Source organism: Natator depressus, chromosome 2 (assembly GCF_965152275.1).
Source record: "Natator depressus isolate rNatDep1 chromosome 2, rNatDep2.hap1, whole genome shotgun sequence".
Taxonomy (NCBI): Eukaryota; Metazoa; Chordata; order Testudines; family Cheloniidae; genus Natator; species Natator depressus.
In genome coordinates, this window is record NC_134235.1 from 28,085,046 (window position 1) to 28,157,134 (window position 72,089).

The following is a 72,089-nucleotide window of genomic DNA, read 5'->3' on the forward strand; positions in this document are numbered from 1 at the left end:
TACTTCCCTGTAAGCCAACCACCCTCCCCCCTTCAATCACCACTTGCAAAGACAATAAAGTCATTGTTGTTTCAAATTCATGCATTCTTTATTAATTCATCACACAAGTGGGGTGATAACTGCCAACGTAGCCCGGGGAGAGGAGGGAAGCACCAGGTGGAGTGTGGGAAGATGGGAGGAGGGAAGGACAAGGCCACACTGCACTTCAAAACTTATTGAATGCCAGCCTTCTGTTGCTTGGGGAGTCCTCTGGGGTGGAGTGGTTGGGTGCCTGGAGGGCCCCCCCCACATTCTTGGGTGTCTCGGTGAAGAGATTTCAGAGTAGCAGCTGTGTTAGTCTGTATCTGCAAAAAGAAAAGGAGTACTTGTGGCACCTTGATAGTTTCTAAGGTGCCACAAGTACTCCTTTTTTCTTTTGGGGTGAAGAGGCTATGGAACTTGGGGAGGAGGGCAGGCAGTTACACAACAGCTGCAGTGGTGGTCTGTGCTCATGCTGCCTTTCCTGCAGCTCAACCATACACTGGAGCATATCAGTTTGATCCTCCAGTAGCCTCAGCATTGCCTCCTGCCTCCTCTCATCACGCTGCCGCCACCTATCATCTTGCTCCCGCCACCTCTCCTCCCATTCATTTTCTGCTTTCCTGGACTCTGCAATTGTCTGCCTCCATGCATTCTGCTGAACTCTTTCAGTGCGGGAGCACTGCATGAGCTCTGAGAACATTTCATCACAAGTGCATTTTTTTTCTTCTTCTTATCTGCGCTGGTCTCTGGGACAGAGATGATGGGGGAGTGTTGAAACATTTGCAGCTGCAGGAGGAAAAAAAGGGAGAGTAGTATTTAAAAAGACACATTTTAGAGAACAATGGGTAAACTCTTTCATAGTGAATGGTTTCAAACAGCAGCGCCCTCCTTTCCCATACCAAGCACCTGTTGGGTTAGCCATTTAAAAGGAGGGGCTGCAGTTTTCAGGTTAAGTGCAGCACAAACCCAACTAATTTCCCCCCACCCCTATTCTCTGGGGTGATCGCTTCACCCCTCCTCCCACCGTGTGAGTACTATCAGGAAAGATCCCTGCCAGCCAAATGTGAACAGCTCAGCGTGAACTCCCCCCCCCCCCCCCCCGGCGTTGCTAAAAGCGGGGATTTCTTTTTAGCCACAGGCAAAGAGCCCAGCAGGAACAGCCACCTCTGAATGTCCCCTTAATAAAATTCCCCTATTTCAACTAGGTGACCATGAATATCATCACTCTCCTGAGGATAACACCAAGAGATAAAGAACGGATGTTGCTTGAATGTCAGCAAACACCGGGACCATACGCTGCCATGCTTTGTTATGCAATGATTCCAGACTACATGCTACTGGCCTGGCATGGTAAAGTGTCCTACCATGGAGGACAGAATAAGGCTGCCCTCTCCAGAAACCTTTTGCAAAGGCTTTGGGAGTACATCCAGGAGAGCTTCATTGAGATATCCCTGGAGGATTTCTGTTCCATCCCCATACACGTTAACAGACTTTTCCAGTAGCTGTACTGGCCACGAATGCATCCCAAATCTTCAGGGAAAATTAATCATTAAATGTATTTTATAATAGTTAAGTTAGGAACCACATTTCTCTAGGAAAAAATGACAGTTTGAGTTATTAGGCAATTTATGTTTTATTACTAAACATACAATGATGCACGGTTTATGTTAGTTTTCCTACTTTGCTATTCTTTTAAATTTATCAAGACAGAATCAGTTTTACATATTAGATTTTGAAGAGCTGTTCAACTTAAATCACTTGCTGTAACTAAATAACTGGGATAATAATTCTTTAAAAGTTTTCTCCTTTTGCTGCCACATAGCTTTGAACTAGCAATGATGCCACTGAAAATGGCTATAGTCATAAACACCCTGAAAGAGATTTCACAGTTATAGCATGGTGTGATGGGGCATACCAGGCCTTTTGAGACCCCTCCTCCTCCCCCCCACTCCAGGAGGCCTCATGGTCCTGCCACCCCACACCCCCAGGGAAGTGGCCAATCAGGGTGAAGCAGGCTCAGATAAAAGGCTCTTAAGAGGCTGAGCAGGTCTGTTCCTGGCAGGGACTTAGAGGAGAAAGGAAGGTGCTCCTTGGTGGAGCTCAAGGGAGAACCAGAAGATGGGTTCTGGTGACATTGGCATTCTGTGAGGAAGAACTTCAGCCCTGAAGTGAGGGTGAAGATGCAGGGGCTATGTGGTAAGTGGCCCAGGGAATAGTAGCAGCAACTATTGCAGGCAGCAGCATGTGGCTGCTATTTATAGGGTCTCTGGGTCGGGACCCAGAGTACTGGGTGGGTCCGGGTCCCACCACTGGGGAAGTAGCCTAAGCCCCAAGAAGGGGATAAGACTTGTTTAGAGGCCCAAGTGATGGGCAAGACTTAGAGTCTTCAGGGAAAAAGCCCTGGGCGCACTGCTTATACCAGGGCAGACATGGACTTAAAGCTAGCCCAAAAGGGACTGAGAACTGAGCCTAGAGACAGCGCTGCAGACACCAAGAAGGGCACAGGAACTGACCTGTTGGACCTTTTACCCCAGAAGGGATTTCTTCGTTCATGAGTTAGACTAAGCGTGACTTAGTTTGTGGGCTGAACCACTGAAGACCCGCCTGATGAGGCTAACCGTTTACAGGGGGTGCTGGGAGCAGAGAGAGAAAGTGCAAGTTCACACCCTGACAGGAGTTGCTCATGAGAGTTGAGCGGGCACCGTCACAACAGGCCACTGAATGTCACACAAATAAGCAGCTTTCTTTGTGAGTAATAGCTCAGTTGCTTCACAGGCTGCAATTTTCACATATCCAGGGTCCTATTGGTAACTTAGCTCCCTCCATCCCCCAGTCTCCTCCACATGGTTTGGCTGCAGGCTCCCTTGTGCCATACTTCAACCACTGAGTGGTGTTGCCTCACTGTCATGCTCACCATTCATCCTGTTGTCATGAAAGCTTATTATGGGGACACCAAAGGGGCAAGGTCCATGGCTGGGAGTGTGAGAAGGGTGCATGAGACCAGCCAAGCACTTTTGGTTGTAATTACACTACATATGTAGAGAAGGACTCAACATGAATTAGTGCATTAACTCATGCTGCTTCATGTGTCATAAATATAAAGGGAAGGCTAACCACCTTTAAATCCCTCCTGGCCAGAGGAAAAACCCTTTCACCTGTAAAGGGTTAAGAAGCTAAGATAACCTCGCTGGCACCTGACCAAAATGACCAATGAGGAGACAATATACTTTCAAAGCTGGGGGAGGGGGGACAAAGGGTCCGCTCTGTCTGTGTGATGCTTTTGCCGGGACCAGAGCAGGAATGCAGGTCAGAACTCCTGTAAAGAGTTAGTAAGCAATCTAGTTAGATATGCGTTAGATTCTGTTTTGTTTAAATGGCTGATAAAATAAGTTGTGCTGAATGAAATGTATATTCCTGTTTTTGTGTCTTTTTGTAACTTAAGGTTTTGCCTCGAGGGATTCTCTATGTTTTGAATCTGATTACCCTGTAAGGTATTTACCATCCTGATTTTACAGAGGTGATTCTTTTACTTCTTCTTTAATTAAAATTCTCTTTTAAGAACCTGATTGCTTTTTTCATTGTTCTTAAGATCCAAGGGTTTGGGTCTGTGGTCACCTATGCAAGTTGGTGAGGATTTTTATCAAGCCTTCCCCAGGAAAGGGGGTGTAGTGCTCAGGGGGGATATTTTGGGGGGAGACGTTACCAACTGGGCACTTCCCCTGTTCTTTGTGCACCACTTCGGTGGAGGCAGTGTTTAACCTAAGCTGGTAAGAATAAGCTTAGGGGGTCTTTCATGCAGGTCCCCACATCTGTACCCTAGAGTTCAGAGTGGGGAAGACATATGTAGAGAAGGACTAAACATGAATTGCTGCATTAACTCATGCTGCTTCATGCTCTTGGTTTTGTAACACCATCATGACTGGGGACAGATCCCATGAGCAGCTGTGGCCATGCAAATCTCTGTAGGAGCTGTGCTGCCCACAGCTGAATAGGAGCTGCTGGGAGTGAGACCAGGTGGTAATGAGGACACAAGGGACCTTGACACAGAAGCTTTTTGTCTCTGGTGGATCCACCTCAATCCACAGGAAAGAGTGAAATCTGCAGCTTCTTTTGGAAGAGGAGGAGAAAGCACTTAAGCTAATTCTCCCATCTCAGGAAGCTGAACCTCCTTTGCTTGTCATTAGTCCCTTGTAGGGGAGAATGGGCTCTTGCTTTGTTTGCTACCAAGGATTCAATAGATATATTTTGACTGCAATAGGACCCTCAGTATGCTAAGTGCTTTCCAAACACAGAGAAAGACTGAAGAATGTACAGTCTAAAAGAAAAAGATGAATGGTGGGGGAAAGGGATACAACATACAAAGAAAGGGATAAGTGTAATGACAGGCACACAGCTTATTGAGGTTACCTGTTGGTTTGCTGTTTTAAGTATTTTTATAATTAATGTAATTCAGCACACTGAATTCCTCTCCCCTCAGTAGTCCTCAGAGAAAACTTTGGAGATGGATTGTCCCACTCTGTTTTTTGTAGACAAGGAACTTTTGGATCTGGATAAGGGAAGAGCCACCTCTCATTCTAACCTTACCCCAGAAAAGTTCTTCCATGGGGAATTAGCTCTGCATGGGAGGCAGGCTAAAGTGGGCAATGGGGTCAGTGAGAAAGGGAGTCAACTGGTCTCAACATTATAGTTCACTCAGCAACCTAGTGACAACCTGCTGAGTATATTAATCATGACTCTATACAGATCTTGAGAGGACACTATCATTTGGTCTAAATCCCCTACCTGGTCCACAGGGACAGTAGGATGAGCCCTGCACTCCCACCCCTCATGGAACAATGAGGAAGAATTGTGCAAGTAAATTTGTGGAGTTTCCTGCCCCAACGTGAGAATAGGCTACACTGGAGACAATTTGGCCCATAATATAAATACTTTTCACTAGTCTAATGAAGACAGAAATAGAAGAAAACATTCACTTAGCTAGTGTTCTGTTGATCAAAATCATAACTTTTTAAACAGTCCTGGAGAGGACAAGCAAACCACTTGAAATACTGAGCTCCAAATAACTTCTTTAAATCTCCTGACTGTTTTTTTCCTTATCTTTTATTTCCATCCAGTAGACAATGCGATGTTCCTGCTATGAGAGATGAGATAATACAGATGCAATATGTTGGCATGAGGAAGCCATTGGTATGTGACAGTGCTCCGGGGTATTCTCCCATGGAAAAAAACTTGAAAGAAAAAAATTACATAGTGAATATTGAAGCATCTCTAAAATAATGCATATTGGGGGGTTTGTTTGAATCTACTCTTTAATAACAAACGATCTCTAAGGTGCATTGCAACCTGGGAAGATAAAATCAGAAAATATGCATTCTGCTTAACCCTGTGTTTTTGTGAGATATAGTAAAACGGAGTCCCTGCCCTGTGACACTTATAATTCAATGTAAAGACAAAACACAAGAAGCTGTTTTAATGAGAACTGGTTGGGAATTTTCAAATGACTTTTTTTTTAAAAATGCAGATTTGTCTAACAAAGTGTTTTCAGGAAAGGATCAGTTTCAACAAATTTCTGGATTCTAACTTTTTTTTATTTTTTAAATTGTCAAAATTGAAACAAAAGAGGGAAAAGGGGGAAGGAGGATGAGGATACCAATAATGATATTATCCAGTAACAGAGGTTAGCTAGTGCGCAACCTAATGATGTCAATCCAATTACTAGTTGTTGTTGTTTTTTTTCCATAATCCTTAGCCTATTAAGTTATTTTGATTATTGTTTTTATAAAAACCTGTACCTATTTCCACTGTGGTGGTGTTTTTTATTTATTGTATTTTATAACTGAACTCTGACTTTGTATATTTCCTTAAACCTTTCCCAACTGTTGGGATGAATTTGTACTATATTATTGATGAGGAAATGAGGAACAGTGTATATTTAGTGATTTGCTCAGATCAAACATGGACTTTGTGGTAGATCTCCAGTCCAGCATTCTAGCCACTAAACCGTTGATCCTAACATAAATCAGGTGCTATGATCAAGTGAAATATGGGGCATAGATACCTTGAGACTCTTGGCTTAAGTTTCTGGCACTTTTCTTTGCAGAATATCTTCAGAAATGGAAGCCAACTCATGGAGAGGGGGTTCAGTTGGCAGTTTGGCAAATTGTTTTGCATTAACAATAAAAAAGGAAAAGGCCACAATTCTGAGTGCATGTTGTCTGATCACTCCCCTACAACACAGAGCTATGACTTAAAGGTACAGTCCAGTACTAAGTGTGATCATTTATTTATTTATTTATTCTGGAAATCAACGCATGATTGAAAGAGAAAAGAAAGAGCTGCAACACATATTCCTGGGGATGACTTCTAGTGCTGTGATAGTGTAATGAACTATATCCCCCCCCACACACACAGAGACATCAGATCAGCAGCAGTGATCAAATTTGAAACCTTTAACACCAGAGACACAGATCACAATCACATGAGCTAACGTAGGAGTTTATGCTGGTCAGCCACTAGAGGGTATCATGATCACATCCCCTAGGCTAGCAGATTACATACTCCTCCTCAGACAGGAGTTTGAGAACCACAGGAGCTGAAATCCCATCTGGGGTGCCATTCTGCAATTTGGCTGTATTCATATATGCATATCCTGGATGTCCACTCCCACTGGAGTTAACTCCCTTAGTTCTGAAAAAGCTGGAAGCTGTCACTGGTGCCAGCCACAACAAGCTGCCAGAATCACACTGTAGGCTAATGTACTGCAAGAACAGTCACCTTTAATGAACAAGGGGAAACCCTCATTTAGTTAAGGTATTCAAAACTGTAAGCCCATAAATACAAATGTGGATATGTTTTTTCAAGTGCTGGTTTCCCCAGTTCCCATTATAATTGATATGGATTTGGGAGCCTAATTTCAGGCACTCAATTGTGAAAGTTTTGGTCCTTTAGCTTTTGCTCCTTTGTGCGGACAGTCTGACACATGTACATATAAAAAGCCCCCAGTGTTAAACAATATGAATAAGTTGCACAGAGAGATCCCTCAAACCATCACAATTATAGATTTCTGTGCTGCACAATAATCTTCCTGAGACTTCATTATGTGTGATCTGCTATACATATTCAGCATTAACTTTAGTTGTATTCAGATACAGTTAGAACAAACAACACATTTTTTGTCAGGTTGGCTCACAAAAAAATATCAAAAACATCATTTGTCTCCCACATTGCAGCAAGTGCCCTAACTTCTGGGCCATACGGAAGGCTTGGATGGGGATTTCTCATTGTCTCCTGTGGAAGCTGTTCCACTTTATATTGATAATTAAATAGTCATTGAGACAATAAAAAGAGAGCACATAAGACAGACTGATTCTATAGCCTTTCATCAGGGTCCTGATGTAGGAGACCCAAGTGCATGTCCCTGCTCAAATAACTCTGTATAGACAGTAGAACAGCTTCAGCACAAGACAGATTGAGATATCCACTGGGATATGCTGCTGGAGAGCTATGGCATGCTCCAGCAGTGTCGAATACCCAAGTTCAAATCCCTGTTCCACCACAGGCAGAAAGGGAAAATTGAGCCTGGGTTTTCCACAGCCCCAGGGGAGTCCCATATCTACCAGGCTAAAGCTTGAGTAACACCTATCACTCTGGCTTTATGAATGGCACCCCAGAACCCTTTTTTAGCCAAACAAAACTATTCGGCAAATTTGTGTCAAATTTGCAGATAGTTTCTGTTTGCCCCCAAATGCATTTTTTTCACAAATTTTAATGTTCATTGAAAAAAACTGCCTAGCTCTAGGAGAGACGCCGACAGAATGGAGAGTGAGTCAGTCTGTAACATTCTGCACCAGAACTAGATCTGCCTAACTCCCAGGTTTAGCCAGAGGCACCAGCCTTCTGGCCCAGCCTGTGGGGCTGCCATGTGTCATGGATTTGTCATCCCTTTTGTGCATCTGACTGGTTTGCTGGAATGGGCTGCTATTGCTGCTGACAGACACCAGAGGCTACAGTATCACCTGTTCTACCAGTAGCCATACATGTGCTCTGTCTCCCCTCTCACTGCTCCCCTGCTGGATCACAGCACTGAAGGAGCAGCCAATAGGAGAAAGAACAGATTGCTGTGGGGGAGGTAGAGTCTGGAGGTCTGAATAGGTTTAAGAATCCCATACCTTCCCCAGACACCATTTTACCTTGCAGCCAGTCAGACCCCTCGCATAATGACAGGTTTCAGAGTAGCAGCCGTGTTAGTCTATATTTGCAAAAAGAAAAGGAGTACTTGTGGCACCTTAGAGACTAACCAATTTATCTGAGCATAAACTTTCATGAGCTACAGCTCACTTCATCGGATGCATTCAGTGGAAAATACAGTGAGGAGATTTATATACACACAGAACATGAAAAAATGGGTGTTATACACACTATAAGGAGAGTGATCACTTAAGATGAGCTATTACCAGCAGGAGAGCGGGGGGTGGGGTGGGGGGAGAAAACCTTTTGTAGTGATAATCAAGGTGGGCCATTGCCAGCAGTTAAAAAGAACGTGTGAGGAACAGTGGGGAGTGTGGGGGGGAAATAAACATGGGGAAATAGTTTTACTTTGTGTAATGACCCATCCACTCCATGTTTCTATTCAAGCCTAAGTTAATTGTATCCAGTTTGCAAATTAATTCCAATTCAACAGTCTGTCGTTGGAGTCTGTTTTTGACATTACAATCCATTACAATCTACAGACCATACAGACTATACTGACAGCTTGTGCCACACACTCTCAAAGAAACTGCGGAACCACCTGATCAACATCCTCTACAGCAAACAGGGAAAGATTAAGAATGAGCTCTCAAAACTGGATACTCTCATAAAAAAACAACCTTCCACACAAACTTCCTCTTGGCTGGACTTTACAGAAACTAGACAAGCCATTTACAACACACACTTTGCTTCTCTACAAAAGAAAAAGGACACTAAACTATCTAAACTACTACATGCCACAAGGGGCCACAACAGTGGTTCCCTTAACCCACCCAGCAATATTGTTAATCTATCCAACTATACTCTTAGCCCAGCAGAAGAATCTGTCCTATCTTGGGGCCTCTCCTTCTGGCCCTCCACCCCCACGAACATGATACAGTTCTGTGGTGACCTAGAATCCTATTTTCGACGTCTCCGACTCAAGGAATATTTCCAACACACCTCTGAACAATATGCTAATCCACAGAGACCTTCCTATCAACACTACAAAAAGAAGGATTCTAGGTGGACTCCCCCTGAAGGTCGAAACAACAGACTGGACTTCTACATAGAGTGCTTCCGCCGACGTGCACGGGCTGAAATTGTGGAAAAGCAGCATCACTTGCCTCATAACCTCAGTCGTGCAGAACACAATGCCATCCACAGCCTCAGAAACAACTTTGACATCATAATCAAAACGGCTGACAAAGGAGGTGCTGTCGTCATCATGAATAGGTCGGAATATGAACAAGAGGCTGCTCGGCAGCTTTCCGACACCACTTTCAACAAGCCATTACCCTCTGATCCCACAGAGGGTTACCAAAAGAAACTACAGCATTTGCTCAAGAAACTCCCTGAAAAAGCACAAGAACAAATCCGCACAGACACACCTCTGGAACCCCGACCTGGGGTATTCTATCTGCTACCCAAGATCCATAAACCTGGAAATCCTGGACACCCCATCATATCAGGCATTGGCACCCTGACAGCAGGATTGTCTGGCTATGTAGACTCCCTCCTCAGGCCCTACGCTACCAGCACTCCCAGCTATCTTTGAGACACCACTGACTTCCTGAGGAAACTACAATCCATCGGTGATCTTCCTGAAAACACCATCCTGGCCACTATGGATGTAGAAGTCCTCTACACCAACATTCCACACAAAGATGGACTACAAGCCATCAGGAACAGTATCCCCGATAATGTCACGGCAAACCTGGTGGCTGAACTTTGTGACTTTGTCCTCACCCATAACTATTTCGCATTTGGGGACAATGTATACCTTCAAATCGGCGGCACTGCTATGGGTACCCGCATGGCCCCACAGTATGCCAACATTTTTATGGCTGACTTAGAACAACGCTTCCTCAGCTCTCGTCCCCTAACGCCCCTACTCTCCTTGAGCTATATTGATGACATCTTCATCATCTGGACCCATGGAAAAGAAGCCCTTGAGGAATTCCACCATGATTTCAACAATTTCCATCCCACCATTAAACCTCAGCCTGGACCAGTCCACACAAGAGATCCACTTCCTGGACACTACGGTGCTAATAAGCGATGGTCACATAAACACCACCCTATACCGGAAACCTACTGACCGCTATTCCTACCTACATGCCTCCAGCTTTCACCCAGACCACACCACACGATCCATCATCTACAGCCAAGCTCTATGATACAACCGCATTTGCTCCAACCACTCAGACAGGGACAAACACCTACAAGATCTCTATCAAGCATTCCTACAACTACAATACCCACCTGCTGAAGTGAAGAAACAAATTGACAGAACCAGAAGAGTACCCAGAAGTCACCTAACCCAGGACAGGCCCAACAAAGAAAATAACAGAACGCCACTAGCCATCACCTTCAGCCCCCAACTAAAACCTCTCCAACGCATCATCAAGGATCTACCACCTATCCTGAAGGACGCCCCATCACTCTCACAAATCTTGGGAGACAGGCCAGTCCTTGCTTACAGACAGCCCCCCAACCTGAAGCAAATACTCACCAGCAGCCACACACCACACAACAGAACCACTAACCCAGGAACCTATCCTTGCAACAAAGCCCGTTGCCAACTGTGTCCACATATCTATTCAGGGGACACCATCATAGGGCCTAATCACATCAGCCACACTATCAGAGGCTCTTTCACCTGCACATCTACCAATGTGATATATGCCATCATGTGCCAGCAATGCCCCTCTGCCATGTACATTGGTCAAACTGGACAGTCTCTACGTAAAAGAATAAATGGACACAAATCAGATGTCAAGAATTATAACATTCATAAACCAGTCAGAGAACACTTCAATCTCTCTGGTCACTCGATAACAGACCTAAAAGTCGCAATATTACAACAAAAAGACTTCAAAAACAGACTCCATCGAGAGACTGCTGAATTGGAATTAATTTGCAAACTGGATACAATTAACTTAGGCTTGAATAGAGACTGGGAGTGCATGGGTCATTACACAAAGTAAAACTATTTCCCCATGTTTATTTCCCCCCCACCCCCCACTGTTCCTCACACATTCTTGTCAACTGCTGGAAATGGCCCACCTTGATTATCACTACAAAAGGTTTTCTCCCCCCACCCCACCCCCCGCTCTCCTGCTGGTAATAGCTCATCTTAAGTGATCACTCTCCTTATAGTGTGTATAACACCCATTTTTTCATGTTCTGTGTGTATATAAATCTCCTCACTGTATTTTCCACTGAATGCATCCGATGAAGTGAGCTATAGCTCACGAAAGCATTTATTATGCTCAAATAAATTGGTTAGTCTCTAAGATGCCACAAGTACTCTTTTTCCTTCAGACCCCTCAGCAACACTCCTAAGTTTACCCAGACAGCATGCCTTCAGTTTAGGTTAGCCAACCCTAGACACCTCAAAGAGATAGTCCAGAGGTGCCAACTTATCCGACAGACACCCATTCTCTTAAGAAAGTCCCATTTGAAACTCCTACATGCAGTCCTCAGTTTCCACCTGTACGTTTGCCACCCACTGAATTCAGCTTTCCAGACATCCTCCACCACCCACCTATTCACCTACCCTAGCAGCTCCACAGACCTGTTAGAGGTATTTCCTTTCACCCTCTCCCCTGGTTCTTGTCATGTAGACAGAAAGCAGAAGACCAGAAGTCTGAAGTGCAAAAAATGTGATGTTTATTGGGGATAGTTTCCAAGCAAGCATATTCCGAAGCCCTTCACACTAGTCGGGCTTATCTCTCTATGCCATTAGAGCCTGTTCCCCAGTGTTCTGTTCCCAGCTCCGATGCCGCAGAGCATTTACCCCATGTCCCCCTTCCCTGCTCTGACACCTCAGAGCCTTGCCTTTGTCCCTGTTCCCCATTCCCTATTCCTTGTTCCCATTCCCCTCCTCCCCTTAGCAAATTTGATTCCAATTTCCCTTCCCCCCACTTCCTGTTTGACCCCAGTTTATATAGTAATATTCTCAGCTATATCTTCACCAATCATTTTACTGAAATTTAACTAACCAATCCTAACATATTGTAACATAATTCTTTAACCAATTATATCCCACTACCCTAATTAACTTGCATCTAGCAAAATTAATTATACAGCAGATGGAAACAATTAGAGAACCAGACAAATTAGCAATAGAAAAGTGGGGGCCATAACGATAAAACAATACAGAAATGAGGGTGTCACAACCACAACCATGGATAAGTGATTTCTTGCCAGACAGGATGCTATCAAACTAAGTTTTCTTTAACCATCTTAAGATCGGTTTCTTTATCTGATGGTGATGGGCTCTATCAGGACAGGATTGTCTTCCTAACAGCCCAGTACCACCTTATTTCAATGTGACTGGTTTGGAATGTGAGGATGTGACCATACGCTTCCCAGCTTGTGGCTGCCCCTGCTGCTTAGCCAAAGGCCTTAGCCTAAGAACAAGGCCTCAGATTATCCTAGTGAGAGGAGGCCTATACACAGGGAGACTCTGATTTTGATTCTTTGTTTTTATACCCCTGTAACTAGCTAAGTGATAAAAATACACCTATGTTCTTAAAGTATAGGCCTTTACAGACAGGCCTGAATATCTATATTCTAACACTCCACCCCTTTCTTTTTCTTTTGGGATCCTCCTGCCCAGGTATCCCTGGAAAAGTATAGGACATATGGGAACACATTTCCTGATAGTGCCAGGCATCAAGGTGAAAGGTGTCGATGCTTCCTCTGTCCCACTGCCCCTTGTGTAGTACAATTCCCTGCATCTTCTCTCATACGGGCATACTACACCCATTCCAATTAGTGTTCCAGACTTCCCATTATAGTGGGCCCGAGAAGGTTGGGTATGGGTTGTCTAGTACACTAGAGTGGAGGGCCTATTACATTACTTATATGTTATAATTAGAGGCCGTTCTTTAGATAGTTGTGCCCCTCTTGACTGTTTCCATATACAGCATAACACAAGTATACTTAACAATACACCAGCCGCTATGATAATCCACAGCAACACCAAGAGTCCTGACCGCTGTAGTACAGTCCAACATCCTGGCCACCACCAAAAACACTGCTTCTCCTCCATTGACAAGGTTAAAACCCTTTTAATACCATCCTGAAGTGTATATTTTAAATGTGTCCAGTTGTTGGCAGTTGCAGTGAGCTGCCCCTGCAGGTTTCGCTTGCTTTTGTCCATAGTATGAGTCCACTGAATATTCACAGAAAAATGGGGTATTGTCCAAACCTGCTTGGCCACTTGGTATGGAATTGGGTAGTATGCACTGGTTTGATTGTGCACAGCAATGAGTTCCACGGATCCATTTGTGCACCATAGTCCCAATGGTAGCGTGTAGATGTGTGTAACTGTGCCAGATGCTGGTGCAATTGTGTCCCCAAGTCCCCACACAGGCCTGAATATCTATATTCTAACAACCCCTCTCTCACTTATCCCTGCAGCTCCACATCCTTCTCCCACCCCTGTTTGCGTTGTGGTTGGTTATGTTGACGATAAGTTTATGGTCATATGGAAATTACTGACAAATATTTACATATTTACGTAAGTATATTTACTCTAGCCTTATACTCTTTTCAGTATCTCTCTCAATTATCTCTATCAAACACACATGCATGTATGGAGCACTTGCAGAAGCAGACCCAGGAATCTACTCGGAATATAGTATTATTTTGATGCCTACTGGATCACAACCATGGTCCATTTAGTCCAGTAGCCTGTCACTAACAATGGCCATACCAGATCAATAGAAGAAGGTGTAGCTTCCCTACCACAAGTAGACAATTAGGGAGTACTTCCTAATCCCATTGAGATAGTGTTTGGTTTATGCCATGAAGCATGACACTTTGTAGTACATATATCATTTTATACTATCTAATTTAACTGCACGTGCTCTGTTTCATAAATAGCTATATCTTTCTACATTTTCCACACTCACTCCTCTTTTGTTATCCAGCAGAGCCTTAGCTAAAATCCTGGATTCACCATTTACTGCATTTCCACTGTTTTTTAATTTATTTTTATTTACAGTAAAATACATGTAAAAAAAAGAGCAAGGGGGGAATGTTAAGGATTGATTTAAACTGCCTTAATATTTCACATATAAATAATTGTAAACTAACCACAACTCCATTAGGAAGCCAATAATGGGCAATTATTTTAAATGGAAATGTTCCTACTACTTTACAACTTTGTCATGTGGTCTGGTCCAGGCAGCATGTTAAATCACCAAGTTATTCCAAAAAGCTATTTGAAATCTGTGGCAGTCTGATTTGATTGATGCAGTGTACCAGAGAGCATAAGTATAGCAGAAATGCTATTTCAAAGTTCAAAGCAGTGGAAAAATTGCTGTTTAATAATTCAGCAGTGAAATGAAAATAATGTAAAGAAGATTAGCCAGGCTCTTTTATTGGATGGTATTCATAGCAATGTTCTCATTTTCGGACCTGCTTTTTCAAGTGATATTTTTAATCAAATACTTTGAACGGAAGCTTTGTTCTTATTTTTGTGGAGAGAGAGAAAGGGAAAAGAAGGGGTACCTCTTCTGAAAAAGCAACCTATCTTTTATTTAACATTGTGGCAGAACTAAAAATTAATCTGGGCATCATTCTTCCCTTTTGTTTCTGTTACAATGACATGCAAACAGTTGGGCAGAAATCTGGATCTCTCTGAAAACTATTATGTCCATGGTAGAAAGTATTCATATATATTTGTAGGCTCTCCTCAGCTGCATTGCAGCTTCATTCAGAGCACTTGAGGAGCAGGATGTGGTGGGATGGGGACAAATATGGCTTTCATCCAGAGCTATGTTCCCCACTCTCCAGGGGTGCCAGAGGCCAGTTTAGCCCCTAGGGCATTATGCTGGCCAGGAATCACTAGAGTGCAATGTACTCCAGTTACACCCCTTTCTGATCCTGTCATACCTCCTATGATAGCAATCATGGAGGACCCATTTATTCCAGATCTATGTTAGCCATGGATTCCTCAATGCCTGGGGAGTCCTCAACTTACTGTTTAGCACACTGCCAGAACAGGGAAAAGGGGCCTGTTGTATTGAACTGAAGGGCCAGAAGAGTAAAAGGTCTTATGAACTCTGTCACAGAGACAGGACAGGAGTAGGGAATACAGGTTTTTTTAAAATTTATAATTTTTCATTTATTTTTCCAAATACACCAAAATACCAGATTGATCATAATACTCAAAGTAAATAAACAGGGTTAGGATAAAGGGAGATGAGGGGAAGTGACATTTCTATCTTCAGGGTCTACGTTAATCATAGACCTCTAAAAAGTCCACCCACATTGCTTTGAATTTTTCGGGCATTCCCTTTCTGCAGAATGTCATTCATTAGCTGTGAGGTCTGCCAAACCACTGAGCCAGGAATCAATATCTGGTGGGGAGTGACTTTTCCATTTTTGCAGGATGAATATTTTAGTGCCCACAGCTGCACGTTGGAACCATGTTCCTTATTATCAGGTAATCTCCAGGTATCACGAATATATCCAACAATGAAACTTAAGGAGAAGAGCTCCAACTTAGTATCCAATATCAAATTGGTCCTTTGACTTACTTCATACCAGAAATTCTTGATGCAGGGACACTCCCAAGCTAATGTAACATCAAAGGAGTTAAACTTTCAACAGTGGCCAGCACTTATGAGGCCCATTACTATTAGCCTACATGGGGATCAGTATATTTAAAAAAGTGTCTTCTGGTGAATAAGCCATAGTTTTAAGTCTGGGGGTGCTGCAGGTGCTTGGGGAGGAGGTGCTGGGGGTGCTTGTGGGGAGGGGTTGGCAGGGTTGGTGCAGGTTCCCTACCCGGCTCCTGGGAAGCAGCAACCCCAGCTCCTAGCTCCACGTGCTGCCTCTGCTCTGCCCCAAGCCCCATTTCTGCAGCTCCCGTTGGCTGGGAACCATGGCCAATGGGAGCTGTGGGGTGGGTGCCTGCAAGTGGAGGCAGCATGTGGAGCTAGGAGCTGAGGGAGGGGAGTTCCTGTCACCCTTCCAGGGACCCCTCCCAGGTAAGCACTGCCCTGCACCCCAAGCCCCAGCCCTGAGCCCCTCCACACCCAAATTCCTGTTGCTGTGGTGCGGGGAAGGGGCGGGGGGACGAGAGGGGGCAAGACTGCCCCAGCAGCAGCCAGTGCAACTGGCCCAGGGGCTCTCAGAGCAGTGCAGGTGACTCCCATGTCAGAATCCATGACTTCCGTGACCTCCATGACAAACACGGAGCCTTACCTATATCAATAGAGCCTTTATATATTAGTCTATCAGGAATGACCCTGTAATAAAACAATGATAAGATATATACACTGACCGATCCAACAACTTAGTTAGCAGTTCAGGGGCAAATTCAGAGGGTTTACCTTTCTCTACTTTCTCCGGGACACCTATAGTGCTGATATTACCATTGTCTTGAGTGGCTTTCTAGATCAATTAGCTTAGTCTTTATCGTCTTACAGGTTATGAAGAACTGTAATCATTGCAACTTTGTCTCTCTGAAATCATCTTCCCCTTCAGAAATTCTGTGTTCTGTTCCCCGCATTGGCCTGGATAGAGCTCGTAGTGCACTCAGAATCTCAGTCATGGGGGTCTGTAGGATGGAAATAGTTGATTTAATTTCAACAGTGTCTGCGGCAGCCTGTTGCATTACTGTGATCAGCTGCAGTCCATCAGGCTCAGGCAGCATTTTTTGGTAGCAGGGACGAGGAGGCAGATCTCCTCTGTTTTTTTGTTTTTTCAGATGGTGTTGGAGCGGCCAATGCAAAGCTAGTAGTCAGGTGCAATATTTCTTGGGGTTGGATGGTGTGGTTTAGATGTTGTGTGGAGACTCCCTGTGGGCTGCTTCTGAGCTCAAGCAACCTACATCCACTTCAGTCGCAGCACTCTCTGGTGTCAAAATATGGCTTTTGTTGATATCCTTGGAACTGTTGACTGCTGGTCAGTCATGAGTGGATGCTTTAGGTAAGCCATGGCACCTGCTGCTTGGACCCAGGATCATATTTCAGTCAGAGATATCTGGTTCGGTCTTTTATCCTTAAACCGGGCAGGGCTGAATGGGCCATTTCATCTCACTGTGGCAATGTGAGTAGTGGAGTTGATTTGGGGATCTTGTGAAAAAGGTGAGAGATAGGACAGGAGGGAAAAAATAGTGAATCAGAAACAACACAAAAAGGAAGGGAGACAGAACAGGATCTTACGTGCCTCTGCAATGCGGACAGTTTTCCCTCTGATGGCCTGAGGACTGGATATCATGATCATATGTTGACTTTCAGGTCTCACAGGTGAAAACAAAGTTCCTTAAACAAGAGCAAGCCCTGTTTGCCTTCCTCTTGGGAAGAAAATCATAGAATCCTTTGGTCTGGTCTGCGCCTTCTGTCTCAGGGTCAAAGAAGATGAGCTGGGATGAGATGAGAGGAGTTGAGCTACACTCCCACCCACTTAAGCCCCGCTCCTGTTCTCCGGGGGTTGTTAGGTCGCCTTCCCCCAGTCGCAACAACACGTCCACGTTGGCGTGCTCCTTACCTGCCTGATGTTGCACAGTGAAGGCGAATGGCTGTAAGGCAGATACCAGCGCATCAGTTGGGCATTCGTATTCTTCATTTGTTGGAGCCATCTGAGGGGTGTGTGGTCTGTTACCACCATAAAGAGGCCACCTAGATGGTAGTACCAAAGGGCTTCTATTACCTATTTAATGGCCAGTGCCTCTTTCTTGACCACCGAGTAGCAGACAGAACAAAGTGAATTACCAAGTAAAATAAAATACAACCCGCAAGTGTATGACTAATACAGTAAGAAAACTGAATACAGATAAAATCTTACCCTCAGAGAAGTTCCAGTAAGCTTCCTTTTACAGACTAGTCTCCTTGTAGTCTGGGTCTAGCAATCACCCACACCCCCTGTAGTTACTGTCCTTTGTTTCAGTTTCTTTCATTTATCCTTGGGGGTGGAGAGGCTCTCTCTTGAGTCAGCTGAAGACAAAATGGAGCGGTCTCCCAGGGGTTTAAATAAACTTTCTCTTGTGGGTGGATACCCCTCCCTCCCCCTGTGTAGAATTCCAGCTACAAGATGGAGTTTTGGAGTCACATGGGCAAGGCACATGTCCATGCATGACTCAGAACTTACAGGTAGCAGCCATGGTTCACATGCTACCTTGAACGTCCTCATGCAGACTTCTTATGTGAATTGAAGCCTTCCAAGATCCATTGTCCATTAAGTGCTTCTTGTTCGGGCACTTAATTTTCACATTCCTTTCTCAAGAAGCTGACCAAATGCTTTACTAAGGCTACTTAAAATTCAAGCAAGTACACAGCCAATATTCATAACTTCAAATACAAAAATGATACGTGCATACAAATAGGATGAATAGATTCAGTAGATCATAACCTTTACAGATATATGTTACATGGGGTATTTAGCATAAAAAATCCAGTTATGTCATATATGCATTCATAAGCATATCCCATAAAGCATTATGGGATGCAACGTCATACCCTCCTCCTGAACTTACTGCCAGAGACTTGGACACTGTTCATGGCAGAGGCTGTACATGTAAAATCCCTGTTTGTCTTTGGTCACACTACCTCTCAGTACCTTTAAACCATATGATGTCATTCATAAGTGTTCTAGCAAGTTTTGGGGTTCCTTGTCCCCGGGTGCCTGAAAACAGGTTGGGGTGTAGTATTGCTAACAGAATGCAGACAGCAATATCTGTTAAGGTGTAGGTGTCTTGGCTTTTAGCCACCAATGCCATAAGGTAGTGTGCCTCAGTTTCCCTTCTACACACCAGCATGGGCCTGTTATGCTTTTGCTGCTGTGCCAAGCTTCCAGCCTTTTTACAGGTATAAGCTGAAAAGTAACATGCTTGTGGGACTGTCTTGTCACCATCCCTAGCATGTACAACAATTTATTATACAAATCAGGTATGTGCCACATCTTTAAAGGGTTAACCACTAGTATTAACTCCTTTGTTTTAACCCATAAATGAATTAGCAAAAGACACAAGATTAACAGCAAATATATGGTGGACAGGCTTTGTTCACACAATTTAGCTTGTTTATCATCTACTGCATTTTCCCATTTCTTTCTGCTCCCTGGTAGGCACTCTGATGTAGATTCTTCTGCCTCTTTGGGAAAGGCTTTTCATTCAGGCCTGTGTTTGGGGCTTTGGCAAGGAAAAGGTGTACTGCACCCATGCCTGCCCAAGGCCCCTCCCTCTGGAATTTCTCTGGGCTGGACCCCACTCCCTGTGAAGCTTCAACCATGCAGAGATTTTCCCCCTCCTGCCTTGAAGAGGCAGTTTTATCTCTGACAAGCTTAGCAAGAACAACATCTTTCAGTGGGGTGCTTTGGATGGGTAAGATCCGCTTGGACACACCACTTTCTGTTCCCAAAAGGTTAGCGGGGAGGGAGGTGCTCCCCTCCAGGAGATCTGACCCCCAGCTTTCCCTTAAATCCTGATCCACAAGAGAGGGGTCTGGCATTTTAAATGCAGATTTTTCATCCTCCTCCTGGGAAAGATCCTCCCTACAAAAGGTGGGCAGACTCTCCGGCCCCCCCTCACCTTCCATCCGGGCTTCCCTCTCTGGGCTCCCCTCTGGGTCAGACACTCCTGTGTCCCCCAGAAAGAAAGGTGAGCCTGGTCCAGCTGTGGGCTTACAACTACCAGCTCTGACAGACCTTTCACTGTCCAGCAAAAATCGCCCCGCCCCCTCAGGTTGGGCTTGCTGCCTGCTACAGAGTCCTTGGGGTCTGTTCCCACTGCAGCAGTCACCAAGACCCCCAACGGACAGGTCCTGCCCCCTGCTGACCTGCAACTGCCTGGCAGTCAGCAGCTGGGGTGGCCCCCCTGCTACAAGGTGGAACATTCCCCTCCCCCGGGGAGATGATTATAGGATAGGAGCTGGCTTCGTCCTGCCCATCCCTCTGGGACTTGCCTGGAGAACCAGGGCTACAGGAACTGGTTACAACCCTCCCTGCCACCAAAGCTGCATTTTTCACTGCTTCCCCCCAGCAGTCCATGTGTCTTCACCCCCCCCCATCCCACCCTGGGGCTTTTAGCACAAGATTCCTTCTCACTGCTAACCAGCCCTGGGACAGATTCTGCCACACCAGAGAAATCATTCTCTAGTAGAAACGGTGCAAGATTGTGTGCCACTGTTGCAACAATCAGCTCAGCCTGCAAATGACCAGTTTCCATGTGTACCTTAGCTAAAGGTGCAAGGACTTTGTAACCTCCTACCAGTTATAATTCTGCCATTTTCCCTGGCAACAAATCCTTCTCCTCAATCAGGTACCTCCTGACCTGTGTCCCTCAATCCAAGAAGCACTTTACCATTGATTTTAACAGCATGCATATGCTTAGTGCTTGGTTGTATGGAAGCAACCTTTACAAATCCTTGCATAATGACAGGTTTTAGAGTAGCAGCCCTGTTAGTCTGTGTCTGCAAAAAGAAAAGGAGTACTTTTGGCACCTTAGAGACTAATAAATTTATTTGAGCAAAGCTTTCGTGAGCTACAGCAGAATGAATGCTCAGAGCTCCGGTACGAAACTGCAGAAAAACCTGAGTGTCTATGGATTAGGTTTAGAAGTGTGAGCAACAAGAGTGATGTAGTGGTGGGAGTCTGCTATAGAACACCGGACCCGGGGGATGAGGTGGATGAGGCTTTCTTCCAGCAACTCGCAGAAGCTACTAGATCGCACACCCTGGTTCTCATGGGTGACTTTAATTTTCCTGATATCTTCTGGGAGAGCAATACAGCGGTGCATAGACAATCCAGGAAGATTTTGGAAAGCGTAGGGGACAATTTCCTGGTGCAAGTGCTAGAGGAGCCAACTGGGGGGGGGGGGGAGCTTTTCTTGACCTGCTGCTCACAAACCGGGAAGAACTAGTGGGGGAAGCAAAAGTGGATGGGAATCTGGGGGGCAGTGACCATGAGTTGGTCGAGTTCAGGATCCTGACGCAGGGAAGAAAGGTTCGCACCAGGATACGGACCCTGGACTTCAGGAAAGCAGACTTCGACTCCCTCAGGGAACGGATGGGTAGGATCCCCTGGGGGACTAACATGAAGGGGAAAGGAGTCCAGGAGAGCTGGCTGTATTTCAAGGAATCCCTGTTGAGGTTACAAGGACAAACCATCCCGATGAGTCGAAAGAATAGTAAATATGGCAGGCGACCAGCTTGGCTTAACGGTGAAATCCTAGCGGATCTTAAACATAAAAAAGAAGCTTACAAGAAGTGGAAGGTTGGACATATGACCAGGGATGAGTATAAAAATATTGCTCGGGCATGTAGGAATGAAATCAGGAGGGCCAAATCGCACCTGGAGCTGCAGCTAGCAAGAGATGTCAAGAGTAACAAGAAGGGTTTCTTCAGGTATGTTGGCAACAAGAAGAAAGCCAAGGAAAGTATGGGCCCCTTACTGAATGAGGGAGGCAACCTAGTGACAGAGGATGTGGAAAAAGCTAATGTACTCAATGCTTTTTTTGCCTCTGTCTTCACGAACAAGGTCAGCTCCCAGACTGCTGCGCTGGGCATCACAACATAGGGAGTAGATGGCCAGCCCTCAGTGGAGAAAGAGGTGGTTAGGGACTATTTAGAAAAGCTGGACGTGCACAAGTCCATGGGGCCGGATGAGTTGCATCCGAGAGTGCTAAAGGAATTGGCGGATGTGATTGCAGAGCCATTGGCCATTATCTTTGAAAACTCGTGGCGAATGGGGGAAGTCCCAGATGACTGGAAAAAGGCTAATGTAGTGCCAATCTTTAAAAAAGGGAAGAAGGAGGATCCTGGGAACTACAGGCCAGTCAGCCTCACCTCAGTCCCTGGAAAAATCATGGAGCAGGTCCTCAAGGAATCAATCCTGAAGCACTTACACGAGAGGAAAGTGATCAGGAACAGTCAGCATGGATTCACCAAGGGAAGGTCATGCCTGACTAATCTAATCGCCTTCTATGATGAGATTACTGATTCTGTGGATGAAGGGAAAGCAGTGGATGTATTGTTTCTTGACTTTAGCAAAGCTTTTGACACGGTCTCCCACAGTATTCTTGTCAGCAAGTTAAAGAAGTATGGGCTGGATGAATGCACTATAAGGTGGGTAGAAAGTTGGCTAGATTGTCGGGCTCAACGGGTAGTGATCAATGGCTCCATGTCTAGTTGGCAGCCGGTGTCAAGTGGAGTGCCCCAGGGGTCGGTCCTGGGGCCGGTTTTGTTCAATATCTTCATAAATGATCTGGAGGATGGTGTGGATTGCACTCTCAGCAAATTTGCGGATGATACTAAACTGGGAGGAGTGGTAGATACGCTGGAGGGCAGGGATAGGATACAGAGGGACCTAGACAAATTGGAGGATTGGGCCAAAAGAAATCTGATGAGGTTCAATAAGGATAAGTGCAGGGTCCTGCACTTAGGACGGAAGAACCCAATGCTCCGCTATAGACTAGGGACCGAATGGCTAGGCAGCAGTTCTGCGGAAAAGGACCTAGGGGTGACAGTGGACGAGAAGCTGGATATGAGTCAGCAGTGTGCCCTTGTTGCCAAGAAGGCCAATGGCATTTTGGGATGTATAAGTAGGGGCATAGTGAGCAGATCGAGGGACGTGATCGTTCCCCTCTATTCGACATTGGTGAGGCCTCATCTGGAGTACTGTGTCCAGTTTCGGGCCCCACACTTCAAGAAGGATGTGGATAAATTGGAGAGAGTCCAGCGAAGGGCAACAAAAATGATTAGGGGTCTGGAACACATGACTTATGAGGAGAGGCTGAGGGAACTGGGAATGTTTAGTCTACGGAAGAGAAGAATGAGGGGGGATTTGATAGCTGCTTTCAACTACCTGAGAGGTGGTTCCAGAGAGGATGGGTCTAGACTATTCTCAGTGGTAGAAGAGGACAGGACAAGGAGTAATGATCTCAAGTTGCAGTGGGGGAGGTTTAGGTTGGATATTAGGAAAAACTTTTTCACTAGGAGGGTGGTGAAACACTGGAATGCGTTACCTAGGGAGGTGGTAGAATCTCCTTCCTTGGAAGTTTTTAAGGTCAGGCTTGACAAAGCCCTGGCTGGGATGATTTGATTGGGGATTGGTCCCGCTTTGAGCAGGGGGTTGGACTAGATGACCTCCTGAGGTCCCTTCCAACCCTGATATTCTATGATTCTATGATTCTATGATTCATCCGATGAAGTGAGCTGTAGCTCACGAAAGCTTATGCTCAAATAAATTTGTTAGTCTCTAAGGTGCCACAAGTACTCCTTTTCTTTTTACAAATCCTATGTGGAAAGGGGAAGCAGCCAGGCTCTGAGAAGCAGCAGCTTCATGTGTTACTTGCTGCCTGTTTCCACTCAGCAAGGGACAATTATTCCTCAGGTGCTGAGTGGCCTTACAGTGATAGCCCCTCTTGGGCTCCTCTGCATGTACAGGAGACTTGGGACGAGTAGCAGAGGAATGGGGAGGTGAACGCCCAACCTCCTTTTTCCCAGAGGTAAAACGGTGATTTTGCTTTCCCCCAACCCTGTCCCGCTCTGCCAGTGGTTTATGCTTAACTGCAGCTTGTGCTTGCTCATAAGAGTCTGCAAACCCAGCTAATTCACCCAGTGCATCCACCTTTTTGTCCCACAAATATTGTTTTACATCATCACTGCACATATTCAGGAATTGTTCCTGAGTAACCAAATCACAGATTTTTTCCAAGCTTGTAATGCTTTTCCCCTTCACCCTCTTATCTACCAAATCTCTCATGTCATTTACATAAACCACATTACTCAATCCAGATCCCCTCTTAAGACTCCTGAATTTAACCCTGTAGATTTCAGGTGTAACCTGAAACTGTTTCAAAACCAGCTTCTTAAATTTACCATAGTTTGAAGCATCATCAATAGGCATCTTATTGAATATGTCCAGAGCTCTACCAGTCAATTTTGCTATCAATGTGGTCATCTTTTGATCTTCAGGGATTGCATGGAGGGTGCACAGACTCTCAAAGGTGATGAAAAATTCAGCAATATCACTGGATTTATCATACTGTGGACATAGTCGCTCCCATTTGTGGATTTTTGGGGAAGTAGAGCCAGCAGATGGAGGGTTTTGTCTCTTCAACTCCATAACAGCCAGTTCATGCTTCTGGGCCTCCATCTGGGCCTGTATTTCTCTGTCTCTTAACTCCAGGGCTCTTTTATGGGCCTCCTCTCTGGCTGTTTCTGCATTAATTTCCATTTGTTTTAATTGCATCAGTCTTTTAGGTTCATTTTCTTTCTCAGCCATTTGCAACCTCTGCAGTTCTAGCTTTTTCTGAGCCTCACTCTCACTCATGTTAATGATTTCCCTTCCCCGAAATAAGCAAACAGAAAATAACAAACCAGTAACCATTTTGTCTGTTCTCCAGTCACCACACCCAAAACTCACTTAAAATCACTACCAGCATCACAAAGCAATCAGCTATGCACAGATCCTGCTCGACTACACCACTGTGACAGGTTGGATCATAGAAACCCCCTGGGGGGCTGCCAACTGATGTGCCAAGACTACTTCTGCCCCTGCTTTTCTTGCCCTGGCAGCTTGGGACTTCAGTGCCCTCCTGTTTTGAGCCAGACACTAAACTGGGAGGAGAGGTAGATACATTGGAGGGTAGGGATAGGACACAGAGGGACCTAGACAAATTGGAGGATTGGGCCAAAAGAAATCTGATGAGGTTCAACAAGGACAAGTGCAGAGTCCTGCACTTAGGACAGAAGAATCCCATACACCGCTACAGACTAGGGACCGAATGGCTCGGCAGCAGTTCTGCAGAAAAGGACCTAGGGGTGACAGTGGACGAGAAGCTGGATATGAGTCAACAGTGTGCCCTTGTTGCCAAGAGGGCCAATGGCATTTTGGGATGTATAAGTAGGGGCATTGCCAGCAGATCGAGGGACGTGATCGTTCCCCTCTATTCGACATTGGTGAGGCCTCATCTGGAGTACTGTGTCCAGTTTTGGGCTCCACATGACAAGAAGGATGTGGAAAAATTGGGAAGAGTCCAGCAGAGGGCAACAAAAATGATTAGGGGACTGGAACACATGAGTTATGAGGAGAGGCTGAGGGAACTGGGGATGTTTAGTCTACGGAAGAGAAGAATGAGGGGGGATTTGATAGCTGCTTTCAACTACCTGAAAGGGGGTTCCAAAGAGGATGGTTCTAGACTATTCTCAGTGGTAGAAGATGACAGGACAAGGAGTAATGGTCTCAAGTGGCAGTGGGGGAGGTTTAGGTTGGATATTAGGAAAAACTTTTTCACTAGGAGGGTGGTGAAACACTGGAATGCATTACCTAGGGAGGTGGTGGAATCTCCTTCCTTAGAAGTTTTTAAGGTCAGGCTTGACAAAGCCCTGGCTGGGATGATTTAATTGGGGATCGGTCCTGCTTTGAGCAGGGGGTTGGACTAGATGACCTCCTGAGGTCCCTTCCAACCCTGATATTCTATGATTCAATGATTCAGACCCGCTATCCTGCTGCAAACCCAGACCCAGGTCTGAACCACGTACCCTCACATCTGTAGGCTTAAACTGAAAGCAGCTTAAGAAGTGTTCCTGTCTTTAACACTCAGATGCCCAACTCCCAATGGGGTCAAAACCCCAAATAAATCCGTTTTACCCTGTATAAAGTTTGTCTAAAGTGCTTGGGAAACCTCAGCTCAGGTTACAAAGGCTGATGTATGCCCACTTTTCTGTGAAGATGTGGCAAACTAAGTAATGAATTTACCTTGGTCAGGTTTCTGACCAGTACAAGATGTTACAGTTCTGGGGTGAGGGGCTGGAGCTGAGGGGAATTGGCAGAGTCTCTCTGTTTTTGGTTCTTGAGTGGATAGGAGACCATTCATGTAATTCAGGTGGGTGTGTCTCTGCCTGTGGGTGGCTGTGTAAGTGCAGTACCTGCCAGAGGTTTGTAGCTTGACATCAGCGTCACAGAATGAGAGGCAGCCCAGGTTGGTGGGTTCGGAGGGCTCAAAGGTCCCACAGTCCAGGTTGCAACCCGGGGACCCTGTGCTAATAGGCTGAAGTAGAGAGTAGCAGCCATCAATATGATTTGTTGTGCTGATGAGGGAACATTATCTGTGCCTTTGATTGACCTAATTACAGAGAGCAAGGAAGAGATTCCATTGGAAAACATTGAGTTTGTGTGAGGTTTAACTCTGACCCCAAAGCAGGAGATGTTAGCTCTGTTAAAATACCACAGGCAAATATTCTCTGACCGGCCAAGTTTAACTAACAAGATTGTGCACTCCATTCAAACCACAGGGCCCTGCCCAGCACCTAGCAGAGCATATCAGGTCTAGGGGAAAATGCAAAAAGAGACCCTGGAGTAGATTGAGAGCATGTTGGAAAAGGGAATAATTACTAAATCAAACAGTCTCTGGGCTTCTCCAATTGTAATGGTGCCCAAGACAGATAAAACCATGAGGTTTTGTGTGGATTACAGGAAACTAAATGCAATCATACAGCCTGATCCACACCCCACAGCCTGAATAGAGAATTTCCCAATTGGTGGGTGTAGAATTCGTAAGCACACTGGATTTGACTAAAGGATACTGGAAGATTCCATTAGGTGCTGATGCCCTGGAAAAATCTGCTTTCATAGTGGATTTTGATCTGTATGAATTCAAGGTTCTCCTGTTTGGATTAAAGAATTCCGGCTCCATCTTTATGAGACTCATTAATGAGGTTTTCCATGGGTTACAGATCTTTGACAGAACCTATATAGATGACTTAGCTATTTTCAGCAGTTCCGGGAAAGAACATTTGTACCACATGGAAGTGGTGTTACACAGGCGAAAAGATACCAACCTCACTGTGCAAGGTCTCTGAGTGCATGTTAGGAGCTGCAGAGATATCATACCTGGGAGACAGGGTGTACAGTGGGCTGGTGCACCCTGATCCTTTGAAAGTAGAGGCCATAAAAGGCTGTCCTACCCCTAAAAGAAAGAAGCAGGTCCAATCCTTTATTGGGGCTGGCCAGTTATTACTGCAGATTTTTAAAGGGGTTTAGTGAAATTGTGGCCTCCATAACAGACCTTTACAAAGAAGGGGAAACAAGACAAAGTGAAGTGGACTGAAGCCTGTGAAGAAGGCTTCCAAAATATAAAAGAAGTATTATCTAAGCAGCCTGTATTAGTCAGCCCGGATTTTGAGAAAACATTCTTGCTATGCACGGACAATTCTAATATTGGGTTGGGAGTTATGTTGATGCAGGATGGAGAAGAGGGAAAAAGACACCCCACTGCATATTTAAGCAAAAAACTAACACAAACTGAACTACACTATTCTACTTTTGAGAAAGAATGCTATGCAATTGTCTGGGCTGTAAAGCAACTTAAACCCTATTTCTTTAACAAGAAGTTTACCATGTTCAGTGATCATGGTCCATTGGTATGGTTACACAATGCAAAGGGAACCAATGCTAGATTATGGTCCTACAGGAGGTGTACCCAGGAGGTGTATCCTTGAAGTATATACAAGAGCTCTGAAATACTCACTTCTACACCAATTTCATGTTGGAGGTGTGACACTGAGCCAGTGAGAGTTAAGCAACCAGCAGGCTAAGTGACCCAAATTAACCATTAAAAAAACATATATGAAAAGTATTGAAATGGTAATCAGGTCCATTCCTTGTAGATAGTTATCAAACCCATGTTAAATAGACGAGAGTTTGACATGGTTAGAGAATTAGAGGTAGATTCTAATTGTATGTGTCTGTGTTTGCCTATATCTGTTTAACAATGTGATCTGATTATCTTGTAGATGCTAAACTTCTGTTCCCGTCTATGATGTTTCATTACTATATTCTATTGATTTAGAGATCAAAAGGGGATATTAACATTTAGATAAAACTTGTGGTGTAATAATATCATTGTCGTTATTTCTCTTTGAAGTTTGTAGTAGCCTACCTACGAGCCATTTGAATGGCTAACTGCCTTATGCTAATCAATGTATGCCTAGGAAATAGAGATTTACGTCAAAGCAACCATGTATATTACCTATTCTTCCTCAGGAGGAGTTCCTGCTGTGACAAGAGGCTTCTCAGTCTGCTTGGGAACTATAAGAAAAGGTCTCGGGCCTGGTCCCTTTTTAACACAGATCTGCTTAACCTTTGACAGGGGAAGTTCAAGCCGCAAGACTGAGGTCTCCAGATATGTCCTGGGTTATCGTTGCTATTTCTCACTGAAGAATTAACTGTGCACATGGACTGCCTATTGGACAATAACCTATGGAACCAATTCTTGAAGGACTTTTATAAATCAGAAGCTCACCATCTGCTATGAAACTGACCCAAGAAATGTATTCATATCTGTATGTATAATGATATTTTAACCATAGTAACTGTTTCTTTCCTTTTAAAAATAAATCTTAGATTAGTTAATAAGAATTGGCTGTAGGCATGTATTTGGGTAAGATCTGAAATATTCATTGACCTGTTGGGTAATGTGTCTGATCTCTTGGGATTGATAGAACTTTATCTATAGTGAATAAGATTTTAAGTAATCCTCACTCTACAGACTTGGCTGTCTGGGTCAGAGCCAAAGGCTGGATTGCTTAAGGAGAACTGTATTTTAGCTTCTTGGTAACCAGTAAAGTATTACAGAAGCTGTTTTGTTACTGGCTTGGTGAATCAAAATACTAGAATAAACCACTAGTTTGGGGGATAATCTGCCCTATTCTTTGCAGTTTGCCCTTATTGAGCATTCTCAAAATAGCCCCTCCAGTGACCCTGGTCTCATTGGCTTAGTGACTGCTTTTGTTGCCTTGCAAACTCCTTGCTAGAATGTTTGACAGGTTGACTTCCAGACAACATATTGATGCAGAAGCAAAATTAAGAACACAACTTGGTTGGAAATGCTTGCATGCTAGATTGGGTGCCCTTAAAAAGTTTCCTAATAAGCTTGCCCATTAGGTAAAGTATGATCGGTACCAGCATTATTTTCCACTTTAAGTACAAGGCACCCAATGTACAATTCCCAGAAGTTCATAATACTAATTTAGCCCCAAATCCTGCAAATAGCAATGCATGAGGGTAAAGGTAACCACAGGCACAGATATCTGCAAATTTGGACTCGTAGAGTACACAATATTTTAATTTAACGTGGAAAGCACAGCAGATAAGCTTAGTGCAGTTCCCCTTTCTTATCACAGATACTGCACTCATTGTACAATTGTTAACAAACTGCTTACAAATCAGTCTATAACATTTATCCATGAAGTACAGATACTTCTTCTTTTCCAAATACAATAAATTCAGACTTCAATGGGCCTTCTCGCATATATCAAGTTAGCCATGTGCTTAACTGGCTGAGCTGGAACTGCACCAGACTCTCAGCAGCACCTTGCAGAATCAAGCCAATAATACATACAGCTTAGAACATAAGAACGGCCATACTGGGCCAGAGCAAAGGTCCATCTAGCCCAGTATCCTGTCTTCCAACAGTGGACAATGTCAGATGCCCCAGAGGGAAAGAACAGAACAGGTAATCACCAAGTGATCAGTCCCGTCACACATTCCCAGATTCTAGCAAACAGAGGCTAGGGACACCATCCCTGCCCATCCTTGCTAATAGCCATTGATGGACCTATCCTCCATGAACTTATCTAGTTCCTTTTTTTAACCCTGTTATAGTCTTGACCTTCACAACATTCTCTGGCAAAGTGTTCCACAGTTGACTGTGTGCTGTGTGCAGAAATACTTCCTTTTGTTTGTTTTAACCTGCTGCCTGTTAATTTCATTTGGTGACACCCAGTTCTTGTGTTATGAGGAGTAAATAACACTTCCTTATTTACTTTCTCCACACCAGTCATGAATGTATAGACCTCTATCATATCCCCCCTTAGCTGTCTCTTTTCCAAGCTGAAAAGTCCCTGTCTTATTAATCTCTCCTCATATGGAAGTTGTTCCATACCCCCTAATCATTTGTGTTGCCCTTTTCTGAACCTTTTCCAATTCCAGTATATCTATTTTGAGATGGGGCGACCAAAGTATTCAAAATGTGGGTATACCATGGATTTGTATAGAGTCAATATGATATTTTCTGCGTTATTATCTATCCCTTTCTTAATGATTCCCAACATTCTGTTTGCTTTTTTAAATGCCGCTGCACATTGAGTGGATGTTTTCAGAGAACTATCCACAATGACTCCAAGATCTGTTCCTTGAGTGGTAACAGCTAATTTAGGACCCACTAGTTTATATGTGTAGTTGGGATCATATTTTCCAATGTGCATTACTCTGCATTTATCAACACTGAATTTCATCTGCCATTTGTTGCCAAGTCACTCAGTTTTGTGAGATCCTTTTGTAGCTCTTTGCAGTCTGCTTGGTACTTAACTGTCTTGAGTAGTTTCGTATCATCTGCAAATTTTGCCACCTCAAATTTTGTCTGTGGGTCTGTAAAAGTCCAGTCTGTAAAAGAAGCTTATTGGAACATCTCTGAGGGTGAGATTTACCTGCATTTAGTTTCTTACTGTATTAGGCGTTGCCTTCCGTGTTTTATTTTATTTTGCTTGGTAATTCACTTTGTTCGGTCTGTTATTACTTGGAACCACTTAAATCCTACTTTTTATATTTAGTAAAATCACTTTTTACTTATTAATTAACCCAGAGCAAATATTAATTCCTGGGGGAGTAAACAGCTGTGCATATCTCTCTATCAGTGTTACAGAGGGCGGACAATTTATGAGTTTACCCTGTATAAACTTTATACAGAGTAAAACGGATTTATCTGGGGGTTTGATCCCATTGGTATCTGGGTGTTGGAGACAGGAGAACTTCTTAAGCTGTTTTCAGTTAAGCCTGCAGCTTTTGGGGGACATGGTTCAGACCTAGGTCTGTGTTTGTAGCAGGATAGCATGTCTTGCACAACCAGGCAGGGCACTGAAGTCCCAAGCTGTCAGGGACAACAGTCTCAGAGGTAGTCCCAGCACATCAGGTGGCAGTTCCTAAGGGGGTTTTGTGACCCAACCCATCACGGCCCCAGTGGCTGTTTAACAGACTTTCTGCTTCTGATGTACTTAAAAAAAAGTTGCTATTACTTTTTGAGTCTTTGGCTAATTATTGTTCACATTCTTTTCTGGCCTTCCTAATGATATATTTACACTTCATTTGCCTGAGTTTATGCTCCTTTCTATTTTCCTCACTGGGGTTTAACTTCCACTTTTTAAAGGATACCTTTTTGCCTCGCACTGCTTCTTTTACTTTGTTGTTTAGCCACAGTGGCACTTTTTTGGTTCTCTTGCTATGTTTTCTAATTTGGGGTTTGTGACGGAGTGTACCAACCTCACACTGGCCTGGCGGGGGCGGACCAATCATTGTGGGGCCAGGTGGCCATGCCCTCTTTCCCCGGCTGAGCATGCTTCAGGTGGAGAAGCCAGATAAAAGGAGGCAGTCAGGACGGGTGATGGAGAAGGAAGGACTTACACTGCCGGCTCCTGCAGAGGTGACTGTGACGCTCCTGGAGGTAGAGCCTGAAGGCCTGGACGATGCTCCAGGCAACTCACTGACTGTGGAGCCCGCTGGGGAAGCCAAGCTGCCACCCGCTGTGGAAGCTGCTGCCTGCTCTATGTCCTAGCCCAGAGGGAAGTAAGGCCTATAGACTGTTTGTTTGTTTTGCCCTGCCCAGGAGCTGCAGCCCACATGCTACTTTGCCCTGAGCAGCGGACTAATTCCCCAAGTGCCACTGCTGCCCCAGCCAGTGGGCTGCAGGGCTCTAGACTGTTTGCTTACCTTGCCCTGTCCAGGGGCTGCAGACTGCCTGCTACTTGCCCTGCCCAAGGGGCTAATTCTCCAAGTGCCACCGCTGCCCCAGCGAGGAGGCTGCAAGACTCTAAACTCTTGGCTTTTTTTTTTTGCCCCACCCAGGGGCTGCAGCCTGATTGCTGCTAAGTACTATTACTTGCCCCAGCCAGGAGGCTGCGGGCTCCAGATTGCTGCTTTGTTTTAAGTGACCCTGTCAGGGGGTTGGGACCCACCTGCCTGAAATCACCCGCTTAACGGGGAATCCCGATGACTGGGTGATGGCATGAACCAGCCGCACACTGGGCCAACAAGGGCAGCCCAGCTCAATATGCCAGCCCCTGTCACAGGGTATACATTTAAGCTGAGCCTCTATTATGGTGTCTTTAAATAGTTTCTATGCAGCTTGCAAGGATTTCACTTTTGGCACTGTATCTTTTAATTTCTGTTTAATTAACTTCCTCATTTTTATGTAGTCCCCCTTTCTGAAATTAAATGCTACAGTGTTGGACTTCTGTGGTGTTTTCCCCGCCACAAGGATGTTAAATTTAATTATATTATGGTCACTATTACCAAGCAGTCCAGCTATATTCACTTCTTGGACCAGATCCTTTGCTTCACTTAGGACTAAATCAAGAATTGCCTCCCCTCTTGTGGGTTCCAGGACTAGCTGCTCCAAGAAGCAGACATTTAAGGTGTCAAGACATTTAAGGTGTCTCTGCATCCCGTCCTTAATTGACATGTACCCAGTCAATATGGGGATAGTTAAAACCCCTCATTATTATTGAGTTTTCTATTTTTATAGCCTTTCTAATCTCCCTGAGTATTTCACAGTCATTATCCCTACTGCTATATTCTTATTATTATAGCATGGAATTACTATCCATAGAGATTCTGTGGTACAGTTTGGTTCATTTAAGATTTTTACTTCATTTGATTTTACACTTTCTTTCACTGAGTGTCACTCCGCCACCAGCACCACAGTGCGCCAACTTCCCCTCTGCCCTGTGGGTGCTCGATCCTCCCCTGCCTTCTCTCCACCCCCATTCCACCACTGCCCCAAAGTCCCTACCCCTGCCCTGCCTCTTCTGCGCCTCCTCCCCGCAGCATGCCGTGTCTCCGCTCTTCCTCCTCCTTCCCAGAGGCTGCCCTTTCCCAAAAGTTTCCCCAGTTTCTAATATATCTAAATCCCACCACCCTACACAATTGTCTCATCCACGCATTGAGACCCTGCAGTTCTGCCTGTCTAACTGGCCCTGCACTTAGAACTGGAAGCATTTTAGAGAATGCTACCATGGAGGTTCTGGACTTCAATCTCTTACTTAGAAGCCTAAATTTGGCCTCCAGGATCTCTCTCCTATCCTTCCCTATGTCATTGGTACCTACATGGACCACGACCACCATCTCCTCCCCAGCACTACACATAAGTCTATCTAGATGTTGAGAGATCCACAACCTTCACACCAGGCAAGCAAGTCACCATGCGGTTCTCCCAGTCATGACAAACCCAGCTCTCTATGTTTCTAATGATTGAATCCCCCATAACTATTACCTATCTCTTCCCAATAACTGGAGGTCCCTCCCCTGGAGAGGTAGCCTCAGTGCAAGAGGATATCACAACATCATCTGGAAGGAAGTTCCCAACAATCGGATCCTTTCCTTCTGCTCCAGTTTGATGTTCTCCTTCCCTGAGATGTTCATCCTCCTCAATAGCACAGAGGCTCTCAGACCTGGGGTGGGACCGTTCAACTGCGTCCTGGAAAGTCTCATCTATGTACCTCTCAGTCTCCCTTAGCTCCTCCAGTTCAGCCATTCTGGTCTCCAAAGCCTGTACACAGACTCTGAGAACCAGGAGCTCCTTGCACCAAATGCACACGTATGCCACCTGCCCATAGAGCATGCTATACATGCTGCATTGGGTGCAATAAACTGGATAGCTCCAACTTTGTTGATGGACTTCTGCCTGGATTCTCTTTTTACTCCTGCAGTCTAGCCTTTAAGAAGTTTTGTACTGAAATACAAATAATTGTACCATGCATGAAGTACTTTTAACAATTTACTTTTTCTTAAAGTGGTACACAAATAGGTAAAGAAACATTGCTTTCCTAACAAAGAAGTATTAAAGCCAAGGTTGGGTAGTCTCATGGTTAAAGCAAGAGACTGTGAATCAGGTAGTCTGGGTTTTATTCTCAGCTCTGATACAGACATCCTGCATAATCTTGGGCCAGTCATTTAAATATGCTGTGCCTCACTTCCCCCATGTGTACAATAGGGATAATAATAGTTCCCTCTTTTAGAGGGTGTCATGGGATGTATGTACCCCATGCTGGCCCAGCAACCAAAGGGTTAATATGAGCACTGCCCTCCACTGCAGACTGCCAGCCTCAGAGCAGCTGGGATGATAAAAGGACTCTGAAGCAGAGGGGTGGGGCAGCTACCAGAGGAGTTAGCAGGCCAGAGAAAGGATCTCCTCTCAGCAAACTGCTAAAGGACCACCCAGGCACAACATCCCGGGAAGGGATGAATGGACCAGCAGACTGACGAGCCTGCAGAGGTCTGGGGGTAGATAGGAAGGAGCTCAGGGCACTGTCAGAGTTGGCAAACCATGATTCTGCGTGTCTAGCTTGAGGGCCCTGATCTGGAATTCAATGGAGTGGGTGGGCCTGGATTCCCTTATCCATCCCTGATGGACCTGAGATCAGAGAGGGTACCAGGAATAGATTTATGGCCTGAGTGAGTTGGGCCACACCCTGTTTAGCCAGGAGGGGCACTGTTGCACTGACTCACAGAGGGGTTGTGATGTTAAATTAATTAATATTTGTAAAGTGCTTTGAGATCCTTGGACAGAAAGTGCTGTAGAGGGGCAAAATATTCTAGAAGTGTAAAAGTGACCTCACCTCTAAGACCTTTAGTGAGTATGATTATATTTGTTTATCATGTCTACTAACTCCCCCTCCCATTTGCCTTCTGGGGAAATCCATTGTCAATATTTAACAGTAATTTCTAGTCTGGGAAAAAAGAAGTCCATCAATATGTGCATTACAAAACAAGCACTACCATTTTACAAAGCAAACAAGAAACAGTTGGAATACGAAAGTGTCTAACACTTCATTTTCTGATCTGGCACACTGCAAAAACCCTTGCTTATTTCACAGGGTTTTATTGACCTCTCTCAAGACGATGCGATTTCATCCCTACCCTTCTTGTCACTAGAACTTGCAAACTGTCAAATTTTGATTCTCTCTTTTCCCTGGTGCTATTTTGTAAATTTTGCCACGAGGAGAAACTATATTTCACTAACAGAACTGGTTTGCCCTGAGAATAAATGAAAGCGTGCATCACAGCAGAGCAAGGAAGGAAAAAGAAAGTTCAAAAGGAAAATTCTATGAGCAGAGCCTTGCAGTAACATCTTTTGCTGTAACATATCACCTTATTCAGGGAACCTAAAAGATGTACAAGCTCTGGGAAACATGCATGCATCTTACAATGGGAACTGTTCCCATGTATCTAATAGCAGATTTTGGCCCAAGAGTAGCAAAGTTGATATGGGTCAGTGCTTGACTGCAAAACCTACAGTGGAATGTAGTTGGTGACCAAATAGTTCACACTGCTCTGAATCAGTACGGAACCAATGCTGGGTTGCTAGGTTGTGTAGCAGAATTGCTACAGATGTGACTAGAACCTGGTGAATATTACAAAACATTTTCAGGATATTGATTGGAACTTCAAAACAAATTCATCTCCGCTATTTCCCTGCATCTGTTATGTTTGCGTTTTGCTAATGTGTACTGAATGAGCTTACTGTGAGAAATGTTAATGGGAAGAGTTAATTTTAAGTTGACTTTGAGGAATATTCACAGATTGTGAATTTGGTATTTGTAAATATGAACATTTTGCACCAGAAACCTGATTGTAACACTTATGATTTTCCTTCATGTGTCGCTGCACTTTCTTTCATGCAGCCCCCAACACACAAAGTGCCCTTTCTGAACTAAGCTCCTAACTTCATACATACCCCAACATAGGTGCCTCCCTGCAGCTGACAGTTAGGATGTTAACTCCATGCGATGAGTGGCATATAGGACACACTCTTCTGGTTGGCGAGTTTCATTGGTTAGATTAGGTGGGGAGTCACCTAGCATGCTGGCTTTTGCGGATCACATTCTTAGGTGTGGACAAATTGGAGAAAGTCCAGAGGAGAGCAACAAAAATGATTAAAGGTTTAGAACACATGACCTATGAGGAAACATTGAAAAAAATGGGTTTGTTTGGTCTCAGAAAGAAGAGTGGGGGGGGGGGGGCAATAGGTTTTCAAGTACAGAAAAGGTTGTTACGAGGAGGAGGAAGAAAAACAGTTTTTCTTATCCTCTGAGGATAGGACAAGAAGCAGTGGGCTTAAATTGCAGAAAGAGAGGTTAGGTTGGACATTAGGAAAAAAAATTCCTAACTGTCAGAGTAGTTAAGCACTGGAATAAATTTCCTAGGGTTTGTCTTACTAAAGAAATCACCAGCAAGCAAAGATCAATCATGGCTAATTTTAGCCAAAAAGGATATTTCCCCCCCCTAAAATTATGATACAGGGTATTCTCATGGAAGCAGTTTTGCAACTTTCATGGTGTTATAGAATCTACTGCCAAGTGTTTCAAACAGTGCTGGGGATAATGATAGAACTAACTAACTAACAGTTGCAGCGAGTGGAAAGTGGTCCACATGACAAATGCCACAATTAGCATTTATTAGCTCCCTTGATGGCAATCTCAACAGAATGGGCCTGGCACCTGAACTGCCTTCTCATCATAGAGTTGGTCTCTACAGGTCAGGGCAGGAACACATGTGCATGTGTGGGAAGACTACCTGGATGCTGCTGCATTTTCCCCCCTTAACAATGGCTAGCCTCTGTCTGTTGAGTAACAAATGATATTGATCCTATTCAGCTGGATCCATATTAAAGACAGACTTTCACACAGGAGAAAACATTGTTTATTTCACAAACCTTACCATGGGCCTGTCACGTTCAGCATTCCTTGCACTGTGATTTCCAATCATTTTGCTTGAGTAAGAACTTTCCTGTCACATACTGTCTCTCCATTTTTGCTTATTTCTGCAATATAACCACAATCCAGTATTAGTAACATAGCAGATTATTGTCCTCTGTTTTCAGCTATTAAGAATCACATGGCATTTTTACAAGAGTAGAGGCTTTACTTCAGTCTTCCAGTGACAATATTCCATTCCCAACACAGTTACGATGCGCTTTTAGCTCTGTCATAGGCATTAAAGCAAGTGGGTCAGCTTCATAAAGAAAACAAGTGCTCCAGTTCACATTGGTCTTTCAAACCACCTTGGGGAAAGGGACCATAACATCTCCCACCCCGCAAAACAACAACAAAGATTACTATTATAAGTTATAGTATAATCAAGATAAATCTCCTAGGCTCAGATACTCAAAGGTATTTAGTCTACTAACTTTCATGGAAGTTAGGAACCTAAATGTCTTTGAGGATCTGGGCCTGAACTACACTCACATGAGGATTATTAGCCACCTGTGAAACAGAAAGACCCATTTGCCTGATGCTTCTGGTTTTTATGCTGACACACATGCCCTGGGTTTTCATTTGATAACCTGTTGCACTTGTGCCTGTAGCAGGGCTTGATTAATCTGGCTCTTACACTCACTAGTACTCTGACAACGCTCTAATTAGCTTTTTAATGAGGAGTAAGCTCTCTCTCTCTCTCTCTCTCTCTCTCTCTCTCTCTCTCTGTGGCCCGGTGACTATTCAAGTATTTTATACAAAGTGGAACAGCTTCAGCAGGAGTGATTGAAAAAGACCCACCCGAGAATATCCCATAGCCTGATGGACATTCACATGGAAAAAGAAAGACCAAAGTTCAAATTCCTACTCCAGATCAGGGATTTGAACCTGTGTCTCCCACCTCCACGTAGGAAAGCCATAGCCACTGGGCCAAAAGCTATAAAGTGGGCATTACTAGTGCTCTCTCCTCTTCTGGCCACTTTTTGAATCTAGTGCTTTTTGTTTTTTAAGACGGCCAAAACTCTTTGATTAATTCATTTCAAATTTGAGAATAGGGGTTGATTAAACTGCGTTTTTTGACAAATAAATTATTCATCCAAAAAAATCCACCCAGCACAAGAGTGTTTCACTTTCCTATCTTTGCCCTCCTCTGTATGACAGAATCGGAGTAAAATGTTTAATTGCAACCATGTGCCCTCCTAGTTCACTAGGGGGGGGAAAGCCCCACAAACCAAACAAACAAGATGCCCAGGAGAAAATAAATTGTTGTTAAGTATTTAAACTTTACAAGAGATGCTGATAAAATTGGATGATATTGAAGGCAAATGTGCAAAATAACAGTAAAATGGTGGTAAATTTACAAAACTGAGTTCACGTTCTTTTTTTCTCTGAGTCATCAGTGAAGGAAAGTCATATCTTTCATGCCACAGTCACGTATAACAAGCAAGCAGTTCTCTCTGGAATGACTCTAACACAAAGAAACCCTTGAGCTAGTGAGATTTGAAGGTATCAGCCAGCTCCGTGATACTGAGTTCCTATATAAAAAAATTGAAATATCACAGGGAGTCCTGCTGGAAACAGAATAAGTCTTAGGTCAGGAAGGGGGGTAATGTAAGAAAAAAATGAGGTAACAGAGAATGAGAATCATAAGTGTCATAACAAAAGGCTCAGCCAGACATCTCATTATATTCTGAGGAAAGGTGGATGAAATTGGCACACTGAAGTAATTGAGCAGTGATTTTTAATGTCCATGAAAGGTGGAAGACCAGGAAATTCCTCCCAGCTAAATTATCTGTTTCCAGGCCAGGCAATATCTTTTCTCTTCCGCTCTATATTTCTCAGTGATTTTCATTGTCGGTTGCTATATATCACAACATCCACTCTTCTGTGCAACTCTGAGACGTTTCAGTCTCTTATTTCTAGGAATTTCATAACTAAATCATTGACAAGAAGCAGGATCAGGGATCAGGATAGGTCATACAGTTAGCTAAAGAGAAAGATGTTATCATAGGAAACAAAGATCAGTCTGGGATGAATGGAGAGAGTAGGAAAGAAAACCGAAAATGTGGGTAGTAGGGAGGGAGAAGATCACAAAAGGTTCATGTAATCTTTGGATTAGCATTAAAAAAATCTATGGATAGGTTACTAAAATTTATCTGAACCAAACCAATGAACCTTCTGAGGGGTCACCTTATTGTGATTAAAATTAAAACAGTTAAGACTAAGATTTTCAAAAGGGACAATTTTTGAAAAAGACACTTTAATGGGATCTGATTTTCTGAGGTTGGTTGTAAAAAACTTGCTGAAAACCAGGCCCTTTTAAGGTGTCTCAGATTGCGCACTCAAAAGCTGAGGCACGCAAAATGACTAGTCATTTTTGAAAATCTTGGTCATAGTTTCCTTTTGGCTAAGCCTCCTAATTTGCTCTGAATTAAAAGCAAAACAGTGTTGAGTACCAATTGTTACTTTGGTTAATTTACAACAACCAAGACAGTCGCATACTTAGCCTAATGCTTATCGCAAAATTAGACAGCAAAGATTTTGGTGTAGATGTTAGGAGCTCAAATAATATTCCTATATAGCATTTTGGGACTAAATCCTGCCCTCCCATCTAAAGTTTCATGGGAGAGCTCAAGTTCAGAAGAAATTTCTGGGGATTCTAAGCCACATTGCTTTCACTGAATCTTCGATGCAGATAACAGTATACCTCTCCATTTAGTGAGCAGGGATATGGCCCTCCAATCCCACAGATTTTTTGAGTTTCACTGTAAATCTTCATAGTATTCCCCAAGCGTCCTTGCTGCTTTCTAAAACACTCACCTGTTATGCACCTTGTGCATTATAATATATGGGTTAATATTGTTTTACATGGTAAAATGTAGAGGGGATGATGTAGTGGAGCACTTTGTGAAGGGATAATTCTGCCCTGAGACATTCTGGGACCAGAGAGAGCAAATGAAATCCTGAAGAAGAAGCAGCCCATCAGTAGCAATTGTGTAGCTCCAAACTCTCCTCTCTGAGAGAAGTCTATGGATGAGGTCAGTGTATGGGATATTGAACCATTATTGAAGTGACTATAAGGAAAAAAATATTATGCTACATATAGATGGGGAAAGGACAACTGAACAGAATACTTACTAATTTGCAGGTTCAAGGTATGAAGCAGATCCTGTTTGTTAAGTGTCCTTAATGTTATTTGTAGGACAGGTCAAATTTTGCCATCTAATCTATTTTGGAGCGACAACTGGATTTTCAACTAAACAAAATGTTTTGTGAAAAGTGTTTGCTTTCTGCAGAAAATCTCAACTTCTTACTGAAAAAGAGAACATCCAAAAATGAAAAATTTCAGCCTCTAATTAAAAATATTCAATTGGAAAACATAGCTGCAGTACTTTATGGGAGTTGTAATTCATGTCTTATGCCCCATTTTTTTCTATGGGCCAGGTTCCCTAGCCAAATTACATCTGTCATGATGCACCACAGTGAGAGACTCCCATAGTGCACCACAGTGATTCAACATGAGTGGAGACTTTTGTACATCAAGGGAGATATTATCTGGTCAAGCCACCTAGTCCATAGAGGTTAAGCATGGGCATGAGGCACTTTAACTACACTTCTCATGAGGAACCGTGACAGCACTTCTGAATCAAAATTTTTGGGTTTCAGCTGAACGTTTTCAGACAAAAAAGTTTTGGTTTTCAATTTTTTGCCAAAAGTTTAAACTTTCCATGAAGTGGGTGGGGGGGAAAATCTAGTTATTTATATTCAAGTTTGTAAACAGGTTATTTTTATTTATTCTTCCTTGTAATGTGTGTCTTGTTACCCATCCAGTGCACTCACCATAATTTATAATGGACTTTAGATTGTGGATACTCTGCATAACTTCCACTAGCACTAGCTTTTCTTATCTTAGAAGATAGCAGGGTAGATGCTGCAGTGGAGAATGGAATTAGTAGCTAGAGCTATCTGGAGTAGAGCAAGAACTGTTTGGGATTTCCCAAAAAAGGCCTTAGAAATCTCACCAAAGCTTGAGTTTCAGCAGCTCTGCATTAGCATGTTATTGACTCAAGTAACAGCTACCACAGTGAGTGGTCTACTGTTTATATTTAAATTCTATTCCTACATTGGTTATTTTCCTTATAGAGTGATTATTGCCACTCTTAGAGTGAATTCAGGAATTCCTTCTGTATATAGGAAGGGCACTGGGGTAAAATCTCTCCTAATATCAAGCAGACTGTATTCATGATCAGGGCCTCCCAACTCCTACAGATGTGGGAGTTGAGATCCCGCTGTAGCTCATCTATATAGGAACTTTAAGGTGGTATATAGCCCGAAAAATGCTTATGGCCATCATCTGTGAGGGAGCTACTAGTTTTGACATATATGGATCCTGTTATTGGGAAGGTAGAATTTGAAGGATATATTTTACACACACTCTCCTGCTTTTTTTAAGAGTGGGGACATATTTGTGTTCCCATCACCTTCTCTTCCCTCCCCCATGTCTGTTTTACAGGGGAGAGCTGTTGTTCGAGAGTTGTATAAGTCTATTAGTGTCCTCTGTCGGATAACACAGGGACTTGTGCGGGTGGAAGGGAGCTCAGGAACATCTCTAGAACCCTGCAAATCCATGTATATCGGCAGACCATTTTTGCAGATTGTGGATTGGATACGGATACAAATTTTGTATCCACACAAGGCTCTAAACATCTCTACAAGTCCCGCTACAGAGGGGGTGAGTAGCCCCCTTGCAGGCTCACCTTATGTCCTCAGAATCGGAGTGGTGCAGAGCTGGCATATACAGGAGTATAAAGTCTTACTCATACTTAACTAAGTCTGGAATTTGGCTCCAAATTTGTACCTAGTTGGCATCTGTGACCATCATGATTTCCAACTTACTACATAGCAAACTGATCCCTACTATCTTTTGAATGATGAAATCTGTCTTTTTCTCTATGTAGCTTCCAGCCTTTCAGTAGGAAATTCTGAAGCCAGCTGTTCCTCTAATGTGGGAAGCATGCAATAAGCTACTGTTTGCAGTGCCCTTTCAAAATGACTTGGAGGGATTACTGGTCTCAAGTAAGGATTGTATTGATCAGGGTTGTGTAAAGCAAGATGCTCCTTGATTTCCATTTCAAGCCTTTGTGCAAGAGTTTCCTATATGCAGCGAGGCATTCAGCCATCTTCTTTTATCACACTTATCCATACATGGAGTGGCTAGGAATGGAAACTGAGTGGTGGGAATCAGAAGTAATTATCTGGAGAATAGCTCCCTTTCTGGCTAACGGTGATAAGGGGAGACATGACTGAAAGGACATCTAAGTCTATTTTAGTGTACAGACTAATATACAAACTAAAACAGGTCAAAAAGTTTCCAATGAAACATTTCTCTAGCAGAAAAGTCACACAGCTGAAATCAATATGGTCCATGGGAATATATCGATTTAGAAAAAAAATGCATTACAAAAATAGAAATGAAACATCTATATATAAGGCATTCCACCTTATTGGAATGGAAAATTTTGATTTTTCATTTTAAAATAACTTTTTGCTTTGACATTTATTTTTATATTATAGATAGATACAATTATGTAAATATAATAAAAATAAACAAGTTGAAATTAAAACAAAATATTTCAACAGAGCGAAAACAAAATTTCTTTAAAAGTTGTGTTTCACAGAAAATTTCAAAATTTGATATTTTTTTCTAATTCAGAACAAAAACAAATTTCAAAATCAAAGAATTTCCAATGAAATTGAAATTCCAGATTCTGACAAACTCTGAACCCTGGTATAAGTAGGACAGAATCTAGGCGAGCACATTCACCTAATGTTGTATATGCCACAGCAAAAGCAAACTTGAATTGCTAATTCATGCCAGACAGTTGATTTCTGACCAAAGATTTTCTTATGTCACTTTTATAGTATGTTATGCTGATACCACTATGTCTAGTGCATATTCAGTAGGGGTTTCTCCCCTCTTTTTTCTTTGTATTTCCTTAATCTACTAATGTTGAGGTGCCCTTCTTGTATATGTTAGTATGTTAATGATTTCAACTCATCATATACATCAGTTCATTGCCATGGCATTCTTGTGGTTGGATGTGCTTTATAAATCTTTCCAAAAGCTGGTGTTAGGTCATTTTACTGTGGTTGGCTGATGTTATTATGGACAAAATTCCCCCTTACACTCTACTTCCAGTTCCCCAAACTTAGGGGTTAACTAAGTTTATCTATGCCAAAGTTCATCTCCAGCCTCATGCTAACTGTTGAAACTGATATAAGCCTGTATGTTCCTTGCATTATTGCTGAATATAATAAAGGCAGAATAATAAAGGCAAGGCAGTGAATATAGTAAAGGCAAGCTAGCCCTATGGGCTACCTCCTTCACATACAATCCCAGCTACTGGATGGTAATACAATTTGCCAATGTATGCAACATGATATTACATTTAATAGTGGCTTCTCTTCTGGTTGCATCATATTTCAAATATTCTTATCCCAATTTAGCTGAGGGCTAGCTTTCTCAGCTTTATGTAGGATCTCAGAATGGCCCAGGGCCAAAGTGATGTAAAAAGAACAAAAGGCACAGAAGTATACTAAAAAATAACAAAGTAAAATAATGGTTACAGATAACTCAACCCATATTCAGATTTACTTCTTCCTCAAAGGGGAAGTATTCCCTTTAGTGGGCATCATGATAAAACCAGTAGCAGCAAATTCAGTATTACTACCACAGCCATTTGACCTTAGCTAATAAGCCTCATAAGCCTTCAATTCACAAGCTCCTGAAAAGGCTAAACATTTTTGAACTAGTGAATTCGAGCTCTAACAGCATAATGTCCTTGCAGGAACTGGGAAATGAAATGTGAATGCCTTCTCGTGAGTTATTACCAACTATTTTGGATATTCTCAAAGGGTAATAGAAATAAGAAAAATACACTTGCATGTTTTCCAAGATTCCAAGCTGGTGTTATTTACAAAATATGTATTACTCTTGTGGGGGTATTCTCAACTAAATTACGTCTCAAACATTGCAAACTACCTTGATCTGCCATACATGGGATTTAGAAAAGGAAGCACAAAGAAATGAAAATAGCTATTAACTTGAAATACCCCTTGTCCGTCTTAGGTTGGACTGCCAAAGAAAGGCATGAATAATTAGAGAACAGTTTTGAAAATGTAGATCCAAACATCTTCTCAAGTGTCAAATTGCATAGCTGTGTCCCATGCTGATTTGGAAATAAAGCTCAGCGTCCTTGACTCCAGTATCTCTTCTCTAACAGTTAAGATTTGTCTATGTGGTGCGTTAGTGTGTGCCAGCAGAAATGTAAATTTCAGTGCACACTAACATGTCATGCACTAATTGGATGTGTGGACCCTGCTGACAAGCATCAATCGTTCCCAATTCCCAGCAGAATCCACATGGCCATTTAGCGTATGACATGCTAGTATGCACTGGAACTTACACCCCAGCTGGTGTGTGCTAACACACCCTGTAGACAAACCCTTAGACCACACCGTCTCTCTTTTGACAAAGGGATTTTGTATGAGGGATATGCATTATTATTGTGATTTATTGATTTGTATTGGGGTAACACCTACAGGCCTTAGGACCCAGCTGTGTGAGGTGCTGTACAGAATAAAGATGAAGAGCTTGCAATCTAACCAGTCAAGACAAAGATGGGGGAGAAAAGGATACAGAATACAAGTGGCATACAGAATGATGGCTTGTAAGCATCATGCTTATCCTTTTACAAGTGCCACAATTTTTGGTTAGTTGATATTTTGTTGCATTTTTTTTAAAAATGGGGGGTTATTTGGTTAACTGTTTATATTAAATGGGGGAGGGTGAATGAGGGAAGGACCAAATCGGGTAAGGAGGAAGGAAATGATGGAGAAAAAAATGTGTGGAAGTTGAAGTGATAGTGAAGTGAAGAGTCTGTGGAGGAAGGAGCTGGAGTCAGCAGCCAATCAGCAGAGGAGAAAGAATATTCACCGCAAAATCCTTAGAAAGCAATCTGATGACATCATCTACAGGCACCAACTTTCCCTGCTCTGCCCCCAGCTCCGCTCCCACCTGACCCCTTCTCTCAAACCCCCACCCCGCTTCTTCCTACTCCCTATTCCGTCCCAGGCCCTGCCCCCACCCCACCCTTTCCCTCAAGCCCCACCCCTGCCCTGCCTCTTCCCTGCCTCTTCCTGCCGCCTCCTCTGAGTGTGCCCCATCTCTGATCCTCTCCCTCCCTCCCCCTCCCAACACCTCCTGCAAGCTGCAGAACAGCTGATCGCAGCACGCACTGGGAGGGAGGGGAAGGAGTTGATCGGTGGGACTGCCAGAGGACAGGAGGTGCTGGGCGGGAGGGGATGAGCTGGCTGCCAGTGGGTGCTAAGCACACGCTAAATTTTGTCCAGGGCACTCCAGTCCTGGAGCACACATGGAATCAGCACCTATGACATCATCAGTGTCCATCAGTCCCTGTTTAGGCTGTTTCTTTTGTTTCCTTCCATTGGCTTGAGTTCTCCTGTCCCTCAGACTGGCTTTGCTCTGTAGATTTTTTCTTATCCTACTACATATGGCAAGGTTCAGGAGGTCACTGCAGCCTATTAGTGAATAGATGTTTATGGAACATTCACTGCCATTGTATCGAAGATAAGTAGACAGTAGGTCCCTGTGCTCAGGGCTGGCTCCAGCATTTTTGCCACCGCAAGCGGCAAAAAAACCCCAACTTGCCGCCGAATGGGGAGGCGGAATCCTGCCCACCGAACACGGAGGAGGAGTGATGGTGCGGCCACCGAATTGCCGCTGGCAACCGAAGAAGAGTCATGTCCCCACCGCCAAATTGCCGCCCCAGAGCCCGATGTCCTGCCGCTCCTTTACATTTGCTGACCCAGGCACCTGCTTGGTTCGCTGGTGCCTGGAGCCGGCCATGCCTATGCTGTAATAAGCTCTGTTGGGGTAGACCCATGCTGATCCTCTTTGAAGTCAATATAAGTTGATTCAGGTATAGGGCTCCTTCCACCAGAGATGATTTCAGGATCAGAACCTAAGTCTTTCAGAAAAAATAAAAGGAAGACAGAATTTCTGTTTGTGGTGACAACAGTTGATTCTGTACCTCTGGAGTCACAGCTGTTCGCATGGGCTCCAGTTTATTGCATTATGCCCCTTTCTCTGCCACCCCACTTTCTTGGAATAGTTTTCCCCAAAATTGTACACCTATTTCCATTACTGTCTATTGTCAAAAAATTAGCTCATCATCCCACTGTTTACCAACTGCCTCCTTACAGTACATACTTCTTCATATCTTAGGTTACTTCCTGAGCCCCACAGTCCCTTGTGACTTTCCAACTGTCTCAGCACCTGTTGGTTAGTTAGTTTTTAGACACATTTATTTGTTTCATTTCTTGCTGCTAGTACATTGCTAAAGTATCTCCTACAGCAGGTTTTAAAATATGCTAAGGGTTACTGCTTGGTAAAATTCCACTCTCTAGTCTTAGCTTCATTTTAACTGTAAAGCAAAATCAGAGTCTTGCTCCCAGGAAAGCCTTAAAATCTTTATTGACCTATCTTTAAGTGCTATCACCCTTAATACTCAAAAAGAAAAGGAGGACTTGCGGCACCTTAGAGACTAACAAATTTATTTGAGCATAAGCTTTTCGTGAGCTACAGCTCACTTCATCGGATGCAAGCTTATGCTCAAATAAATTTGTTAGTCTCTAAGGTGCCACAAGTACTCCTTTTCTTTTTGCGAATACAGACTAACACGGCTGAAACCTTAATACTCAGTTACCAGGTTTATATGATAGTCAGTGTTTTATTCTGAGCTGTCAAATTGGACAAAAAATTCTGTGCAGTTTGACCACATAGAGTAGACTAAACTAGGGCTTTTGTGGCCAAAATAACTTGTTTTACAGAAACTTGAAAAGGCCTGGTTGGGCTAGATATATTCCAATTGCAAGAAGAGTAAACCAGTATGGAACTTAAACCCCTGCATGTTGTTTTTGGTGTCATTTTCTGCACATCATCAGTTCTTCTATAGCTAAAATTGCCCTAATATGGAGACAAAAGATAGATTTAAACTAAACATGGTCTCTTTGTAAATAATTTGTATTATAAGAATTATTATATATCCCAAAGTGAATGTACCCATTTATCAGGGAAGAGATAAAATTACTAAGATATGGTATATATTTGATAAAACTAAATTGTGTAACACATTATGAGCCATCGATGTGTAGGCAGAGGGATAAACAAGAATTCTTCCCTCTTACATGACTTCCCAGACTCTCTACGATGTGAGGGAAATATATAAAATATGGATAATATTATTATTAAAATATGGATTCTATTAATATAGGGATTCATAAATTAGAGCTAATTTAGGTATGTCAAGGCATAACTTTCTGCCTAGACCAGAGAAATTATACAGAATCTCTCATGTAGCTGAAACAGATTGTTTGTAGCAAGGGCTAGTTGTACCAAGACCTACAAAGCCAAAGTGATGTCGTTTAAGCTAAGAAGTGTATTAGTGACCAGTACATGACCAGAAGATCTAATGGTCGATTGAGTGGCCGTAGATATATTCATTGCTGGAAAAGCAAAAATCCAGCCCAGTGTCAGGGTCCAACATATGGGCTATCTGACCCATTGGTTGGAGCCAGTAGTAGAGTCAGGGCCCTGGTCAAGCAAAGGATCAAAGCCAAAGTCAGCAACTGAGATAAGGACAAGGAAGCAGGAATAAGGCAGGGTAACAGGGGCCAGGCAAGGGAGCAGGGAGTTGATCTCAGAGGTCTGGGCAGCAACAGGCCTAGCAACTAGTTGCTCAGACAAGGGATATGAGAGGAACAGGAAGCTTTATATGCAGTGATGTACAATCTGCTGAGTCATTGGTCATAGCCAGAGCTGGATTTAGGGGCAGGCAACCCAGGTGACCACCTGGGGTGCTGGGCTTAGGGGGCCACTGGGCTCAGGGTGTTATTTTTGTTCTCAGTGAGAAAAGGGAAAATAGAATGTTTGAAGGAAAATGTTTCAGGTATTCTGTATGTGGATTCATTTCTCACTAACTCCTAGAATGTTCTGGATCTTTGTAGAATCTCATGGAACCTTCCAGATTTTCTGAGAACTACATTTTCCTTGAACCTCCTAGAATGTTGTCAACCATGCCCTTGTGGGTATATAGGGGGTGGGCATCGCCAGTAAGTCAGTGATATATAAGAACAAAGTGAAGGGAAGTGAGAGCTCAGCTGCGATGTTGTGAACCTTGTTTCTGCAAGTGTGAACGTGTGCTTGTGTTTTAAGAATTGAAGAGTGTAAGTAGCAACTAATAAAGGACATACTTAATGAGATTCCAGAGTTATCTATCAAACCCCTATCTTTGCAACAATATAAAAAAAGTACTGTTACTTCTTTTGCCGTGCTTAACACATAATGTTTGCTGACTTTCTAAAACTGAGGCTATGTCTACACTGCCGCAGTAAGTCGACCTACGCTATGCAACTCCAGCTATGTGAATAAAAGCTGAAGTCGACATACCTTAGGTCGAGTTACCAAGGGGTCTACACTGTGGGAGGTCGATGGGAGAAAATCTCCCATCGACTTACCTTACTCTTCTCATTGGGGGTAGAGTACAGGGGTTGACCGGAGAGCGATCTGCAGTCGATTTGGCAGTCTTTACTAGACCTGCTAAATCGACTGCTGGTGGATCAATCTCAGAGTGTCGATCCCCACTGTAGTGTAGACCTACCCTGCGGAACATAGACTTTTGCTCTCCCTAATACTGTCTGTTTTCCCCCATAGAAAATAAAAGATCCCCCCGAAGAAGCCTACAGGAGCTCAGTATAGGAAGTGAAAAGTTCAGTTGCAATCTAGTTTGCAGCAAGGGGCAAAATTTGATGGAAAATATCTGAAACAGAACAACATAAATGGGGCTTTGGGCAGTAGTGATTGTCACATTGCAGAAGAAATTGAGGCGTGAAGAGTAAATGATGAAAGTCCTATTACTAAGGAATTAGCAGATCTACCTGAAGATAAGGAATGGAAATGTGAGGAAAGTGTTGGAGAATCGTCCAATTTTCCTGGAAGCATAAAGTAGAGTGATGATAAAGAAGAATGTGGCTCATAGGAAAAGGAGAGTAATGACAAACTTAAATCTTTTTTACATGAAAAGGAGAGAAACGGTAAAGGATAATCAGCCTTGCATGATGACGGAAAGAGCAATGAAAAAAATTGCACACCAAAAATTGATATATCAGATCCTGCTTTATGGTCAGCGATCCTAAACTCTGCCAATATTGATCAAACAATTTTGAACGGACCGGGCAAAATTTAATATATGATGTTTCCAGTAAATGAGCATAAGCGACACTTCTCAAAGTCACACTGAAAAAGAAAAGGAGTACTTGTGGCACCTTAGAGACTAACCAATTTATTTGAGCATAAGCTTTCGTGAGCTACAGCTCACTTCATCGGATGCATACTGTGGAAAGTGTAGAAGATCTTATACACTTTCCACAGTATGCATCCGATGAAGTGAGCTGTAGCTCACAAAAGCTTATGCTCAAATAAATTGGATAGTCTCTAAGGTGCCACAAGTACTCCTTTTCTTTTTGCGAATACAGACTAACACGGCTGTTACTCTGAACACTGAAGAAGAGTACTCAAGAATGGTGAAAAACTGAATCGGCAATGGCTAGTTTTCTCAAAATCAACTTACAAAGTGTTCAGTTTTTGTTGCAAAATATTTTACAAGAATGCCAAATTGTTGCTTGTGCTTTCTGTGTACAATTACTGGCATAACTTAGCTGATGCTCTGAAGCAACATAAAAAGTCACTCAGCCATTTTACAGCCTACTCCAAATGAACGGAGGTTGAGTCTGGGCTCAAGCTAAATAAATGCATAGATGAAGAAAACCAGTGTATTATTAATGCAGAAACCCAGCATTGGAGGAACATGCTTGAGCATCTGATCTCAATTACCCCCTTCCTTGCCAAGAATAATTTGGCTTTCCGGGGCTCGTCAGATAAGTTGTTCATTGAACATAATGGTAATTTCCTTGGTTTGGTAGGGCTCCTTGGGAAATATGACAATGTCATGCATGAGCACCTACATCAAGTAGTTCGTAAAGAAGCTATGGACCATTACTGCAGCAAAACAATTCAAAACGAATTGACTGACCTTATGGCAAAGAAGGTGCTTGATAACTTATTGATGCGTCTCAGCAAAGGGAAGTACTACACTGTAATAATGGACTGCGCTGCTGACATTAGTCACAGTGGAAAGATGTCATTTACAATAAGATTTGTTGACAATGAGGATGGCTGTATCCAAGTAAAGGAAAACTTTTCTGTTTCTGGTCTGTGGGTGACTCTACTGGAAAAGACCTATCTTTTTGAAAGTATTGAATAAGAATAAAATAAAGCTTCAGGCCTGCCGCAGACAAGTTTATGACACCGGCATGAACATAAAGAGAAGAAACAGTGGCCTCCAGGCAAGGATCCTTGTGCTAAATCCAAGAACTTTCTATGTGCTTTGTGGCTCACATTCCCTCAACCTGGTTGTGTCAGTTGCAGTGTCATCTTCTTTAGATTCAGTATCTCTCTTCAAAGTACTGCAAAGGATATACATCCTTCTTTTCAGCATCAACTATCATGGGGAAGATCCTCACAGACAATGTTCAAAATCTGTCTGTGAAGCCACTCAGTGGGAGAGCCGCACTGACAGCATAAGACCAGTGAGATACCAAATGACTGAGATTTATGATGCCCTGATGGACCTGGTGCAGTCAAGTAAAGCTGAGACCAGAATCTGACACAAGGCACAAAGTCTGGCAAACCAGATCACTGACTTTAAATTTCTGGTCTCAGGTATGGTTTGTGATTATATCCTGTTTCAAGTAAATGTTGTAAACAAGGCATTACAAAATCAGTCAGTGGGCATTGCGACCATTACTACTTGGATGAGAAGCTGCCTTGATTTCATTGTGGCCTACAGAGCCAACGGATTTTAAGATACCATCACATCTGTCAAAGAAATGGCAAAAAACTTAGAAGTTGAGCCTGTCTTCAAGGAAATTCATATTTGTCAGAAGAAGAGACAGTTTGGTTACAAGGGCTGATGTGAGGTGATGGGAAGCTCAGAAGAAAAAATCAAGAGGGAGTTTTTTTTCTTGTTTGTTGACACTGCTGGAGTATCCATCGAAGAAAGTTTTGAACAAATGAAGCACCACGAAAAGACCTGGGGTTTTTGTATGACCTTAGTAAGCTGCCAGCGGGCAGGAAAATATTCTTGAACAATTGTACAGACCTTCACTGGATGCTAACCCATAGGGAACGTTTTGATATCGATATAGACCTCTATGTTGAATTAGAAAACATCCATCACATTTTGCAACACAGAAAGCACTCTCCACTCCAAGTTTTCCAACTCATTCATGACTCAGAGCTGATGGACACTTTTCCTAATGTGTGGATACTTTGAAGATTCTGCTCAAACTGTCAGTCATGAGTGGTGAGTGCAGCTTTTTGAAGATCAGGCTCATTAATCTTTGATCGATGATGGCCAGTAAGAGGCTGACATTGCTTGCTGTTTTATCGCTTGAAAATGACATTGGGCAATCATTGGATCTCTCTAATGTTGTGCTTCAGTTCACGAAGGCAAAGACGAGAAAAGCAACCTTTTGCACAAAAGGACTAGGTTAACGTTCTAAGACTGTCACCTACTGTAATACTATTTAATACTGATCCACCCAATGATGTCAGTTCAATTTCTTGATGTTAGTACATTTCAGTTATACTTAAAAGTAAAAAGTTTATATAAGCTTAGAGGAAACAATTTTGTTATTTGCTTATATAGAGAATGAATAAATACAGATTTACAAATCCTAGCATGCAAATTTATCATCTTATATGACAGGGATAAACCACACATGCAAAGTGTGCATCAAAGTAGTGAAATGGGCAACAAATGCAATAAAAATAAGGTATTCAAAAGTTTAACAAATAGAGTGGGGGCACCATTTGTTCTAGGGCAGGGGTTCCCAAACTTGGTTCATGGCTTGTTCAGGGTGAGCCCCTGGCAGGCCACAAGATGCTTTGTTTACCTGAGCGTCCGTAGGTACGGCTGCTCGCAGCTTCCAATGGCCGCAGTTCACCATTCCAGGCCAATGAGAGCTGTGGAAAACGGCATGGTCTGCGAACCAAGTTTGGGAACCCCTAGTCTAACCCCTAGGTGTAGCTTCAGCTGGTAGGGTATTAGCAGCAGTTCCCTTGTCAGCCCTTGGGATAAGGCTTTTGCTCAACAGGCCTGGGTTTGAAGAGTTAGCTCCCAAGAGTAGGGTTACCACCTTTGAAATGCAAAAAAAAAAAAAAAAAAAAAATGGCACTCCCTCACAAAGCAAGCCTATGGCTCCAACCCCAGGCAACTCCCCCCCCACACACACACCGCCGCTTCAACAGCCAATCATAGTATCTAGAGAAATAACACATATAGATAAGATTGCTAACATCACACATCTCCTCACTCTTGCGTGACTCAAACCCTCTCTCACCACACACACATGCTGTGCTTGCATGTTGTACTCCTGATGGAATTCTGTGCCAAAAAAATTAAAATTATGCACAAAATATTATTAAATACTACAACATTTTGCCAATTTTATTTGTCAGTAAATAAATGTGGCTCCAACATGGCAGTGGGGAGCACAGGTGACTGGCTGCACTGTGGGGAGAGATTACCCTGAAGCCCTCACCTTGCCCTGTACAGAGACTCAGCAGTGAGGCTGCACCCGACCCTGACACAGTGCGAGGGCTGGGCCTGCCCCAGAAACACCCTGGGGTCGTGCCCCTCTACACCAGGTGCACCAGGTGTGGGTGAACAGGCTCAAACCAGCAGGATCCAAGTGTAAAGGGGCTTAGTGTGGGGGGATCCATGTGTGGGGCAATCTGGGTGCGGGTGGCTCAGTGGGAGATCTGGATGCACAGGGGCTTGTTGGGGGTTTCCAGGTGCAGGGGCAATGGGACTCTACAGGGTATCCAGGTGAAGGTGGTTAGGGATCACCAGGGGGATTCTGGGTGTGGGGAGATGGGGCTTGGCGGGTGGTTCTGGGTTTGGGGGGCTCAGTGAGGGTCCGGGTGGGGGAGTGGGGCTTGATGGGGTGGGGTCCAGGTGCAGCTGGTTGGGGCTCAGTGGGGTGGGGGTCTGGATGGTGGGAGGCTCATCGGGAGGGTCCAGGTATAGGGGGGTACAGCTTGTCAGGGTGAGGGTTCGATGGATGTGCTGAACAGGGGAGACCCAGCTGCTGCCGAGTGGATGCCGCGTGCCGGGCTCCCACTTCCCCCGCTATTCCTGAACCACCTTTTCTTCTCCACCCCCATCCCCTCACTCCCACATTCCCCTCCCCCTGCCCTAGTTCACTCCCCTTCCTTCCCCACTGCCTCTTCTGCCCACCCCCTCACCCTCCCTTCCCTCATTTCCACCACGCCCCCTTACCCAGCCCCACCACAGGAACTCACTGTTCCACAGAAAATAGGAAGGCTCCCAAAACACAGAAGGAGAGCTTGACTGGCACTAGGACCCAGGAGGTGGCATTCAGCTGCAGAGTTAGGGAAGCCAAGACTCAGCCTCCTTCAGCTGGGCAGCTCTGCACTTGCAGAAATGAGGGGTGGCAGTGGCACATAACCCTGTGTGCCCCCCCATACCTTGCCGCTCTCTGGGGCGGACAATATCCCCCAAAACTGTGCCCATGGTCATCTCCACTCCCCACACACACAGCTTCCCTTTGCTTCCCTGGCATTTTCTGCAGGGAAGCAAAGAAATTCTGTTCGGGGCTGGGGGTGGGGGTTCTGCATGCACACAGTCCCGCAGAATTCCCCCAGGAGTAATACTGGTGTGCAGACAGATGCTGTATTTTCAACAGTTTTGCTCTATCGCTCAAACTGGGGAAGTGGGAACACTGGACACAGAAACTTTTGACATTAGATATCCTAGTGTACTGTGATAATAATACAAATCTTTAGACTCACATAAGAAAATCAACAGCAGATTAAATTCTTTTTCTGGCCAGATTGACTAGACGCATGTTTTGTGTTGCTCTATGTCAATTTAGCAAGCAGGAGTAATGTGACCCAGATGTTTTAACAATGGTTCAGGAAGCAACACAGATATTGTCCAACTACCTGGTTGATCTCTTCCAACTGGCCAGCTGTGTGAGGGTGATGCACAGTGGATGCACAGGGCTGGAAATTAGGAGGTAAAACATCTCCTTCCAGAACCTGGATATGAACTGGGAGCCATGGTCTGTGGTAAGATGGTCAGGGAGGCCATGGAGGTGGAAGATATGCGTAACTAGAAGTCATGCAATTGGGAGATGTATGCATAGTAAAAAAGGGGCCATTTGGGTGTGTTGGTCCACAATAGTCAGTATGGTGTTGCGGCCTTCAGATTTGTGTAGTTCCACTATAAAATCAAGAGTTATGCATGACCGGGGCCAGGAAAGGGTCTCAGATGGCATCAGGAGGTCAAAAGCAGGTTTTTGTTCAAGCATAAATGTCACAGGACATGACATAGGACCATACATCATCTTACGTTTGTGACCATCAGAATGAGTGGCTACAATGCACAAAGTCTTGGATTGCCCAAAATGACTTGCCAGGGGATATCATGATGTATGCACAGCACTTCCAGTCTTGGGGAACTGTCAGGGACATATAGGCAGCCATTTTCATAGAGGAAGTTGTTGACTCAAGAATAGTAGCTAAGGTGGTACAGGGGAGACCCACCTTGGATGAAGTTCAGAGTTTAGAAAAAAAGGATTGTTAGGGAGGGCTACTTGAAGCATGGCAAAGAGGTCTGAGGATACAGACCCACAAATGGAATGGTGTGGTTTTAATATGCCAGGTGATAGTTTTTTGGCATTAGTGGGTTCTGTATAGCATTCCCCTTCTGTGAGAGGGCTTCAACTTTGCCATTCTTGTTGCCTGGACAATATGTGGTTGTGAAATTGAATCTCAAGAAGAATAGGGCCCAATGCAACTGCTGCTAATTCAGCTCCTAGGAAGATTGTAGATATTCTAGATTCTTATGGTCAGTTAAGACTAGGATGGAATGTTTGGCCCCCTCAAGGTAGTGTCTTGAAGTCTCCAGTCCAGCCTTAATGGCGAGTAATTACTTGTCTGCTATTTCATAATTGTGTTCAACTCGGGTGAGTTTTCATGAAAAATATGAACCTTGGATGCATCTCATGCTGTGACCCCATTTCTTGGGATAGTACAACCCCGATGGCTACATCAGAGATGCCAGTCTCAAAGACAAAGTGTTGGTCAAGATCAGGGTGGACCAGCATCAGGACAGATGTGAAAGCTATCTTCAGGCATTCGCAGGCCTGGTGGGCCTTCATCAGCCAATGAAACCTTGCAGGTTTGCAGAGGATGGCAGTTTTAGGGGCTGTGACCTTTGAGAAGTTTGGAATAAACCTCCTGTAAAAGTTGGTAAACTCTATGACCATCTGAAAGTCTTGGATGCTTCAAGGTTCAGCCCAATCCCAAACTGCAGATACCCTAGGAGGATCCATCAATAGTCCATCTGCTAACAGACTGAACCCCCAAAATTCAGTGAATGATTGGTCGAATATGCACTTTTTGTTCAGGTGCTGGAAAGTGGTGGACCCCATGCCCAGGGAGCTCATTGCAGGACTGAGGGTCATAATCAATAGGGATGGGCAAAGTGCTACATATCAAATATGAAGTCTCTCAAATTTCAGTAAAAACTGGAGCTCATCTCACTCTTTTATGGGTGGATGGATGAATTGATTTTTTTCCCCTTCCTTGCCCCTGATTTTAGCTTGACCCAGAAGCTGAAATTCTGGAATGAGGAATGGCAAAAAGTCTGTTCTTGCACTATTTCTGGCCTGAAATGGACATAGGTAAATCTAGAACTTCATGAGGATCCAGTTATACTGAACTTCCTAGATCTATTTCAAGGTCAAAGAAGATGAAATAAGCTTTGAATAATCATCCAAATTTCTGCAGCAAAAGTTCCATTCCTTCTTAGATAGAGGCAATCCAAGATGGTGGCCACAATCTGATGCATGTTGTTTTCCCATGACATTTACTTGAGTCAGAAAATTAATATGGAATCAGTACAATTTTTCTGTGGGTAACTGATTATCTAAGGGCTGATAGACTGACAAAGATTTTTTTCTTCTCTGGACTTACAAATAAGCTAGTTTAGGACGGGTCAATTGTGACTTTCTTTAAATTTTTATGAAGTAACTTTCCAGCAAGATGACTAGCTTCCATTGTTTTGTATGTACAACGCTATTTATTCTATTACATAAGATATAGTATAAATATGGATAAATGGAGGCCAAATTTGTTCTTGATATCACCAGTGTAAATCAAGGGTAATTGTACAATAGGACAAATTCTACAGGATACATTGATTGTTGTAGAAGTGCATTATGTTATGGTTTCACAGATATAGATTGTAAGGAAGGGTTAGAAAATTTGGCCTGGATATCATATGAAGAAAGAAGACTAGGTGAGTTTTCATAGAGCTGTATAGGATCTTAAAAGGAAAATGTGCTATTAATTTTTTTGAGTTAGAGACTAATTTAAACCAAGAGGTCATAGACTGAAGTCAAGAATTAAAATGACATGTAATCATTTATGTACAGGAGATTTCCAACTTGTAGTTATAGTAAAGAACTGACCAAGCAAGAGAAGCAAATATCATGAATTAGTTCACAGGTTATCTGGGCCAATATTTAAAGAAAAAGCCACCCCTAAGTTATGATGACAATTAGCTTTATGCAGTTTAATAGATGAGATGTAGTTTGACTTGTATTTACTAGCTTTACACAGACAGGTTTGGATAAATTAAATCTCCCATTATATGTTTCTGAAATGAATTTCTGACCCTTCAGATTACAACCTGGAGAGGTACAATAGTAACACAATCAATATCTCTAAACTGCTCTTCCCACATGGCTTTTTGCATTCCCAAAATAGCTGTGACTGTAAAGATCAGTGTACAAGCTTATTGTTCAGTCTGATCTGACAAAACTAGTAAATTCTGGTGGGATCTTACTATCTTTATTTTCCAGCCACTCAAGCTGAAAACAAATCAAAACAAACAAACAAACAAACAAAAAAACAACCTGGAACTCAGGGCTAGAAATTTGAGGTTGCAGTGAAAACCTTAGTATTATCATATTCATAACCCTTTTTAGCTTCTTTTCTGTGACTAAACCAGTAATCCTATGAGCTGATTGAACAACTGTACCATATTTTCAATGCTTCCTTATTCAGAACTGACCTGGTTCATTGATTTTTTTTTGTACGTTTCCAGTTTAATAAAAAAAAAGAGCATCTTTTGGTTCATTATTTTTATGTTCATGCTTTGATGAGAACATATAAAAAGTGGGCTTCATGAATCACTCAATCCCAAATGCAATGTAAAACTAATGAGTACATTAACAGTAAGTTGGCATTTAATCTGTCAAAAACCTAGTCGCTGGTATAAAATTGTGAAGGCTTAGAAAACACACCTGGCAAACAAGCACTCTTTAAAAAATAAAAAACATCAAAAGCTAGCCAAGATCACAAGCCAAAGGAGAGCTTACCAATGTTACAGGCTGTTGTTTTCAAATGGCTGGTCCAGTGTATTGAAAGGCTCCCACTCTTATTCACTGTCAGTCTTGTTTCCTTGTAGTCTTCCAGATGATATGAATGACACCCACTTACACTGCTTGCAAGAAAGTTATATTTTTGTTGAGACTTATTTCTTGGCTGTAAAATTCAAAAGATACATTTCATAATCATGATGCCAAAATGCCACATAACAAATTCTCTAGTATGCAACTATATGTAAGGGGACTGTTGGTCCCTTACTAAAACTCAGTGAGGGATTTTTGGTTGACTAACTCCCAGTACCAAAAGAAAGGGGAAGGGTTGATGGGAAATCAGGACCCTGAGACTGACAGTCCCCAGGAAGCAGGTCAGTGCTGGGAGCAGAGCAACAGAAGCAGCCCAGAGACCAGACCTGCACTGGGAGGAATGCAACCAGAGCCAGAGAGGCCAGAAAAGCAGTCCAGGAGACTGGAGGCAGAGCAGCAGCAGTGCTAGGGCTGGAGCTGCGGCTGGAGTTGGAGCAGTCTGGAACAAGGTGCAGTGAGCAGCTGAGGACAGCAAGGTGGGACCCTGGGTAGCAAGCCAACTTCAGGGAGATGCCCCCAGCCAAAGGCCTTGCAGGCCAGACTTGGAGGGGGATCATAACCTTGACACGGTGGGGCTGACACTGTGAAGAAGTGTCCTGCCTCCTAGAGCCTGAAGGTGTGTGGCCACCGCCATAGCAAGTGTCCGACCCGCAGCATCCCTGCAGCCAGGGCCTGAAAAGGAAGCCTGGGACATGTGATGAACAGACTATGAACCTCCCTTACATTCCAGAGACCGCTGGTTGTGATGTCCCTGTGCCACAGAGCAGGGTGATGTGTTTTCCTTTAACCTTTCCCATTTTTTCCTTATTTCTTTAAAAAAATGGATTGCTGCTTGATAAATTGTATTCACGTTGAACTGTATGTAATGATCTGTGGGTCAGCAAAGTGTCCAGTGCACCCTGGAGTGTGGACACTCTAGCTCCTATCCTAAGTGACCGCAACAAGTTGGGGTCCGAGGAATCCTGGGCCCAGCTTTGTTGGTGTTATGAGGACTCTGCCACACATGAGAGTGGAAGGGGAGCCATTGAGGTCAGGCAGGCCTCTGGGTAAAGGAAGTGGGAATAAGACCTCAGATCCTTTCACTAGCCCATTTCACCAGGGTAGTGCATAAGCCTGGAAAGTTCCCCACAATAGCGGGAACTTTCCCCTACTTACATATGAATCCACTACTCTGTCTGAAGTGCATGGATTCTGAGGGGTTACTGAACCTTTAAGGTCTATAACATTTTCAGCTGGCATAGTTCAAAGGGAACGGTCAGCTGGAAGGAGCTGAAAATGGACACAACCCAAGAAAGAAGTGTGGCTTTATGTAGCTATTGAATAAGGACCCTCTCATTGTGGTATATGGTGGGTTTTTGTAGAGATTTTTTGCTTATCACTCAGCATCAGTTAGGTGAGGAGAGTGTTTTGAGCAGACATTTGTGAGAGAACTTCGAAGAATCAAAACTGAGTGGAAAATTGAGAGCAGGAGACCCTGTGACATTGTATTGCAAACTTTATTTTAGTATCAAGGGCTACATCACACACTGCCAAAAAGAAACCTTCTGCTTGTTTATTTCTTAAACGTCAGTTAAGAATTAGCTTCAGTTTGACCAATTTTAACCAAAGACCTCAGTGAAAAATAGCAGAGAGTCCGAAACCCACAACACAAGCCTGAAAGATTTTTATGCCTAGAGCAATAGCTATAGGTTCAAAATTATAGGGGAGGGTGGGGGTTAGGAGTTGTAAGACCAGAAATCAGCCACATACCTGACTGAGGTAAATGGAGAAATAATGAAGAAGCATACTGATGAGCTGACACCAGATAAAAGTGAAGGAGGAGAAGAAATTACATGATGACCATGTAATTTCTAAGAAAGAAAATATTTATCCTCTTCACTGGCCTGAGGGCTTATGACACTAATGACAAAGTGAATGTAGAAACTCAATCTAAAGCTTGAAATGGAATCTATAAAAGGTGAACGAGGACTGGAGGCGCAAGCGACAATTCTTCTTCTTAAAACAACCACAGCAAAATCATAAGCCTATGAAAACACTAAAAAGTTGTTACAGGTTGAGCTGCTGCCTGACATATTGATTCTATTACTGATTTATTTTCCCTAATTAAACCTCTGAAATTTGGTAGGTCCTTGTCCCAAGATCAGGCCCAGTATTATCAGAATTATGGTTTAGTTGGAGGCCCCAGTGTGCACCATTGCAACACTCACACTTAGGAAACCACACAATATTTATAATAGTTTATTAATACCATTAGCAAATTCACAAACGTTTTAACTTGGCCTGTCACGTAGAGATAATACAGAATGAGCTGAGCATCCACATACTTACACCACCTTTGCAAAACAACCTGAAGTGTTAGTTCATAGAATCATAGAATAACAGAGTTGGAAGGGACCTCTGGAGGCCATCTACTCCAACCCCCTGCCCAGAGCAGGACCAATCCCAAATAAATCATCCCAGCCAGGGCTTTGTCAAGCCTGACCTTAAAAACTTCTAAGGAAGGAGATTCCACCACCTCCCTAGGTAACCCATTCCAGTGTTTCACCACCCTCCTAGTGAAAAAGTTTTTCCTAATATCCAACCTAAATCTCCCCCACTGCAACTTGAGACCATTACTCCTTGTCCTGTCATCTGTTATCACTGAGAATAGTCTAGATCCATCCTCTTTGGATCCACCTTTCAGGTAGTTAAAAGCAGCTATCAAATCCCCCCTCATTCTTCTCTTCCATAGACTAAACAATCCCAGTTCCCTCAGCCTCTCCTCATAAGTCATGTGTTCCAGACCCCTAATAATTTTTGTTGCCCTTCGCTGGACTCTCTCCAATTTCTCTACATCCTTCTTGTAGTGTGGGGCCCAAAACTGGACACAGTACTCCAGATGAGGCCTCACCAGTGTCGAATAGAGGGGAACGATCACGTCCCCCGATCTGCTGGCAATGCCCCTACTTATACATCCCAAAATGCCATTGGCCTTCTTGGCAACAAGAGCACACTGCTGACTCATATCCAGCTTCTCATCCACTGTCACCCCTAGGTTCTTCTCTGCAGAACTGCTGCCTAGCCATTCGGTCCCTAGTCTGTAGCGGTGCATTGGATTCTTCCGTCCTAAGTGAAGGACTCTGCACTTGTCCTTGTTGAACCTCATCAGATTTCTTTTGGCCCAATCCTCCAATTTGTCTAGGTCCCTCTGTATCCTATCCCTACCCTCCAGCGTATCTACCACTCCTCCCAGTTTAGTGTCATCTGAAAACTTGATGAGGGTGCAATCCACACCATCCTCCAGATCATTAATGAAGATATTGAACAAAACCGGCCCCAGGACCAACCCTTGGGGCACTCCGCTAGATACCGGCTGCCAACTAGACATGGAGCCATTGATCACTACCCGTTGAGCCCGACAATCTAGCCAACTTTCTACCCACCTTGTAGTGCATCCATCCAGCCCATACTTCTTTAACTTGCTGACAAGAATACTGTGGGAGACCGTGTCAAAAGCTTTGCTAAAGTCGAAGAATAACACGTCCACTGCTTTCCCTTCATCCACAGAACCAGTTAACTCATCATAGAAGGCACTTAAGTTAGTCAGGCATGACTTTCCCTTGGTGAATCCATGCTGACTGTTCCTGATCACTTTCCTGACCTCTAAGTGCTTCAGAATTGATTCCTTGAGGACCTGCTCCATGATTTTTCCGGGGACTGAGGTGAGGCTGACCAGCCTGTAGTTCCCAGGATCCTCCTTCTTCCCTTTTTTAAAGATTGGCACAACATTAGCCTTTTTCCAGTCCTCCGGGACTTCCCCCGATTGCCATGAGTTTTCAAAGATAATGGCCAATGGCTCTGCAATCACATCCGCCAATTCCTTTAGCGCTCTCGGATGCAACGCAACCGGCCCCATGGACTTGTGCACGTCCAGTTTTTCTAAATAGTCCCGAACCACTTCTTCCTTCACAGAGGGCTGGCCACCTCCTCCCCCTGCTGTGCTGCCCAGGTCAGTAGTCTGGGAGCTGACCTTGTTCGTGAAGACAGAGGCAAAAAAAGCATTGAGTACATTAGCTTTTTCCACATCCTCTGTCACTAGGTTGCCTCCCTCATTCAGTAAGGGGCCCACACTTTCCTTGGCTTTCTTCTTGTTGCCAACATACCTGAAGAAACCCTTCTTGTTACTCTTAACATCCCTCGCTAGCTGCAACTCCAGGTGTGATTTAGCCTTCCTGATTTCATTCCTACATGCCCGAGCAATATTTATATACTCATCCCTGGTCATTTGTCTAATCTTCCACTTCTTGTAAGCCTCTTTTTTGTGTTTAAGATCAGCAAGGATTTCACTGTTAAGCCAAGCTGGTCGCCTGCCATATTTACTATTCTTTCTACACATTGGGATGTTTTGTCCCTGTAACCTCAATAAGGATTCTTTAAAATACAGCCAGCTCTCCTGGACTCCTTTCCCCCTCATGTTGTTCTCCCAGGGGATCTTGCCCATCAGTTCCCTGAGGGAGTCAAAGTCTGCTTTTCTGAAATCCAGGGTCCGTATTCTGCTGCTTTCCTTTCTTCCTGGTGTCTGGATCCGGAACTCGACCATCTCATGGTCACTGCCTCCCAGATTCCCATCCACTTTTGCTTCCCCGACTAATTCTTCTCGGTTTGTGAGCAGCAGGTCAAGAAGAGCTCCGCCCCTAGTTGGTTCCTCCAGCACTTGCACCAAGAAATTGTCCCCTACAGTTTCCAAAAACTTCCTGGATTGTTTGTGCACCACTGTATTGCCCTCCCAGCAGATATCAGGATGATTGAAGTCGCCCATGAGAACCAGGGTGTGCCATCTAGTAGCTTCTGCGAGTTGCCGGAAGAAAGCCTCGTCCACCTCATCCCCCTGGTCCGGTGGTCTATAGCAGACTCCCACCACAACATCACCCTTGTTGCTCATGCTTCTAAACTTAATCCAGAGACTCTCAGGTTTTTCTGCAGTTTCATACTTGAGCTCTGAGCAGTCATACTGCTCCCTTACATACAATGCAACTCCACCACCTTTTCTGGCCTCCCTGTCCTTCCTGAACAATTTATACCCATCCGTGACAGTACTCCAGTCATGCGAGTTATCCCACCAAGTCTCTGTTATTCCAATCACATCATAATTCCCTGACTTTGCCAGGACCTCCAGTTCTCCCTGCTTGTTTCCCAGGCTTTGTGCATTTGTATATAGGCACTTGAGATAACCCTCTGATTGCCCCTCGTTCTCAGTATGAGGCAGGAGCCCTCCCCTCTCACATGCTCCTGCTCGGGCTTCCTCCCAGTATCCCGCTTCCCCACTTACCTCAGGGCTTTGATCTCCTTCCCCTGGTGAACCTAGTTTAAAGCCCTCCTCACTAGGTTAGCCAGCCTGCTCGCGAAGATGCTCTTCCCTCTCTTCGTTAAGTGGAGCCCATTAAGTTATCATCTTCCTTTCGTCCCCCTCACCATCATCACCAGTGATCACGATCCTGACGTGTCACAGAATCATAGGTCTAGATGGGACCACAGGGGTCATCCTATTTAACCCCCTGCCAAGATTTACACATCTCCCAAGCTCCCAAAAGCTACATCTCTCAAGGCACACAGGCTGGGGTATATCTTTTATAATGTGCTATACTGACTACACCAGGAATCAGCAACCTTTGGCACGCAGCCCCTCAGGGAAATCCGCTAGCAGGCTGGGATAGTTTGTTTATCTGCACCGTCTGCAGATTTGGCCGATCGCAGCTCCCACTGGCTGTGGTTCACCATTCCAGGCCAATGGGGACTGCAGGAAATGGTGGCCAGCACATCCCTCGACCCACGCTGCTTCCTGCAGCTCCCGTTGGCCTGGAATGGCAAACGGCTGCCAGTAGGAGCTGCAATCGGCCAAACCGGTGGACGCTGCAGGTAAACAAACCGGCCCAGCCCGCCAGTAGATTTCCCTGATGGGCCGCGTGCCAAAAGTTGCCAGTCCCTGGACTACACTATGCCTAATACTTATTCAGTAGGGCTTTCAGGCCCTTTTCCTTATTTGTAGTTCCTCACCCTACTAATGTTGGGGTGCCCTTCTCCCATAGGTTATTAATTCTTTTACCTTGAGCTAATTAACAAATATGTTAATTTAGTGACCATGAGAGAAGGAGGGTGATGTAATTCTTTTATTGGACCAATTTCTGTTGGTGAGAGAAACAAGTTTTTGAGGCACACAGAGCTCCTGAAGAAGAACTTTGTTTGGCTTGACAGCTGGTGTCTCTCACCAACAGAAGTTGGTCCAATGAAAGATATTACCTCATCCACCTTGTGTCTCTAATATCCTGGGACCAACAAGGCTACACTACAAAACATATAATTAGTTACCATAGCATTCTTGTGGTCAGACATCTGCTGATATCCCTAACTTAAAATATCCAAGCTGATATAAACTAGCATTTCATGGTTATTTGTCAACAGTTTAGTCATTATAGCATTTAAATTCCAAAAGCATCCAATTTATGTTACATTTACATGAAAAAAAAAATTCTAAAAGGTAAAAATCTTGAAATAAGCTGTTTTTTTCCTTCCCCTTCAGAGAAAGATATATTTGTTCTCTGCTGATTGTGGTCCCTCTCTTATCCATGAGCAGGGGCCACAGAGGGTGTTGCTAACCAGAAACATTAATATCCTCCAACGTAAAAAAATGCAGGTAGAGAGAGAGAAAAACTTGGCAATGGCAAGCTCATGCCAAGCCCAAACAGGGTTTATGTAGGGTTTAGACAAAGAACTCACGTACGCCTGTGACTGACTACTGTCCCTGACTGCTTACAGTGAAGGAGTGTCTTCGGGTGAAGGCTCTATTCATAGAATCATAGGACTGGAAGCAACTTGAGAGGTCATTTAATCCAGTCCTCAGCACTCAAGGCAGAACTAAGTATTATCTAGACCACCCCTGACAAGTGTTTGCCTAACCTACTCTTAAAAATCTCCAATGATGGAGATTCCACAACCTACCTAGGCAATTTATTCCAGTGTTTAACCACATTGACAAGTTTTCCTAATGTCCAACCTAAACCGTCCTTGCTGCAATTTAAGTCCATTGCTTCTTGTCCTATTCTCAGAGGTTAGGGAGGACATTTTTTCTCCGTACTCATTGTAACAATCCTTTATGTACTTGACACCTGTTATCATGTCCCCTTCTCAGTCTTCCCTTCTCCAGACTAAAGAAACCCAATTTTTTCAATCTTCCCTCATAGGTCATGTTTTCTAGACATTTTATCATTTTTCATGTTTTTCTCTGGACTTTCTCCAATCTGTCCACATCTTTCCTGAAATGTGACTCCCAGAACTGGACATAATACTTCAGTTGAGACCTAATTAGTGCAGAGTAGGCCACAAGAATTACTTTCTATGTCTTGGTTACAACATTCCTGCTAATATACCCCAGAATGATGGGCGGGGGGGAGGTTTGCAACAATATTACATTGTTAACTGGTATTTAACTTGCACTATGACCCCCATACTCTTTTCTGCAGTACTCCTTCCTAGGCAATCATTTCCCATTTTGTATATGTGCATATGTATATGTGCAACTGATTGTTCCTTCGTTAAGTGGAGTACTTTGCATTTCTCCTTATTGAATTTCATCTTATTTACTTCAAACCATTTCTCCAGTTTGTCCAGATCATTTTGAATTTTAATCCTATCCTCCAAGGCAGTTGCAACCCCTTCCAGCTTGGTATTGGTATTGTCTGCAAACTTTATAAGTGTACTTTCTATGCCATTTTCTAAATCATCGTTGAAGATATTGAACAGAATCCCTGCGGGACCACACTCATTTTGCCCTTCCAGCATGACTGTGAACCACTGATAACTACTCTCTGGGATTAGTTATGTACCCACCTTCTAATTCCATCTAGGTTGTGTTTCCCTAGTTTGTTTATGAGAAGGTCATGTGAGACAGTATCAAAAGCCTTACTAAAGTCAAGATATACCACATTTACCATTTCTACTCTATGCACACAGCTTGTTACTCTGTCAAAGAAAGCTTTTAGATGGTTTGACATGATTTGTTCTTGACAAATCCACGCTGACTATTATTTATCACCTTATTATCTTCTAGGTGTTTGCAATTTGAGTTTCAGATCATTGAAGATCTTTTGGTTAAGCCAGGGTGGTCTCATGCCATTCTTCCTATCTTTCTAATGCAGTGGGATAGTTTGTTCTTGTGCCCTTAATAATGTGTCTGAAAAACTGCCAACTCTCTTGAACTGCTTTTCCCTTTAGACTTGCTTCCCACCAACTCCCTGAGTTTGCTAAAATCTGCCTTCTTGAAAACTATTATCTTTATTGTGCTGTTTTCCCTACTACCATTCCTTAGAATCATGAAATCTACCATTTCATAATCACTTTCACCTAACCTGCCTTCCACTTTAAGGAGTTCCTCCCTATTTGTCAAAATCAGCTTTAGAACAGCCTCTCCCCTTGTAGCTTTCTCCACCTTCTGAAATAAAATTATTGCCCCAATACATTTAAAAAACTTGTTGGATAATCTGTGCCCTGCTGTATTAGTTTCCCAACAGATATCTAGTAGTTGAAGTTCTCCATCATCACCAAGTCCTGTGCTTTGTCATTCACTTCTTCTTCCTGGTTAGGTGAACTGTAGTAGACCCCTACTAGGACATTACCTTGTCTTTTACTCCTTTTCTCCTTGCCAGACTTTCAACAAGTCTGTCTCCCATTTCCATCTCAGCCTCAGTTCAAGTGCGTACATTTTTAATATATAAGGTAACACCTCCTACTTTTCCCCCCACCTGTCCTTCCTGAGCAAGCTGTACCCTTCTATACCAATATTCCAGTCACGTGTATCATCCCACCAAGTCTCTGTAATGCCATCTCTGTCATACTTGTGTTTATTAAGTAGCATTTCAAGTTCTTCCTGCTTATTCCCCATACTTCTTGCATGAGGGCACAGACATCTAAGATACTGATTTGATTTCCCCCTATGTTCTCTCGTCTCTCCCTTATCCCTACTATAACAGCCCATGCGCCCCACAAATTCTAACCCTTCTCCCAGGTTTCCATGTTTTTGACTTAGTGTGGGCATTTTCACCTGCACCTGTCAAACCTAGTTTAAAAGGTTAGCAAGTCTGTATCCAAATATACTCTTCCCCTTCCTTGATTGGTGGACCCCATGTCTGCTTAGAAATCCTTCTTTCTGGAACAGCATCCCGTGGTCAAGGAACCTGAAGCTTTTCTGGTGACACCATCCTCATCTACAGGATGCATCTGTCTCTGCCTGTGCCCCTATCTGTGAACTGAAGGATTGCAGAGAACACTATCTGTGCCCTCAGCCCCTTCACCCTTACTCCTAGAGCCCTGGAGTCACTTCTGATCTGTTCATGGTCATACCTCACAGTATCATTAGTGCTCACATGGATGAGTAGCATGGGGTAGTAGTCAGAGGGCCAGATGATCCTTGACACTCCCTCTGTAACATCTTGGAAAGGGGCCCCTGACAGGCAGCATACTTACAGGGATGCCATGTCTGGCTGACAGATAGGTGCCTCCATCCCCCTCAGAAGAGAGTCACCAACCACCACTACCCTACATTTCCTCCTGGGAGTGGTGGCTGTGACCCTCCCAGCCTTGGGGGTTCATGGCTTCTCCTTCTCCACCTTTGGGTGTGATTCCTCATTGCTTGTTTCCAGGGCAGCATAATTGTTCCTCATCACTGTGGTGGGTGGATTGGGAGTAGGCGTGGAGCACTCCCTGCTGCCAGAATTAACCAGCAGCCAGTGTCCTCCCTGTGACAGAGCCATATCCTCCTCCCCTGGTGGCATGACAGCAGTCCTCTCTAGCTGGATAGCGTCCTCAGCCGTGGATGTTTCCACATGAATACTCTCAATAAATCCCTCATGGGCATGGATGCTCCTCAGCCTAGCCACCTCCTCCTGTAGCTATCCCAACTGCTTCCTGAGAGATTCCACTAGCAGACACCTTTCACACTGGTTGGTCCCCCCAATCTTGATTTCTAAGGATGAGAATTGCAGGCCACAGTCTCCACAAATCCAAACCAGAACACTTCTGTGACCTCATTGCCTTCAATGAGTAGATGTAACTGAATGGAATTTAGTTAACCCCTATGTTGATTCACAAGATGGAATAGAACCCAGCTCATTCTATCAGGCTGTTTTGGCTCAGCAGTGCCAATGGGAAGCCATAAAAAATTCAACTTATTTTAATCTTGTTTTAATCACTAAAATGACTCTAAATACACCAAAGGAACAGCTCTGTGGAGTAAGATGGTGCCATTTTTACATAGTCATTTTTAGAGTTAGAACTACACTTCAAGATGTCTAATATTATAGGACTAATCCTGTTAGTAAGGACTACCAGTAAGTAAGAACAACACAATATCGTTCATAGATTGTTTATATTTGTAATGTCATCCTTTTAATCAATTTATGGCTTTTTCCCATTCTTTAATACAGCTTCCCTTCAACATTTCATTGACTATATTCTCTTTTTTATGGCAAGATACCCTAGACTAGAGTCATGTGTATTATCCCTCAACTAGTCCAATGAGGTCAGATTAAGTTCCCAGTTATATCTACATAAATCAATTAAACACATTGACTTCAGTGAGTTGCCACTTAAGTCAATGTAGTTGCTGTTTTTACACCAGTGTAACTGAGTGCAAAATTTTGCTTTATATCATTATCACAATGATGTTTCCATAAAAGTCCTTCCCTATGACAACAATAACATGCATTAGCACTCATGGTATATAGATCTATTTCTCCACTACGAACTTCACACATGTTATCAAATTCAGCCTTGTAAAATAGTCATAAAAATTACTAGCTCAGATACAAAATCTCCTCACCCACGCTTTACATGAAGATAATAATGAAAAATCACTGTGTTTATTCACCCATCAGAAAAACCGCTCCCCCCTGGTTGCAAGAGTAGTGAGTAGAAGTTTCCAAGGCTGAACTAATTAATCTAAGTTAATTATAGCTTGAGGAATGTTACGATAATAATATATGTGTTAGATTTCACTTGATTCTGTTTGCACTTTTTAAAATGATACTTTTGGAAATAGTGTTTCTCTTTCATTTGGATCTTTCCTTTGCTGTTTTGGTCTGCACAGTAAAAATATATAGGACTAAGTCCTGATGCTCCTTTCCCACAGATGCAGAGTCTAGTCAGAGCTCCCCAGACTTTGCAGCTGCAGAACAGTAGTTGGATCCCGAGGGGAGAAGGTTCACTGCATAGAAAGTATGTCATGCTAGTCAGTAGGGTTGCCAGACATTCAGTTTTCAACCGGAACACCCAGTCAAAAAGGGACCCTGGCAGCTCTGGTCAGCACCGCCGACCAGACCATTACAAGTCCAATCCACAGCTCAGCAGGGACCTGGGGCTAAGGCAGGCTCCATGCCTGCCCTAGCTCCACACGGCTCCTGGAAGTGGCCACCAGATCCTTGTGGCCCCTAGGTGCATGGGCAGCTAGGGAGGCTCCATGTGTTGCCCTCACGCCCACTACCTGCCTCAGCCCAGTGACAGTGAGCATGAAGGAGAGAGAGCGATGGAGGGACGGGGAATGGAGCAAGTGAGGGCGGGGCCTCTGGGAAGGGGCAGGGCAGGGGTGTTCTTTTTTTGCCATTGGAAAGTTGGCAACCTTCAGTCATCCAGCTCCATCCTCTTTGCAGAGACTCCACATTTCCTATGGAATAGTCCAAAAAGGATGTGATGGAAGCCTCATCACTTGAGACATTCAATAATAGATTGGACAACACACTTGAAACTGCAGTTACACACAGAGATAGACTAATAGGACTTTTCCCTCTCTGAGCTCTATGATTTTTGTTTGTAATGGACTTATTAGTAGAAATCTATATATTTTGTATCTATTTAAGTACACAATAGACCACCTTTAAATCTAATAGAGAAGAATCCTGCATAATCGTGAGTTGGTATAATTAAGAAACAATAGACAGGCAGGGGTGGCCCTAGACTAGCTGCCAGCAACTGGTCCCCTATGCGCCCCCCATGCAATCGGTGCCCCCCACCCGCAAACCCCAAGGGCAGATCTAGACTGAGGTTTTTGGTAAACTGGGAAACATTTTGCCCCTTTTTTCCCTTTTAATGTTTTTTAAGCATTTTTTTTTAAAACAGAGACTTAATTATTCGGTTTGTTTGTCCGTCTGTCCAACCAATGTTTCTGAGATCAGATAAAATAGAGACAAAAAATTTTCAGAATAGATTTGTACAGAACAGATAGATGATATTTCAGTCCGATTTCAAATAAAAATGCATTAAAATTTTAATTATAATTTTTATTATTACAAATCCAAAATCATCCATTATGCAATCTGCTTTAAATGCCATTACCACCACATCCAATATAGAAAGAAATAAGAAAACTCTTCAATGAACTTTAACCTGTATTTACAAAACACTCTGAATAAAAAACACTCTGTGCTCTTAAAACATGAGTTTTCTTGCTTTAAGTTTTGAAAATTCAGTCACTAGTTCTTTTAGATCCAGTTTTCCAGCTATTTCACACTCTATTGACATTCTGGCAAGTCCAACAAGTCTCTCTTGCACCATTGTTGCACGCAGATATGTTTTTATCAATTTTAACTTTGAGAAGCTACGTTCCCCACTAGATATGGAAACTGGCAAAGTTAAAAGAATGCATAGAGCTATAAAAATGTTTGGAAAACTGTCTGTGAGTTTATTTTCACAAACAAACTTCAGTATTTATTCAGGAGTGGAATGTTTCTTAAGTCGTCTTGAAAAAGCCTAAAGCTCACTACTCAAATCTGTAACATCAATGACTTTTGAATTTTCATGCTTCAATGCCAACTCCAGTTTTATACAAAATTCTCTTATCTGTTTTGCTGTTTTATTTTGCAAGCTATGGATATCATGCAGAACGCCAAATACTGACTCTAGCTGCTGCATCTGTTGAAATCTTTCGTCAACTGAGTGAATAGCAGTATCAAGGACTGCGAAACAGACATTCACTTTGAACCTTTGTTTTGTGTTCTGAATGGGTGTCTCATCCTTCATATGAAAACTGCTGTTTCTTTTGCCGAATGCGAACTTGCTCTGGTTCAAATTCTGTCAGAAAGTCTATTTCTTCAGCTAGCTCAAGAGAATCTACCAGTGTTCTTTCAAACCCTTCATCACTTCTAAATTCCTCCAGAATATTTTTAGTTTGCTCCAGTTTTTGAATAGTAGAATGTATGTTCAAGTTCTTTTCCTGAAGCTGCTTACTAGTGAGGTTAATCTTGAAAAGGACATTATACCACAAAATGAGTGAAGTCACAAATTTGAACTTGGAAAGGCCATTTGCAAGAGCTTCTGCATCTGAACATGCCGTATTGCCAGATGATCCAGTAAAGATAGTATCATCAGAAATTTCAGTTAGGGCATCATAAATGTTTCCAAGTTCATAGCGAAGAGGCTTCAAAGCATCAATGCGACTCTCCCATCTTGTCTGACTAACTGGTTTCACAGTTAGAGAATTCACAGGGCGAGTCAGAATCTCCCAATGGCATGTTGATCTTGAGAAAAACACATAATCCCTTTGCACCAGGTCAAAGAAACTGCTTGCCTCCAAACAGCATCTAGCAGCATCATTGACAACCAAATTCAGAAAATGCACACTGCAAGGAACAAAAAAGGCCCTAGCACTGATTTCCATCATTCTCCGTTGCACACCATTGTCTTTACCCTTCATATTACTTCCATTATCATAGCCTTGGCCACCTAAGTTTTCAACAGATAATGACATTGTTTCAAGCTCTTGCAGAATAGTTTCGGTCATAAATGCTCCAGTCGTCTCCTTCAGTGGTACGAAACCCCAAAAAATGTTCCTTTATGAGCACTTCAACATTATCTTCATCTGCAGACTTTTCCATATCCACAAAATGAATGATCATCGTCATTTGTTCAACATGACTCACATTTGGTGTACAGCCCAGTATTATTGAAAAGTGTTTGCAGAATGGGCAGCTTCTACAATGTTCTTTTTAATGGCATTTGCTAGGATTTGAATCAGTTCATTCCACATATTTTTTCCTATGTAATGAACCTGTGTTTCATGATCAGTTATTTTATGTAGATGCTCCTTCACGAGTGGATCAAACAAAGCTAGGTATTCAACAAATTTTAAAAAGTTTCCACTACCTGGAGTGTATAATTTTTCAATTTTGCCCACCGAGAACTCTCACTAAAGCAATCAGATGCTCCAATATTTGTTGCCAATATTCTTCTTTTTCCTTGATCGTACGTAAATTTTCTTCATCGATAGTTGGTGATTTAAACCACATTGCAGCCACCCCAACACGTCTTTTCACTGCTTAAAGGTTCAGTGATTAATAATAT

General features: G+C 43.4%; 1 long non-coding RNA gene and 1 pseudogene across 1 annotated transcript; both read right to left on the reverse strand.

Moving 5' to 3' along the window:
* Nucleotides 1–596: 596 nt before the first annotated feature.
* Nucleotides 597–57,738, reverse strand: LOC141981295 (uncharacterized). Its single transcript, XR_012637719.1, has 3 exons — nt 57,636–57,738; nt 36,985–37,087; nt 597–807 (listed from the first exon to the last, which is right to left on the reverse strand). It is a non-coding gene; the product is annotated as an uncharacterized LOC141981295 (long non-coding RNA).
* A 12,761-nt stretch (nt 57,739–70,499) lies between these two features.
* Nucleotides 70,500–72,034, reverse strand: LOC141981214 (zinc finger MYM-type protein 1-like; annotated as a pseudogene).
* Between the last annotated feature and the right edge of the window lie 55 nt (nt 72,035–72,089).